We start from the raw sequence: 71160 nt of genomic DNA on the forward strand, positions 1-71160 counted from the left end.
TGTCTTGGGAACACCTAATGGCAAGATGCTCTTGATACTTCAGTAACTAAAGCTCCTTTAATGGGATCCATGATGGACCTGCCTTGTTTTGTTTTATAGTGAAAAATGTTTTAAGGAAGTTGCAGTATATATTTTGTTGGTAAAGATGCCTTAAGCTATTAAGGCCATTTGTTATTTTCTGAAAGCAAGAGAGATAATGCTCCCTAATAAAATTCACTGCACTGCAGGTAGCTCTACGTTTGTTTCCTACAAAGTGCTCCATAGCTCTTGTGGGCCTGTTTCTCTCTTTCGTCTTTCTTACGTCCTTATAAGATGGTATGGGGGCACAGCTTTTTTAGTGCTGAGCAATTGGACTCTGAATCCCAAATAAGTCACAAATAGGAGCTGGCTTAATACAAATGGCACTACCTCTTTGTAGCCCTCTCCTCTGGCCCTGGCTCCCCTGTTTGCTTCTCCTTGTTTCCAGAGTCCAGCCTCCTTGGGCCACTGATTTTGGCATCTCCTTGAAGACCCTCCCCTTTATTCCTATTCCTTGTCCACGATTCAGGCGTTGAAGTTCCTCTTAACCCAATTTCTCCCCGAATTGAAAATGCAAATGTGCCTGCTTTATTGTCTGTATGTGTTAAGCTTCTACAAGAGGTTTTGTGCTAAGCACAATGTTCTGTATGGGGAAGTACAAGAAGGTGGGGGTGAAGGGAGCAGAATGGTCTCTGAACTGCCACTGGTCAGCAGCTAGAGTGCTTTGCACCCTTCAGGCCTGCGATTGGAGTGAGGACAGCAGAAGAGGTGGATCAGGGCAGACAGAACCAGGAAGAAGTACTGTGGGTATTTTATCATGGAGCCAGGGTAAGTTGAACTGAAGAACTGACAGACAGTCATCTCAGGGAGAGGAAACAGAAATTTCTCTCTCATCCCAAATCTCTGGGCACAAAATTGTCTTTACAATTATACTGTTAAAAGGACATCAGCTCCCAGGAAGGGGAGAAAAGCACAAAATGGGGTGGCAAGGGAGAAAGGCTGTGGGTTTCACATCTCCCTTCCAGACCAAATCCAAGACATCAGGAAAATATACTTTTCCCCAAATGCAATGCTATATGATGTTACACACAAAGATCCGAGGTCAGTTCTACATGGGTAGAATTCGCAGACAACTCTGTGTGCTAATAGTTCCCCTGTAATACTAATTGAAGATGTTTATTTTTCTAGCTTCTATTTTTAAAAGCCACTGAAAGTTTAATAATATAAAGGTTTCAACTTTGACATCTAATGGACTAAACCCATGTTAGAGGGCTGAAATTTTATAATCACCATCTGATGGGACTCAAGAGTATTAAAAACAGAGGTTTATACGGGAGCAGGCAGGGATGGTGGCGGTATGCAGTCCATGGATCAACAACTGGCTTCTTTTAACAAAAACATAAAAGCTATTTCCAGCTGAAATTCTCAGAAACACTATAGGAAATTAATATAACTGATTGATGTGATCTCATCTAATAGAACTGGGAGTTGAAGCTTTATCCCTCTAGAACAGGTGATTAGAGGCAAATGAGGGGCAGGTTCCCATGGCAACCATTTGGCTATCTCAGACCCGAAGGAGGCCTCTGAAACAGAAGCTTTGAGAAGGAATATGGATTTTCAAAGGGAAAAAATATTAGACATTTGTCTTTTAGGGCTATGCTGGAGTGCATAGGGGATTAAGGTGGTGTGAGGGCATATCTAGAGTTGTTCTGTGAGTGCTAGGGACAGATTTTAGATACTGTTCCAGTCCCTTGAAGCTGAAGAATCACTGCTTTGTTTGGTTACTTCTCTCTCTACAACCTTCTGCCAAGGGAGACAGTACAGAAAAGGATCAGAGTGTCCATGGACATTCCTGTGAGCCTGCTTGGGCCATGGTGGGTGTGAGTGTCAGGTGAATCCAGCATGCCCTTCCCTTCACAAATATCTCCTCTCCTCCTTGAACTATTTCAATCAAACATTCTAGCCTGTGATGGGACTAAATGAATCTTTAGGGTGGCAGTGCTGTGCTGAGGGAGGAGTAGCAGAATATCAGGCCTCTTTGCATGAAGGGGTGTGGCTGAAGCTTTCTGTTCACTCTCTGTTAGGAGATTAAGGTTCTGTTTTATGGCAGCCACCAGTGGTTAGGGGTACAAGTCAAAACCAAGGGTCATTGATTGCTCTTCTTATTCTGAGGACTTTTCCATCTTCCTCTAATTACTCCTAAGCCACAGCCATTACCTTACCAGCCTCACTCTTCCTTCCTTTCCTCCTTAGAAGTGAAGTATTATAAGGTCTCCTGTTATTTTCTTTCCCCAGCTATTTGCACTTTTCTGTGGTTCCACCTCCTGCTTCTATCTGCGCCCCCCCTCCTCCCACACACACTCCCTAGGCCTTTGCTGACATCTGAGATGTCAGATTTGATGAAATATCTGTTTGCCTGCCCCTGGAATCTCAGAGGCCCTATAGGATTCCTAATCTAGGCCAACAGTGCCACTGAAGGATGAGGATCAGGGATAGATATAACACTTTCTAAATTCCTACTATGTGTTTTCACATACACTGATCCATCAAATCTACAAAATAGCCCAGCAGAGTAGACATTTTGTTATTCCTGTTCTACAGATGATGAAACTGATACAAGATTCACATGACTTGCCTCAGTGATTAGAACTTGTAAGTGGCAGAATCAGGATTTGAACCCTGGTCTTCTGGCAACCAATTCTGGTTTTTCTTCCACTCCATTAGGAGAATGTGAGGGGTCGACATGTTCCCAGGGACAGATGTTACTGTAGTGTCCTAAAGGCTGATGGAGAATGGGAGGGGCATCTTGGAAGACTCTGTTTAACTGTTGTAACCCCAGGGGCTTTACCTTGGTTCTCACTCAACCAGAGAATAATTGCAAGTAATTCATTCTCAGTCTCTCACTGGAGAATACCCAGTTCTCACCATAGGCTCTTGAATTACCTGAACCAAGAGTTCTCTCCACCCTGGCATTTTGATTTCCATTCAGGTATTCATCTCTTCATTCACCCATTCATTCATTCACTCATTCATTCATTTGATCAACTTAATTGAGTATCTCTTAGGTGCTAGACACTATGCAAAGAGTTGAAGATCCATTGATGATGCAGCCATAGTCCCTACTTTTCTGAAGGATTCAGAGACATCGATAGGAAATGATAATAAAACATAGTAAGAGTAGTGATAAATTTATGGACTGATTTGCAGCATGGACACTTTGACCAAAGTTGGGGGTGAGCCAGTTGTGAGGGTTTATCTTTGTAGGAATCAATCTCTCCTGGCTCCCAGGTACACCCCCAGTCCCCCACATTCCTTCTCCAGGTTCCTATGAGTAGTAATACTCAAAGTCACTATTTTTTTTAAATTGGGTTGTTGTGCAGGAACAGAAAACCAAACACCACATGTTCTTACTAGTAAGTGAGAGCTAAACAATGAGAACACATGAACACAGGGAGGGGAATAACACACACTGGGGCCTGTTGGTGGGTGGGGGAAAGGGGAGGGAGAGCATTAGGACAAATACCTAATTCATGCAGGGCTTAAAACCTAGATGATGGGTTGATAGGTGCAGCAAACCACCATGGCACATTTATACCTGTGTAACAAACCTGCACGTTCAGCACGTGTATCTCAGAACTTAGAGAAAAAAAAATTAAGATGGGTTGTTGTTTTTGGTGGAAGATGGGGAGATATGTTCATCATATGAATCATCAGTTGGAGTGGAGTCTTTCAAGAAAAATATAATGCACAAATACTCTTTATTGAATTTCTGGGAAATATTCTAGGAAATTAGCCCACAACCAACTAACGTAATTCCCTCTAACAGGAATATGTCCAATGAATCTAGAGAGCTTAGATTGCCTTGGTACATAAAGAAGTAAGTAGAATGCATTTTTTTTATTAACCTGCTTTGTAAATAAATGTCCTTGTATGAGAACATGATCTCTGAATGCTGTCTTCTACACGACCCTCTTCCTGTGTCCTCTCTAGGAGTGGGTGCCCATGTGCACTGCAGTGACCTTTTCTTCTCTCTAGTCTTCTTTGAAAGCTTGTTTTCTCTGGTTGTTTTTCTTCGAACAGACTTGATATAGAAATTCACACTGTGGTGTGAATGGATAAAAACAACTTAATACTGTACCCCTTATGAGGTATTTGCATTTTAACGAAGACCAGCCACTCAATTTGGAGACATACGTTCTTCTTTTTAAATTTCCATCCCAATAATCAATCTGTTTTTCAGAAACTTATGCACAAAGTCCCAGATTACAGGTCTTCTAGACTTAAATTCTAATGGGAACATTGTAAATTTGACTCTTCGGGAAATATTTTAAATAGTGGGAGCTCTTTCTCTTCCCTAACAATTTCCAACTCTGGCACAGCTGCTCAATGTGAAGTTTGTAATTTCTCCTTCCTTCCCAGAAGTACTTTTGGCTCAGCTTAATCTATTATGCCTTTGCAGTCGCCATTGAATGCCTCTAGTCCATGCAGAGTGGAATTGAGAACTGAAGTTGGACTTCCGTCATCCTTGGGGTATGAAGATAGGATAGGAATTGATCCGATTCTGGTTGGTTGTTGAGACAAGAATAACTTGGCCTCTCCTCATGTGTGAGTACTGTGGGCAGACAAGCTCATATGTCCCCTCACATGTGCATGTAACCGCATGTGGTCTTACACATATTTGAGGCTAAGGATATTGTGGGGGGATTGCTGAAAGATGGGCAATAATAAAGACTCAGCATGTTTCAGACACTGTGCTAAAGGAGCTATGTATCCTCAAAACCTTTGTATGAGATAGGTATTATTATTACCATTTTAACGATGAAGAAACAGAATCTCAGATATGTTAAATAAATTGCTTAAAATCACAAAGAAAATTTAAGAGACTGGGATTTGTACCTCAGTCTTGATCCACAACCTATGCTTTAAAAAATAATCACTACAATATACTACTTTGCATAGGAGTAGGTAGATAGATGAGGTACAGTATTCCAAACTGAAGAGAGATACAAGCTTGAACAATGTCCTAGAAATAAGAATGGACAAGATGTGCTTTAGGGACACTAAGTAGCCCAGTCCAGTGTAACCAGAGGCAAGAGTTCTTGTAGGGCAGTAGAGGAAAGAATTCCTGCAACGGTTGTCTGGGGTCATGTTGTGGAGGGTACAAATGTTGATCCAAAGAATAGCTTCTCTCTCCTTTATCTAGTATTTCAATTATTAAGGAGCTAAAGAGGTTTTCAGAAAGTATAAATGAAAATATTTTCAGAATTATACAGAGGACTTGGAGATAAGTGAAAGACTAAAGTCCTAACAGAAACATATTTAATAAAAGTAATCATTCAGCACCATAAAGCATTAGATGAAGTCTATTGTGAATTGTTTTCCCTGTGCACACACAGAGAAAACATCCAGTATTGTGATTACCAAGGTAATTTGTCTTAAGGTTAATAGATGGTTGGAGAAAATGATGTTTTGTTGTGTTCCATTCTACAGGGGCCAAAAGGTTCTGTTTGGCCTGTATAGCATTTACAAAGAAGGTACTGGTCTAATAATCCCAAAATGACAATCCCAGTAACATCACAAAATGACTTCTATTGTTGGATGGAACAAGTGGGAATCTAGGTAATAATGGAAATGGCTTCCTATGTGGCACTCCCTGACCTGGGAGACCACAGGCCTGGACTCCAATTCTAGTTCTGCCACTAATTAACCATGTGACCTTGAAACAGTCACTCAGTTGCTCTTGAGCTCAGTTTTCTCACTTATAAAATGTGGGAGTTGCAGGAGAGTCCCTGCCTGCCTTCCTTGTCACTTTTTCTTTTGTGTTTTTAAAACGTATTTTTAAAAATTTCACAAGTATTATGTGGATCTTTTCTCATTGTAAAAATGTTAAAGAATACCAAAATCCCCATTCAGCTCCCACTTCATCTCTCTTCTGAGATACAAATTATATTTGTAGCATCATTTTCCAGACAATTGTTATGTATCTGTAGTCATATAGATACATGTAGTTTCTGGGGTTATTTTAAAAATATATGATATCAAACTGTGTGTATTGTTCCACAAGTCAATTTTTGTTTCCATTGAACAGCATGTCTTGGGGATATTTTCATGTCAGTACATATAAATCTATTTCATTCTTTTTAACTGCTACATAGTATGCATATACAGTACCATCATTTGTTTAGCTATTTTTCACTGATAAGTATTTGTTTACAAATAATCATAGCACAGTTCTGCAGTGGACAGCCTTGGGCATCTCCTTGTATGCATGTGCAAGTGTTTCTTTAGGGTATATTATTTGATGTGGAATTGCTAGGCTTTAACATTTCAGTTTTATTCCACACTGTCAAATTGCTCTCTAAACTACTAGTGCCAATTTACACACCTGCTGGCAGTTTCATTACAAGTTGATCAACACTCGATATGGTCAGACATTTTCATTTGCCAGTCTTATGGATGAAGAAAGTTATCTCTGGTAACTTGGAAAGGTAAACGTTTTTTCCTATGTTTCTTATCCATTTGCATTTCCTGTTTGCTGGTCAGTTGCTCATTATATCCCTTGTCCATTCATTAGAATGGATTGTTTATATTTTTGGTATTGATATGAAGGATTATACTTTCTATATTCATATAAGTGCATATGTCAATAACTATAAAATTATATACAAATTATAATTATGTTATAGAATACAATTTCATTTAACTTTGCTTGTGGCGAATACCAAACAGAACTTAAAAATTCTCAATTCTGTCAAATTTATCTATTTTATATGATTTCTGCATTTTGAGTCTTGCTTAAAAAGTCTTTTTCCTCTCTGAAATTATTTCTACTATATTTTCTTCTAATAACTTATAGTTTTGCTTTTTTATAGAACTCCTTAATCCACTGGGAATTTATGTTTATTTTGTGAGGAAGGGATCTCCATCTCCAGCTGAGTCTATGTGTGTTTACGTGTGTGTATACACATATATATGTTTTATATATACATGTATATTTACATGTAATACATATTTATTCACAAATATTCTTACCAATCATGAAATGTCCTAACATTTACTGAAGCGTACATCATCTCCCCACTAATTAGAGACACTTCTTTATTAATCATATAATGAATTTCCTTTTATTTACATGGATCTGGTTTATGATCCTATGTTCTGTTTCACTGACCTCGTTGGCTATTCCTGTGTCAATACTATATTGTCTGAATAAACTGTAAGTTTCTAACATACTTTGATGTCTGATAGACTAAATCATTTTTTGGTTTCCTTTTCCAAAATTGTCTTGACTATTTTCATACAATTTCTTTTCTTGGTGAATTTTAGAATCAGCTTCAAATTCTGTAAATATTCCTACCTAGGTTTTGATTGTAATTGAATTTAATATAAAGAATAATTTGGATAGAAATGACATTTCTATAACAGTGATTCATCCCATCCAGGAACATTATAAGTCTCTTGATTTATTAAGTTCTTCTTTTAAGACCTTCAGTAAAGTTTAGAATTTCCTTAGACAGGTCTCGAATATGTCTTCTTAGGTTTATTCAGGCTTGAATGTGTTTTATTACATTTCTTCCTAAGTATTTCATTACATTTTTCCTACTGTGATTTTTTTTTCCTGTTACATTTTCAAATCTGTTGCTTCATTTATTTTATTTTTTCAAGAAATATTACTTGGGTGCCCACAATATGCCAGACATTGTGTTTGGCCCTGGGGATTAAAATGGAACAAAACAGACTTTTTAAAATTTCTAGTGAGTTTTTTTTTTATTTATTTGGCCTTTTCTTTCTTTTTTTTTTTCTTTTTAAAATTAACTTTATTTATTAATTTTTTTTTTACTATACTTTAAGTTTTAGGGTACATGTGCACATTGTGCAGGTTAGTTACATATGTATACATGTGCCATGCTGGTGCGCTGCACCCACTAACTCGTCATCTAGCATTAGGTATATCTCCCAATGCTATCCCTCCCCCCTCCCCCCACCCCACAACAGTCCCCAGAGTGTGATATTCCCCTTCCTGTGTCCATGTGTTCTCATTGTTCAATTCCCACCTATGAGTGAGAATATGCGGTGTTTGGTTTTTTGTTCTTGCGATAGTTTACTGAGAATGATGATTTCCAATTTCATCCATGTCCCTACAAAGGACATGAACTCATCATTTTTTATGGCTGCATAGTATTCCATGGTGTATATGTGCCACATTTTCTTAATCCAGTCTATCATTGTTGGACATTTGGGTTGGTTCCAAGTCTTTGCTATTGTGAATAATGCAGCAATAAACATACGTGTGCATGTGTCTTTATAGCAGCATGATTTATAGTCCTTTGGGTATATACCCAGTAATGGGATGGCTGGGTCAAATGGTATTGCTAGTTCTAGATCCCTGAGGAATCGCCACACTGACTTCCACAATGGTTGAACTAGTTTACACTCCCACCAACAGTGTAAAAGTGTTCTTATTTCTCCACATCCTCTCCAGCACCTGTTGTTTCCTGACTTTTTAATGATTGCCATTCTAACTGGTGTGAGATGGTATCTCATTGTGGATTTGATTTGCATTTCTCTGATGGCCAGTGATGATGAGCATTTTTTCATGTGTTTTTTGGCTGCATAAATGTCTTCTTTTGAGAAGTGTCTGTTCATGTCCTTTGCCCACTTTTTGATGGGGTTGTTTGTTTTTTTCTTGTAAATGTGTTTGAGTTCATTGTAGATTCTGGATATTAGCCCTTTTTCAGATGAGTAGGTTGCGAAAATTTTCTCCCATTTTGTAGGTTGCCTGTTCACTCTGATGGTAGTTTCTTTTGCTGTGCAGAAGCTCTTTAGTTTAATTAGATCCCATTTGTCAATTTTGTCTTTTGTTGCCATTGCTTTTGATGTTTTGGACATGAAGTCCTTGCCCATGCCTATGTCCTGAATGGTAATGCCTAGGTTTTCTTCTAGGGTTTTTATGGTTTTAGGTCTAACATTTAAGTCTTTAATCCATCTTGAATTGATTTTTGTATAAGGTGTAAGGAAGGGATCCAGTTTCAGCTTTCTACATATGGCTAGCCAGTTTTCCCAGCACCATTTATTAAATAGGGAATCCTTTCCCCATTGCTTGTTTTTCTCAGGTTTGTCAAAGATCAGATAGTTGTAGATATGCGGCATTATTTCTGAGGGCTCTGTTCTGTTCCATTGATCTATATCTCTGTTTTAGTACCAGTACCATGCTGTTTTGGTTACTGTAGCCTTGTAGTATAGTTTGAAGTCAGATAGTGTGATGCCTCCAGCTTTGTTCTTTTGGCTTAGGATTCCCTTGGCGATGCGGGCTCTTTTTTTGGTTCCATAGGAACTTTAAAGTAGTTTTTTCCAATTCTGTGAAGAAAGTCATTGGTAGCTTGATGGGGATGGCATTGAATCTGTACATTACCTTGGGCAGTGTGGCCATTTTCACGATATTGATTCTTCCTACCCATGAGCATGGAATGTTCTTCCATTTGTTTGTATCCTCTTTTATTTCCTTGAGCAGTGGTTTGTAGTTCTCCTTGAAGAGGTCCTTCACATCCCTTGTAAGTTGGATTCCTAGGTATTTTATTCTCTTTGAAGCAATTGTGAATGGGAGTTCACTCATGATTTGGCTCCTGTCTGTTGTTGGTGTATAAGAATGCTTGTGATTTTTGTACATTGATTTTGTATCCTGAGACTTTGCTGAAGTTGCTTATCAGCTTAAGGAGATTTTGGGCTGAGACAATGGGGTTTTCTAGATATACAATCATGTCATCTGCAAACAGGGACAATTTGACTTCCTCTTTTCCTAATTGAATACCCTTTATTTCCTTCTCCTGCCTAATTGCCCTGGCCAGAACTTCCAACACTATGTTGAATAGTAGTAGTGAGAGAGGGCATCCCTGTCTTGTGCCAGTTTTCAACGGGAATACTTCCAGTTTTTGCCCATTCAGTATGATATTGGCTGTGGGTTTGTCATAGATAGATAGCTCTTATTATTTTGAAATACGTCCCATCAATACCTAATTTATTGAGAGTTTTTAGCATGAAGGGTTGTTGAATTTTGTCAAAGGCTTTTTCTGCATCTATTGAGATAATCATGTGGTTTTTGTCTTTGGCTCTGTTTATATGCTGGATTACATTTATTGATTTGCATATATTGAACCAGCCTTGCATCCCAGGGATGAAGCCCACTTGATCATGGTGGATAAGCTTTTTGATGTGCTGCTGGATTCGTTTTGCCAGTATTTTATTGAGGATTTTTGCATCAATGTTCATCAAGGATATTGGTCTAAAATTCTGTTTTTTGGTTGTGTCTCTGCCCGGCTTTGGTATCAGGATGATGCTGGCCTCATAAAATGAGTTAGGGAGGATTCCCTCTTTTTCTATTGATTGGAATAGTTTCAGAAGGAATGGTACCAGTTCCTCCTTGTACCTCTGGTAGAATTCGGCTGTGAATCCATCTGGTCCTGGACTCCTTTTGGTTGGTAAGCTATTGATTATTGCCACAATTTCAGATCCTGTTATTGGTCTATTCAGAGATTCAACTTCTTCCTGGTTTAGTCTTGGGAGAGTGTATGTGTCAAGGAATTTATCCATTTCTTCTAGATTTTCTAGCTTATTTGCTTAGAGGTAGATTTTCTAGCTTATTTCTCTGATGGTAGTTTTTATTTCTGTGGGATCAGTAGTGATATCCCCTTTATCATTTTTTATTGTGTCTATTTGATTCTTCTCTCTTTTTTTCTTTATTAGTCTTGCTAGCGGTCTATCAATTTTGTTGATCCTTTCAAAAAACCAGCTCCTGGATTCATTAATTTTTTGAAGGGTTTTTTGTGTCTCTATTTCCTTCAGTTCTGCTCTGATTTTAGTTATTTCTTGCATTCTGCTAGCTTTTGAATGTGTTTGCTCTTGCTTTTCTAGTTCTTTTAATTGTGATGTTAGGATGTCAATTTTGGATCTTTCCTGCTTTCTCTTGTGGGCATTTAGTGCTATAAATTTCCCTCTACACACTGCTTTGAATGCGTCCCAGAGATTCTGGTATGTTGTGTCTTTTTTCTCGTTGGTTTCAAAGAACATCTTTATTTCTGCCTTCATTTCGTTATGTATCCAGTAGTCATTCAGGAGCAGGTTGTTCAGTTTCCATGTATTTGAGCAGTTTTGAGTGAGATTCTTAATCCTGAGTTCTAGTTTGATTGCACTGTGGTCTGAGAGATAGTTTGTTATAATCTCTGTTCTTTTACATTTGCTGAGGAGTGCTTTACTTCCAAGTATGTGGTCAATTTTGGAATAGGTGTGGTGTGGTGCTGAAAAAAATGTATATTCTGTTGATTTGGGGTGGAGAGTTCTGTAGATGTCTATTAGGTCCGCTTGGTGCAGAGCTGAGTTCAATTCCTGGGTATCCTTGTTGACTTTCTGTCTCATTGATCTGTCTAATGTTGACAGTGGGGTGTTAAAGTCTCCCATTATTAATGTGTGGGAGTCTAAGTCTCTTTGTAGGTCACTCAGGACTTGCTTTATGAATCTGGGTGCTCCTGTATTGGGTGCATATATATTTAGGATAGTTAGCTCTTCTTGTTGAATTGATCCCTTTACCATTATGTAATGGCCTTCTTTTTCTCTTTTGATCTTTGTTGGTTGAAAGTCTGTTTTATCAGAAACTAGGATTGCAACCCCTGCCTTTTTTTGTTTTCCATGTGCTTGGTAGATCTTCCTCCATCCTTTTATTTTGAGCCTATGTGTGTCTCTGCACGTGAGATGGGTTTCTGAATACAGCGCACTGATGGGTCTTGACTCTTTATCCAATTTGCCAGTCTGTGTCTTTTAATTGGAGCATTTAGTCCATTTACATTTAAAGTTAATATTGTTATGTGTGAATTTGATCCTGTCATGATGATGTTAGCTGGTTATTTTGCTCATTAGTTGATGCAGTTTCTTCCTAGTCTCGATGGTCTTTACATTTTGGCATGATTTTGCCGCGGCTGGTACCGGTTGTTCCTTTCCATGTTTAGTGCTTCCTTCAGGAGCTCTTTTAGGGCAGGCCTGGTGGTGACAAAATCTCTCAGCATTTGCTTGTCTGTAAAGTATTTTATTTCTCCTTCACTTATGAAGCTTAGTTTGGCTGGATAGGAAATTCTGGGTTGAAAATTCTTTTCTTTAAGAATGTTGAATATTGGCCCCCACTCTCTTCTGGCTTGTAGGGTTTCTGCCAAGAGATCCACTGTTAGTCTGATGGGCTTCCCTTTGAGGGTAACCCGACCTTTCTCTCTGGCTGCCCTTAACATTTTTTCCTTCATTTCAACTTTGGTGAATCTGACAATTATGTGTCTTGGAGTTGCTCTTCTCAAGGAGGATCTTTGTGGCGTTCTCTGTATTTCCTGAATCTGAACGTTGGCCTGCCTTGCTAGATTGGGGAAGTTCTCCTGGATAATATCCTGCAGAGTGTTTTCCAACTTGGTTCCATTCTCCCCATCACTTTCAGGTACACCAGTCAGACGTAGATTTGGTCTTTTCACATAGTCCCATATTTCTTGGAGGCTTTGCTCATTTCTTTTTATTCTTTTTTCTCTAAACTTCCCTTCTCGCTTCATTTCATTCATTTCATCTTCCATCGCTGATACCCTTTCTTCCAGTTGATCGCATCGGCTCCTGAGGCTTCTGCATTCTTCACGTAGTTCTTGAGCCTTGGTTTTCAGCTCCATCAGCTCCTTTAAGCACTTCTCTCTATTGGTTATTCTAGTTATACATTCTTCTAAATTTTTTTCAAAGTTTTCAACTTCTTTGCCTTTGGTTTGAATGTCCTCCCGTAGTTCAGAGTAATTTGATCGTCTGAAGCCTTCTTCTCTCAGCTCGTCAAAGTCATTCTCCATCCAGCTTTGTTCCGTTGCTGGTGAGGAACTGCGTTCCTTGGAGGAGGAGAGGCGCTCTGCGTTTTAGTGTTTCCAGTTTTTCTGTTCTGTTTTTTCCCCATCTTTGTGGTTTTATCTACTTCTGGTCTTTGATGATAGTGATGTACAGATGGGCTTTTGGTGTGGATGTCCTTTCTGTTTGTTAGTTTTCCTTCTAACAGACAGGACCCTCAGCTGCAGGTCTGTTGGAATACCCTGCCGTGTGAGGTGTCAGTGTGCCCCTGCTGGGGGGTGCCTCCCAGTTAGGCTGCTCAGGGGTCAGGGATCAGGGACCCACTTGAGGAGGCAGTCTGCCCGTTCTCAGATCTCCATCTGCGTGCTGGGAGAACCACTGCTCTCTTCAAAGCTGTCAGACAGGGACATTTAAGTCTGCAGAGGTTACTGCTGTCTTTTTGTTTGTCTGTGCCCTGCCCCCAGAGGTGGAGCCTACAGAGGCAGGCAGGCCTCCTTGAGCTGTGGTGGGCTCCACCCAGTTCGAGCTTCCCGGCTTCTTTGTTTACCCAAGCAAGCCTGGGCAATGGCGGGCGCCCCTCCCCCAGCCTCGCTGCCGCCTTGCAGTTTGATCTCAGACTGCTGTGCTAGCAATCAGCGAAACTCCGTGGGCGTAGGACCCTCCGAGCCAGGTGCGGGATATAAACTCGTGGTGCGCTGTTTTTTAAGCCGGTCCGAAAAGCGCAATATTCAGGTGGGAGTGACCCGATTTTCCAGGTGCGTCCATCACCCCTTTCTTTGACTCGGAAAGGGAACTCCCTGACCCCTTGCGCTTCCCAAGTGAGGCAATGCCTCGCCCTGCTTCGGCTCGCGCACGGTGCGCGCACCCACTGACCTGCGCCCACTGTCTGGCACTCCCTAGTGAGATGAACCTGGTACCTCAGATGGAAATGCAGAAATCACCCGTCTTCTGCGTCGCTCACGCTGGGAGCTGTAGACCGGAGCTGTTCCTATTCGGCCATCTTGGCTCCTCCTTATTTGGCCTTTTCAAGGTAAACAGTTATATTGTCTCTTCCTTCCCAATATTTGTATTTCTTACTTTTTGTCTCACTGAATTGGCTTGGACCTCTAGTATAATGCTGAATAAAAACAAAGATAGTGGGAATTTTTTGTTTCCGTAGTTTAGGGGAATTTTTCGTTTCCGTAGTTTAGGGGAATTTTTCTGTTCCACCATTAAATGTGATTTTTTTGCTGTAGATTTATAGTAGATATCTTTCACAAATTAAGAATATGTTATTCTTTTCCAACTTTACCTAACATTAGGAAGATGCTGTTAATTAGGTCTATGTAAAACACTCATGTATGTTCCTGAAGATTCAGCTGAATCTAAAGTTTCATGAGATCACTCTAGCCAATGAATTTCCAATCATTCAGTGATTGTGATTATATTAACATTTATGCAAACTGTTTTTTAAGAAGTGATTTTTAGCATGATTCTACTCATTCATGTTTGTATGCATTTGTTAATCACAGATTCAAAAGTTCTAAGAATGAAAACATGCTCAAATTGTATATATGAACTCTGAGGAACAACAGAATAAATGTTAATAAAACTTTAGTGGCGAGATCAAATAAACTAAAATATAGAAACTAAACTTCAAATCAATAAAAAAAACAAAACATTGGAAAAATCAAAGAGTGAAAATCCTTAAGATTAATTAACGGGAAGTATCAGATTCAAATTTGTCAGTGAGGTGTAATCAACAACGAAGCGCATAACCTGGGAAAAATGTGTTACAACTGTAAGCTCAGTCTGCTGACTGAAAACAGTAATGTTTTATCAATACTAAAATAAGATCTGCTAGAATGGTGTATGTTATGTTGAGAATAGCTAGTTTCATGAAATAATTTGAGGCATCTATTTAGGTGATTATATAATTTCTATATTTTAGTATGTTAATGTAGTGAATTACATTAATAAATCCTCTCATATTAGGTCATATTTATTTCATGGGAAAAGCCTCATTGGTCATGGCTCATGATGTATTTTTTAATATACTGCGGGGTTCAAATTGCTTATATTCTATTGAGCATTCTGAATCTATCTTTGTAAGTGATATTGGTCCCATAGTTTTCTTTTTTCTGTTGTTTGCCCAAATTTTTGGCATCACAATTATGCTAGACTTGCAAAATGAGTTGAAAATATTTCGTTGTTTTTCTATGCTCCAGAATACTTCTGAGAGCATAAGAGTGATTTGTTTCTTGAGGATTTGATAGAATTTGTCTATTTCAATTTTTGGGCCCCATGCCTTGTTTTAGGGATAAATCTATGACTACTTTTCTGATTTTTGGTCAGTTCAGATGTTCTACCCCTTCTTCAGTCAATTTTAGCAATTCATGTTCTCCTATAAAGTAATTCATTAAGTACTGATTTTCAAAATTTTATGGTCATAAAATTATACATAATTACATTTAATGGAACATTAAATATCTTCCACATATGTAGTTATTTTAACTACTGTTCTAAGCATTGTTGACTTATATCTTCTATCTGTTTTCCTTGATCAGACATCCCCATAGGTTTAGCTATTTTAGTAGTCTTTTCAAATCAATTGTTTCAGTTTTTATCCATCAGCACTACCCTTTGTTGTTTGTTTGGTTTTGTACTTGTCAATATTTGTTTAATTCATGCTTTTATATTTATGTTCACTTTTACTTTCTCTGAGTTAACCTTGTTCTTTTTCTAACATCTTGAGTTTCTCATAAATTTATTTAGGCTATGTATTCTTTGAGTGCCATTTTGGCCATGCTCCATAAGTTTTGCTGTACAGTGCTATCACTCTTGCTCATTTCTAAATAGTTTGCAATGTTAACTTTAATGTTTTTCTTTGACCTGGAGCCATTGAGAAGGAATCGTTTAATAATTATGTAGAAATTCTTTATAATTTTTTGGTTAACCATTATTGCTAATTTCTAGTTGTGTTAATATGTGTTCAGTGTATGCAGCCTTAATGTTTTATGCTTTTCTGAATTTGCTGAGATTTCCTTTGTAATTTTATACCTAGTTATATATAGTCAAATTCTGTGCATGTCCCATATATGTTTACAGACTAACTATTCTCTGCTTGTTGGATGCATTCATGTACATAGCTATTGTATGAAACTCATGAATTTTGTTCCCCAAATTCTCTTCATCTTTATTCTTGTTTCTACTTGACCTGTTGTCAGGTTTCTGAGCGAGAGGTGTGGCAATTTTTTCATTAATGTTGTGGGTTGCCATTTCTTCTTGTTTTCTTGTTCATATTTATTTTCTTTATTTCAAAACTGTGTTCTTATGAATAATCTAATGATTGGTGTATCTTCCTAATGGATTGTACCAATGCGAAATATCACTCTTGTCCCTTTAAATTTTTGTCTTGTTTTATTTTGCCCCACATTAATATCGCTACATCTACTTTATTTTTGTTGGCATTGTCATCTGTTTTTCTCAGTTCATTTATTTTCAAGTTTCAAGTGTCATTTTGTTTAAAGTGTGTCTCTTTTAAACAGGATGTGTTTCAATCTCGTTATTTGTTCAATCTGAGATTATCTTTTAGTAAGGAGATTCAACCCATTCTGGTTTAATATTATTGTTGATACTTATGATTATCCCTGCCATCTTATTTTACCTTTTCTATTATCATGATTCTTGTTGGTTTTCTCTTTCCAGTAATTTATGGGATTGGTGGTGTTTCCGTATTTTATTTTTTGTTCTCTAGTAGTTTTTTGGAAGGTTTATATTATATTTCGTATTCCAGTGGCAATGCTTAATTTCTTCAAATTTACTCAAAGATATATTCTGCATACATTTCTAGAATTTATGATTATTTATATACTTATCTGAAAAAGGCAACAACCATTGCAATATTTTACCTTCCTTTTTTCTTTTCTCTTAAACCTCTCAAGTTTTCATGTTGAGATCATCTAGGATTTAGTCCATATTGCTACTATTTTTTTACAATAATAATTATTTAGATTTAGTTACAGTTTTTTACGGTTTCACTGTTCGCCATTGTTTCTTTTACTCCACATAATCCCTTCAGATTCAGTTTTTATTTTGCTAGAGTACATCCTCTAATAATTCACTCAAAGATGAATAATGGTTGGTGAAATATTTGTTCTTGCATGTCTGAAAAATATTTTCCTTTTGCAACAACCCTCAGCCTTCCAACTTAAATTTTAGTCTTTCTTAGTATAGTATTCTTGCTTCCAAATTATTTTTTCTCATAAATTTGAAGCTAATCCATTACTATTTCTGAACATGAGTATTGCTAATGAGCAATCGATACTAGCCTGGTTCTCTTTCCTGTGCAGGTAGCCTGCTCGTTGCTTTGGAAACTTTTACAAATTTTGTTGTCTTTATCCTTGGAGTTCTCATATTTCACCAATATGTGTCTTAGGTACAGATATCTTTATATTAAACTATCTTTTTCAGTGACTGGTATGTGATTTTTATTTGAAGACTTTTGTCTTTCTTCAACTTTGAGAAATGGTGTACTGTTATCGATGTTTTAGGTCAATTTCCCTTTCAATTTTTCTTTGTTCTTCTTTAACTCCTAGTTACTCTGCTTCCTTGGGCATTAGTCCTGATTCGTGAGTTTGGTGACTCCATTTTATGGTGCTGGTTTTCCCCAAATGTTTGTGAATTTTATGTTAGTGCTCATCATGGGTTTTGAGAACCTCTGTTTGCTTCTAGATGACATTTCTGTTTCTCACAGCCTGCACACTCATCAAGATTTTGAGAAAGGACAGGCCATGCTGCTGAGTGGAGTGTATAAGTAGTTCATCTTCTGGGTATGAAGGCTTCCTGTTTCTCCTAGGTGTGGCCAACCACTTGGTCTTGCTTCTGCAACCTGCTTTGCTTTTCCAGCCCAAGCATCCAAAATACTTTTTCTAGCCTGAGAAACCATCTATGCTGCCCACTACCTGACACAGTTAGGCAGAGGAGAATGAATAAAATCAGTCAGCTGCTCAAAATGGGGTACCCTAATAATGATTTTCCTGTGGCTTCCATATACCACCTGTTTCTCCTGTCTCTGGGTTGGGAGATCATATGGAGTCATAGCCTCCTTATTCAGTCATCCTCTACTACATATGTTTTAGGCTGTGCTTTTCTCCATTAATTTTATTCCCTTTACCTTTTGACTCAAAAGGATTCCTCAAAATGTATGACAGGCATATATATTTCTTATTTTTAATTTCTGTTGTGAATATATTAATTTTGAATATATATTTTCTGTCATTTATAGAGATTAGGGGCTGGAGAGGAAAGCAGCCATGTGAGCCTATTCTACCTTTAGTCACTTTCTACAGGGATAGGCCTGCTATAGTCATACTTTCTTTCTCCTTAATTAGGGAAAAATCTGGAATACACGCCGGGCGTGGTGGCTCACGCCTGTAATCCCAGCACTTTGGGAGGCCGAGGTGGGCAGATCACGATGTCAGGAGTTTGAGACCAGCCTGACCAACATGGTGAAACCCATCTCTACTAAAAATACAAAAAAAATTAGCCGGGTGTGGTGGCGCATGCCTGTAATCCCAGCTACTCAGGAGGCTGAGGCAGGAGAATCGCTTGAACCCAGGAAGCAGAGGTTGCAGTGAGCCAAGATCGCGCCACTGCACTCCAGCCTGGGTGACAGAGCGAGACTCTGTCTCAAAAAACAAAAAAACAAAACAAACAAACAAACAAAAAACACCTCCAATACAGAAACAACTTTATGGGAAGTACTTCATACAAACTATGAAATTGTGAGCAAAGTCTAACATCCCATAAGATGATGGTTTGTGAGGAATGCCCTGGGCCCAAAGGGAGTGATCCTAATAGGCCATAAAAAAAAGAACTACAATCACTTTTAAAGTTTGCTCATGTTAAACCATGAATCCACATACAGTGCAGAATGTACTAAATTCTTGAACAACATTGTAGGCTGATTGTTTTCATAGAACATTGACTTAAGATACCTAAGTTTCAAGCTGGGCATGGTGACACATGCCTGTAGTCCCAGCTACTCAGGTGCCTGAAGAGGGAAGATCACTTGAGGCCAGGAGTTTGAGGCTATAGGGCATTGTGATCATGCCTGTGAATAGTCACTGAACTACAGCTTGGGCAATATACCGAGACCCCATCTCTATTAAAAATAAATAAATATATACACAAGTACATAGATAAATAAATAAATAAATGGGCCTATGTTTAAAGCTTCTGCTTGAAAGAATAAAGAAAAAGGTAGTTTTAAAATGGAAAGTCATAAACATCCAAATCTTAAAAATTCATGAATTTAGATCATATTGGAAGTAGTACTGGTCAGATAGTTTGGTGGAGATGGAGAAAGAGTGTTTTGCAGTGTCAGAGTGGCTTCATTAAACACAAAGGGAGAAGTGATTTGCAGCTGGAAATTTCAGATTCACCATAAAATTAACATACATGCCCGATGGGTTCTCATCTAATAAAACTGAGAGAGAGTGCTTGGTATCCTAAAGGCAAAACAACTTAATAAAATTAATCTATCGTGCTCCTAGTGCTTAGGTACTGCAAGGCTTCAATGATGCATTTTTCATTAAGTGACTGGGTAAATATAATTCTCTGTGTTAGAAAGTCTGAGTCCTTATTCTAATTTATTGAAATTAGAAATAAAGAACTTACTTAATGACTCATCAGTGTTGGGAAGACAAAGGGGAGGGCACCGTTTTATGGTGGCCCCTATGACTAGAAGAGGGGTAGTATGAATTTTTATTGGGCTTGAACCAACAGGACTCTTCCGGGACTCATTTATTCTTCCCAGACACCTTTGTCCCAATTTTAGGGGCTAGACAAACTCCATACTACCCTCATTTAAATCTTCTAATGTGCATTGAACTCTCTGCCTTTATGTAAGGGGCAGACTGAGCCAGGAAAAAGGAGCTAAGCTAGAGCCTGACCTTTGTATTTCTGTCATGTTTTACAGAGTAATCCCAGCAAGGGAAAGAACTGACTCAGGGCAGGTTCAGCCTAGCTAGTGTTATCTTTGTGTGTGTTGGAAGGAGCAGAGAGGGCTAATGAGAAGGCATCTGCTTGGGTTGATGTGAAAAGAACCCTGGGACAAAGGTCTCTTATCCCAAAAGATATACCTCACCTGCCTGCCCCTTTCACCATAGGTTTCCAACATAGTTAGTCATTCAGTCCCTTGAAAAAATAGAAGTCTTCTTTTAACATGCAAGCGCTCTCAGGAGGTATAAATTGTTCATGTTTCACAAGTCCTCTCAAGCGCTGGAGTCAAATAAGACTCATGCCCCCAATTGTCACTTATCTTAGGTAAATTCTTAATCTGTCTTAGCCTCAGCTAAACCATCTGCCAAATGGAGATGATAATCTCTACCTCAAAGGTTGTTTTGTTAAATGAAAAGCAAATGTGTAAGTACCCAAGAAAGTGCCTGACATGCATCAGATGTGTCCTTACCTTCTGTCACTTGATCTGTATCAGTCAACTGAGGGGGGAGGTGGCAAAATGGAGTGTAGAAGTGGGTCCCAAAGAATCTAGAGGAGTAGGCCCAGGCAGGAAAAGCAAAATACAGAAAGGCCAACTCTGACTCAGAATTATGTCCAGGGTTGGAATTTCTGTGCGTCAAAGTGCTGAAATAACATGCAGTAGCAGTTCAAGCCTGCTGTTAAGTAGCACTAGCACGATGGTTCAAAAGAGGGCTTTGTGACTCAGCCTTGGTTCTCAACATAGTGGAGAAGAACTCTGCTTATCATTTATATGACACTGGGTAAGTTACTAATTTGGCTGAGCCTCAATTACCTCCTCTGTAAAATTAAGAGTATAATAGTGCTTTCCTTAGAGTTATTGTTAGGCTTAAATGTGTTACTATGCATACAGTGGCTGGCACAAAGTAAATGTTCAGTAAATGTAACTTGTCATTAGTATTACCAGTAACTCTACTATTACTATTATTTTATCTTCCAGAGTTAATAAATTATTTGTAAGTTCCAGAGCACTTAGTCCTAGGACCAGATTTCAGATGAATTTGGGAGAAAACTAAAGATTTTTTTCTAGTGTTACCCTACTTCTTATTTCAGAGTCTTTTTAGGCCTGGTGGCAGCCCCCCACCCTAAAGGGTTCAGTGTCTTATTCCCTTTCTATTATTTGCCTTTTCATAAGCTCTGCCCTCAGAGTTTCTGGAGGGAAGACTCCAACACGAATTCTTGCTATTATATGAATGGGTGTTAACTCAAATCCTGCACCTTCCATTGAATTTACACTTTTAATAAAGGCAGTCTCTTAATTTCAGAGACCATTAGTTATTTTATTCCCTTCAACTCCAGGGATAGATTAGCAATAAACAAGTGGCTCATGTACAGACTTTTATGGTCAATTTTTCATACAAACTAGTAAATGAAAAACAGCTTGTGATGGAAGAAGCTCAGACCAACTTGATCAGGGCATGTGAGGAATGACTTGGGCCCAGAGAGAGAGATTCTAATAAACCAGGAAAATGACTTTCTTAACCCCCATTGTTCATTGACGTCAAGTCCAAAATGCACAAGCCTGGGTGCTGAGCAGGCTTGCAAGTTTACTTGTCAGACCAATTTAAGACCCTTGACATTTGGGTTTCTTTTTAGCCAGGCAAAATAGGGGAGAAGGAATTTTACAATATATATTTTAAAACATCAAATCAGAAGGATGCTGAGATTCATCTTGGCATTTTTATTTTACCATTTGCTTCCCCAAAGTACTTTTAATCGGGTGAATGTTAAGTTTGGGGTCAGTAGAGGACGAGAAGGCATGTTGGGCACCAGAATCAACTATTAGATTTTTTTTAAAAGGAAAACATAATATCCAAATGCTCTTTCAAGCTACAATTCTCGGAGATACTCCAAAGAAAATAGCGCTTAATTGGCTCATGTGATCTTCCCTAAGTAGTTATCTACAAATATATCCAATAGGTCCAGAAAGTTTAGACTGCTGAGGCTGAGAAGAGGTGAGTGGGATGATGTATTTTGTGATTAAGCAGCTTGGTATATTAAAGTGTCATTGTTAGAACATGAGTTGTAAGTGCTCTTCTCCATGCGCCCCTCTCACTCCTTGTTCCCCAGTGATCCCTCTTGTGCCCCTGGATGGTCTTTACTTCTTTCTGGCCTTCGTCTCAAAACTTGTTTTTATAGACGCGCGCGCGCGTGTGTGTGTGTGTGCACACTTGCATTTGCATTGAATCGGACAACAAAAATTCCCACTGTGATGTGAACGAATAAAAAAACCCAGCTCAACAAGATATTTGCATTTTAATAAAGAATATAAAGTCCTAAAGATAGAATTTCAGGCACTAGTAATTATGGAGTAAGGGGCTTCTTGGCCAGATGGAGCTTTATTATGTTTCTTTTTACCATGTGCCTGCAATATTTAATTAGGCTCTACTCACATCTATCTGGCCTTTGTAATCATCTGGCTTGCATAAGAAGTTATAGGTAGCAGGCAGTAGCTGATGTGAAGAGACCCACTGGGTTAGCAGTAGACTTAGCAAAATGTGGCACATATAGGCTACTAATTTTATTTAAGTAGGCTTTGTTCACCAACAGAGGAAGTTGAAACAGTATCTGGCATTCATTCCACATTCTGGCATTCTATAATAGCAAGTGCTATCATGTATCAAGCACAGTGTTAAATGTTGAGCTCCAATCAGTAATAAGATATGGTTATTTTCTTGGAAGAACTCAGAGTCCAGTGGGAAAGACAAGTAAACATTAAAAAATACAAAGTGATTGGACAACTGGCTAGCTACTTGAATAAAATATCTGGATCCCAAGTGACTCTTCACCGAAATAAATTCTGGATTGATCAACAATTTCAATATTAAAAGATGGAAAAACCATAAGGTACTAAATGAAAACATGGTGATTTCTTTTATAATCTTGCAATGAAAGAAACCTTTCTAAGTAAGCATGCTACAAAAACTGAATATATATATATATATAGGAAAAATTTGATACAGTTGACTACATAAATACTATCATTTCTGTATGGCAGTAATAAATAATTAAGCAAGTCAAAAGGCAAATGACAAACTAAGAAAAAAATATGTATTACAAAAATGACAACAGACTACTTTAAAAAATATACCTGAAGCATTTACAATTCATGAAGGGAAAAGACTAGAAATTGGATAAGGAATCTTAACAGAAAAAGAAATATAAATACCCAATGGATATAAAAATTCTGCTCAAACTTGCTTTTAATTGTTTAAAGACAAATCAAAACAATGAGTTATAATTTTCCCCTATCACATTTAAAATTTGATGAAGTTTTATAGAACAAGGTTTCTGAGGCTATAGGGATGCAGTAACTCTCATGCACAGTCAAAGTAAAACTTGGAGCTATATATTTGGAGGGCAATTTGACATATTTATCAAGGTTGTAAAAGGCCATAATCTTTAACCCAGCAATTCCAGTTTTAAGAATTTATCCCTAGGGCACATTTACATAAACAAGCAAATATACATTTATAAAAGGATGTTCATTATAACATTCTTTCTAATAGCAAACCAAAACAAAACAAGCACAGCAGTACCAAACCAAAACAACAATAGAAAAAAAAGACAGTCTCCTCAATAGGTAAGTGAATCACAGTACATCCATCCTTTGAATATTATGTAGCAAATTAAAAAAAAGTATATATATATATATATATATATCCTCTGATATGGGAAGCGCTCCTAGATACATTGAATGAAAAAAGCAAGGTACAGAACAGTATGATCTGATCTATGTGACAACAAAGCATATGCAGATATTCTTGCATATGCATTAAACAATTCTGGAAAAATACACAAGAAACTGTTAACAGAGAGCTTACCTCTGGAGATTAAGACTGTGGTGGGAGGCTCCGATATGGACATATTCTACTTTTCAATTCATAATCTACTGTACTGTTTGCATATTTTAACCATGTGCATTTATTATTATTACCGTTCTTTATCACTAAATAAATACTATTTTATATGTAAGTGAAATATAATACCAACTCCAATTATAACATATATAATATGTATACATATATAGATAGAAAGCTAGACTACTATACAGGCTACTCTAATAGCATAGGAGATGGTCACCTAAGCCAAATAATGTCACTGTCATGGTTGGGGGTAGGGGGAGGCTTACTGAAAGAAGGTGATAGCCGCACTGTATTTTGATTGATGACTAAGAATTAGGTGAAGAAGAGAGTTGTAGGGGTTACTCCAAGAAAATACATATTATTCTATATTCTATATGTTATTGTAGAGAACAGTAACATAAAGAAATTATTGATTGGGAGCTGCAGTATGGTAGGGGATGTTAGGCTGGAGAGTGGGAGCAGTTGAAGTTGGAGATAGAGACAGGGACTAGAGACTTTGAAGGGCTTTGCCTGCCATGCTAACTACATTAGACTAAAGTCTCAGGGACTAGTTTTCTTGAAAACGATGAACTAAAAGATTCACACTGTGATGTAAATAAATAAAAACAGGTATTTGCATTTTAATAAAGCACAGAATGTTCCACAGGTCCAATTTCAAGCATTGGTAATTAGGGAAGAGGAATCTCCCTCATGTCTCTCAGTTCACACATTTATGAGAGGATGACACACCTGGTTGTCTGCATACCAGACTGTTCTACTCAGTAGGGAACTTGCCACCCTTCTGGAGGTGGGGGAGGATTCTATTTTCCAGAAACCCCCTAGTCCATCACTGGTAATAAGAAACTAGGGATAGAGGGTGGCTCCCATGGCAACCAGTGCCCACAGCCCTGTAAACACTTATAGCTGAGAGGGACTGGGAGGCAAACAGGTGTTCTAACCAGCTGGGTCTGCTGGTTTCTTTCCATTGGTACCACATGGTCCAGGGGAAAGTGCACAGATTCTGGAGTAAGACAAACCTGGGTTTTCATACTGGCTTTGTCACTCATTAGCTCTGTGACTCTGGGCAAGTTACTTAATCTTTCAGCATTGCAAGTCTCTTGTAGGGTTGTGTGAAATAATGTATTTTAAGCACTTAGCACAGTGCCTGATGTGTAGGAAGAAACTGATGAGTGTTAGCTTTTGTAATCATGATTATTCCCACTTCCGCATGAACCCACTAAGGATTGCTATAGTCTTTGCCATATTTATTAAATTATCATTATCCATTCTTACCCATGAGTCTTCCAAGAACTTTTGTCCTCTTTCTCCAAAAGTCCACCAAATATTATTATTATTATTCCTTCTTCCCTATGAGCCCATTGTCGATTATTGTTCCGTTGTCATTATTATGAAAGTCACTGATGATGTTATCTCCCCTTCCCTGTGAGCCTCCTGACTCCACCTTATGACTCCTGACTCCACCTCGTGACTTCTCCAGGCCCCACCACTGGAGGGAGCAGCAGAGCTGAAGCGCTGTTCCTGCCTTCCAGAGCCGCCCTGCTTGCTTTTAGCATGTGAAGAGGGCCAACAAGGCAGAAATGAATGGATTTCCAAGCTCTGCCTCCTCTCCTACCTTTCCTCCTATGCTCGCCAAGGTCCCAGCGTCTCCTACAGTTTGGGGTTTGTGTTCTCTCATCTTTTCTTCCTTGTTGGAGTGATTGAAATAAATAAGTTCAACCAATAGGTGGAAACAAGTCAGCTTGAGTTTCACCAGAAAGCGTAGGAGGACCTAGGTATCAAGAGAAGGTGAAAGAATTCTTCAGATGTGGATGGAGTCTACGAACCGCAGACCCAGAATTTCTAAGAAGATATGAATGTGAGATAATGAAAGTTACTTCTTTTTCCTGAGCTCTTACACTGTGCTAAGCACATAACATCCTTATTGCACTCATAAGAGTTTGACACTCATTATTCTCCTCCTGCAGATGAGGACGCCGAGGCGGGAGAAATTAAGGGACTTGTCTAAGGTCACAGGCTTGTCTGCCTCCTGGGCTGGGGACTTTAATCTCTACCTTAAGCTGCAGTTTAAAGAGAAAGAAAAAGAAAACAAACTTGAAGTTGAGCAAACATGGGGCAGAGACAGCTCAAGGTTATTTCTCTTCATATTTCAATGATAACCTCAGGTTGTGATTTTTAGAATTTTTCTCTTGTATTTTCCTTTTAAATTTGTTATGGCTTTGTAGCCTTTAACTTTTGTTTGCAGTTAGTATCCTTTGAACTTCATTATCTGTTTTCTCTATGATTTCTAAGAGAAAAATCTGCAGAAAAAAATAATTACAGCTACCATTTATGGATTACCTTTTGCATGCTAGGCAATTTACAGACATCATAGCGAATCCTCTAACAACTCTCAGGATTAGGTCTATTATTATTCACTTCAACTTTACAAAAAGAGAGGCTGAGACTCAGAAAGTTTTCATGGCTTGTCCAAGGACATGCAGTTGGTAAGTGGCTAAGTGGAAGATTCAAACCCTGGGCTCTTTCGCTCCAAAGCTCATGTTCTTCCCCATACTATAAAACTGACTGTTTGTGTACCACGCTACCTCAAAAGGGTTTATGGCTTGTTTTTGGTCAGACAAGGAAAAAAGAAAAGAATCTCTGTGTGTTAGCCTTGGGAGGAGGATGAGTGGGAGCTGTTTAACAGAGAGCACAGAACAATGCCCAGGGCCCATGGAAGACAGAGGAGAATGGTGAGCTGTTGGCAGAGTAAGAAGCATCCCCAGGAATTTGTGTCAACAAACCCCTCACCCCGAAGTTGTTGCCTTCAGTAGTGTGACCCTTCAACCACTGAGTGGCATCTGGAACTAAGATGTGATACCAGATGGGTTATTTTCCCTCTCTCTCTGACACAACTAGGCTGACAGAAGGTTTAGAATAAAATGTTGGAACCATTTTGCGAGGTTTGAAGGGTGTGAGGAGTAGGGACAAGCTCATTTCTGAAGAAGGGGAAGGTAAATGAAATCTCATGTTTTCTTTGTCTTCAGGAGGTCTCCAGGAGGGGATGAGTCACTGGAAAATCTTTTGACAGAGCCTTTAATGAAAAGTACTCAGGAACTTCTAATGCTCCCTACCAGGTCTTCCCTTATTAAGTCCCCTAATGTGTGACCAGTGTGTAAAGCAAAGGGATTTGCCCCAAGTTGACTCTCTGATGTTGTAAAATGGTCAGTAGTGTAATAATGGTGACCCTATTAACAGACAAAGTGGCCCTTTTCCATGTTGTCCCAAAGGATTGTCAGGCCTGGCGCCAGCAAGAATTGCTACTGAGGGAGGAATCTTGCCTAGAACTTTTTTGAGACCTGCCACCATCCAGTCTGCTCTTTGTTCCCCTTTGAGCCTGGCCTCATTTGGCTGTTCTCCCTCTGGTATGCCCCTAGCTAGCGTGCCAGCCAAGCTGTTGCCCTTCACACACCCCGCCCGCAGACCGATATGCTTGCTCCCTTTGCTTGGCTGCCAGGGAGAGGATTTATATCAAGATTGCTCAACTAGGAAATGCCGAGTTCCATACAATTCCAATGCTTGCTTTCTGTCACATTTTTGTTATTTCATAGTCTTGACCTTTAACCTTTATGTCGAGAAATCCTTGTGGATGAGTCTACCTTTGAATGATTTGTCTTGCAGCCTCAGGTTTAATATTCTGTGTCTCGAATTATTTTAGATGCCTGGGCTAGTCTGCCTCTGCTCTCATTGACCCGCTATCAATAAACACAGGGTTTGCTTAACAATAAGGCATATTCTGTTTTATGTGTGTACTCACTCTGATCAAAATAGAGATGTTTATAAATGGAGTTCTCTATGGAGGTCTAAGCCAAACCACAACCTGGGCATTTCTATAGTACTTTGTAAATTGTTGTGCAAGTGGTAGTGTTAGATAAAATAACACACTGAGGGGAAAGTGAGTTTTTATTGCTATAAAACTACTTTAACCTAACCTTCTTCCCACACATTTCACCCTTCTGGCCCCTCAATTATGGTAGTAGGGAGCAGTAGGAGAGCAAGAGTAACCCTAAAATCACCAACATTGAAATACAGTCTCTTAAGTCAATACTCTTAGTCAACAACATTTTAACAAAAAAGATTGTCTTTACGCATAGGCCTGTAGTAGGCAGGTGGGAACCTACACTTCAGCAGTTGTATGAGCCAGGGGGTAATTTTTGAGGTCTAGCTTTAGAAGAGTGTGCTCAACCTTGGCTGTGCATGGGAATAACCTGAGGACTTTAGGAATACTAATTCCTGGGTCCCAACCTCAGAGACTTTGATTTAGGTAATCTCGGGGGGTGGGGTGCAATCTGGTCATAGGGATTTTAAAGAGCTCTTTTGGTGATTCTTGTATGTAGCCAAGGTCTAGAACCATTAATCTAGAGCCTTGTTGCACAAAGTATGATATGTGTGCCAATAGAATGAACATTACCTAGGAACTTGTGAGAAATGCAGATGATCAGGCCCTGCCCCAGACCTACTGAATCAGAATCTATGTTTTAACAGAATGCCCTGGTGATTCATATGCACATTAAAGTTTGAGAGGCACTGCTCTAGAAGTGTCATCTCTTGAAAAGCACACTCTGGAAAGAACACTAGCATAGTCAACCAACATGCCCGCTGGCATTCTGGGTTTTTGAAAATATGACAAATAAACCCTATGACATCAATTGCAGAGGGAGTATCTACATCAGTCTAAGAAAGATGAACTCTCCCACTACAGAAAAATGAGAGGAAAAGGTAGACAACTTAGCATGTAGCACTGTTTCTTTCTGGTCTATCTTGTAAGCTTGGATTCTTCTGCTGGTAGTCTTCAAAGACTCATGGATATGGAGAGAGGTGCCAAAAGACTAAATAAAACAATGATTTTCCCCCCAAAGCAAGGAGAATCTACAAATGGTAGCCTAGTGAGTTTGACGTTGTTCCCCAGCAAACTTCTAGAATAGATTATTAAGAAGATGATTTCTGAGCCCTTAGAAAGAGACTTACTAATCACTAGAAACCAGCATGGGTTCATTAAGAACAAGTCATGCCAGACTAAGCTCATTTCCTTTTGGATGGGCTTACAAGAAGAAGCTGCAAAAATTATTTACCTGGGCTTCAGCAAGGATCTTGACAAACACTTCTGTGATGTCCTTTCAGACAAGGTGGAGAAATGGGGACTAGCTGAGAGCATGGATAGTTGAAGGTTCAACTCGTTAAATGATCATATACAAAATGTATGGATTTAATGAATTATTGTAAACCCAGAAAGACACTTGGATCAGGTTAAGATGTTGACCAAATTTAGAACTAAGACCAAGCTTGGAGGGACATTTGTATACATTGTATAACAGAAAATAACAATGTTCATTGTTGTCATCTTCAGGCCTTACACTGGCATAATACTTTTCTAATTACAGAGCACTTTCACATATGTTGTTTCATTTGATCTTCACCACAACCCTGCAAAATTAGAATAGTGATTATGTCCATTTTACAGATAGGAAAACCGAAGTTGAAAGATTCAGTGATTTGCCAAGTGGACAAATACCTATAAAGATACCACATGTTCTCACGCATATGTTGGTGCTTAAAAAAAATTGAAATCACGGAGATAGACAGTAGAATAATGGTTATCAGAAGCTGGGAGGGTAGTTGGGGGTGGGGGGGATAAAGTGGAGGTAGCTAATGAGTACAGAAATACAGTTAGATAGAAGGAGTAAGATCTAGTAGTTGGTAGCACAATAGGGTGACTATAATTAACAATAATTTACTGTATATTTTAAAATAACAGGGTGAAATTGGAATGTTCCTAACACAAAGAAACAGTAAGTGCTTAAGGTGATGGATATTCCAATTACCTGGATTTGATGAGTACACATGGTATGTCTGTATCAAAACATCATATGTACCCCATAAATATATACAACTGTTATGTACCCATAATAATTAAAAATAAAAATGTAAAAAGAGTTTTAAAAAATGAACATAAAAAACCCATATATTTGAGGCAAATATAAAGTTGTATGTTTCAGCTTCAAAACTAACTGCATGAACTCAGAGTGAAGGCAAGTCTTAGCAGTAATTCTATAAAGGGCATGGTAGTTTTAGTTAACTTCAAACTTAGTATGAGCCCACAGTGTTAAGTGGTTGCTAAATATGCTATTGAGATCTCAGGGGTATATTAATGAAAGTACAATGTCCATCACATTGGAGGTGATAGTTTCTTTGTTTCCAAAGTTGATCAGAACATCTCTAAGGTACTGTTTTACTCTGATTATTGCATTTCCAAAAAAAAAAAAGATGTTTTATCCGGAAAAATGAAGACTTAAGGAAGAATTTTGTGTTACACATTTTCTGTGGGTCAATGGGTATACAAGCTGGAATAAGGCAGCTCCCAGGACACTAAAAAATTTCCTGACCATTATAGTTACCTGATAATTGAAGGACAACCATTCTTTACAGTTAGTAAAGCCCCTACCCCTCCCCCTCTAGAAGAGTTCAAGCAGAGGCTGGTCAGCCGCTTGTTTGGTATGTTGTAGAAAGTTTGTGCATTGTATCATCTCTGATGGCTCTTCCAATTCTAACATTTTCCAAGTCTAGAATTCCTTCACTGTGTCTGGATAAATATGGTCAAGTCCAACTTTGGGTCATCAGTTGATGAATTCCCCAAGACTGACTGTTGGGGTCAAAATGGAGCAATGGCTTGAGTAATGATTCTGCAAATTAAGGAATCATTGGCTAGTTTTGACAGGTTTCTTGCCAAGTGCCACCTTTTACAGGATTTGTCTCAAGCTCAGAATTAATTTTGGCCTCTGCTAGCCTGTGATTTCACGTAGATTGTTCCTGGACCTTTTGCATATGGTACCAAAGATGGCCTTCTAAAGTAACCAGGGATTTCACCACAAAAGCCATCCTTTGTAGGCCAATAACTCATGAATGGCTTGAATTTCTCCACAAATTCTTACCACGCCCAGTTGAAAGCATGACTCTAGCCAGGATCCTGCAGAGTTAATTTACCACACAATATGATAGTTTTGGCTTAGGGTCCATTGTTTGGGGTGGGAGGGGCCTGAGGGAATATCTTTCTTCTCCAGACCTGTTGCCACTAGTCATGTGGTTTCCTTTTCAGGGATTTCCCCAGAATGGGGACCATCTCATCACATTGGCCCCCTCCTCAGCTTTGGAATCACTTTATCTCTCTCAGGGAGGGAAGTTGAAAGAATTTTCAACTTCTACAGCAGAGCTGAGTGGCTTGGACTTCTGGGAGGGAAGGGGAGAGATCGGGTCTAAATTTGGGAATGCATGAGTCTTCCTTCTCAATGATCCTACAGGCCAGCTTCCATGCATAAGTGGGGCCTGGACTAGATTTCCACAGGAGGACTGCAGGTTTTGTTGGACAATGATGATGAGTTAGGCCAAGGCACCTCCTTCCCTTGAGAGTTGCAAGGTCAGGATCTCAGAGAAACCTGAGAGAGCATAACTTAGTGGTTATAAACACAATCTTTGAAGCCAGACTGGCTGGGTCCAAATCTTGTCCCTAACACTTGCTAGCTGTGTGACCTAGGCAGCCTACTTAACCTCTATGTGCCTCCATTTCCTTTTTTGTAAGGAATGTGAATGGTGATAGTACCTACCTCATAGATCTGTTGTGAGGATTAAGATGCATAATAAATGTAAAGCACTAGAACAAGGTCTAACAAACATAAGTGTATGTGAGTGTTTGTTCAATAATATACATCAAAGAGTAGGCTGAGAAGGTGGTCAATTTAGTAAAAATATTTATTGAATATCTACTATGTTCCAGATACTCTGCTCACTGAGGTTTAGCGTGGGAGAGTCTGGCTTTGGAAGCAGGCAAACTTGAACTCTAATTCTAGCTCTGCCCTTGCCTATGAGCTTGGTGACCTGGGAGGATGGTACTTAATCTCCCTGAGCCTCTGTTTTTTCATGTGTAATATGGGGATAATAACAGCAAGGAATCTTACACAGTGTTGTTGTTAAGAGAAAATGAGACAGTGCCTATAGATCTGACACATAGAGAGGAGCTCACTAGGTGGTAATACATGACTTCTGTAAGCTGGGATCCATATGATTAAACCCAACAAAAATAAATGGCAAGTCTACATTTTAGTTAAAAACCCAATTTCAAAATAACACATCACTTGCACAAGTAAAGGACAAGAAAGGATTGAATTGGCAAGAGCTTGTGTGAAAAAGAGCTGTGGATTTTAGTTGACCACAAGTTTCCTGCGAGCCAACAGTGTGATCTGGCTGCCCAAGGGCTAATGTAATTTTAGATGGCATTAATAGAAATGGTGAGTTGAGATTCCGGCCAGTGATGGTTCCCTGTCCTCTTTACTCTGTGCTGGTCAGATTGCTGCAGATGTACAGGACTTTATCCTACTTACAATATTCCTGGATGGGCAATGACAAGCTCATTGACAAACTGTCCAGAAGTAGCGACCTGGGTTGGGGGGAATTGGCAAACTCTTTCTTGAGGATGAGATGAAAATAATCTGAGGAGGGAAACACTAAGGCAATATTTGAAACAGTTCTTTCTTCTAGTGAAAATGTTTACAGAACACACCCCACATCCAATCTGTCAGCAAATTCTGTTGGCTCTTTCCTCAAATTATATCAATATTCTGACCATTTCTCATTGCCTCTTCTGCTACCATCCTGACCTAAGCCAGCCTGTCTTGCCAAAATTACTACAATAGTCTCCCAGTAGATCTCTCTGCTGTCACTCTGGCCCCCTCTGTCTGCTCTCCAAACAGAAGGCTGGAGGGCCCTATTTAAATATATCTCCAGTGGCTTCCTATTTCATTCAGAGCATAAATCAAAGTCCTCATAAAAACCTACAAGGGCTTTCTGAGCCTGGTTCCTATTACCTCTGTGACTTCAACTCTTACTCTCTTCCTTGCTTACTATGCTCCAGCCACACTCCTTTACTCACATTCCTCAAACCGGCCAGGCATTCTCCTGTCTCAGGGCTTTTGCATCTGCTGTTCCCTCTGACCAGAACCCACTTTGCCTAGATAGTTGCATGTCTTGCTCCTTCACGTCCTTCAAATTGTAATTCAAGCATTACCTTCTCAATGAGGTCTTCTCGATCACCCTTTATAAATTGTCACAATCTCCCCCACAAAACACATCTCTGTATCTCCTTTCTCTGCTTCATTTTTCATTACCGCACTTATCATCATCTAATATTCCATATACTTTATTACTGACTATATTAATTGTTTGTTTTCCACACTAGAAGGGCAGGGATTGTTGTTTGTCTTTGTCACTACTGTAACCAATGCCCACAACAGTGTTTGGCATACAGACAGCAGCCAATAAATATTTGTAGAATAAACAGATATATAAAATATATCAAAGAGGTGCTCTGTTTAAATCTGATAGGGGTAGGGTAGGCATGAACTTTGCCATCTCTGGAACCTGAATAATTGAGAGTTAACTACATGAACACATTTGCACATGAATGCTGGCCAAACTCTAGAAGCACCACTGAGTGAGCACTACAGGACATGGGGGAGACAACTCCCATCTTCCAAACTTTGGAGGATTATTATGTATAAGAAGTAGATTTCATCGGGGTTGCAACTTGAATCAGAACTAGAGCCAGTGAGTATGAAGGGAGTACACACAGGTAGATACGGAATCAATAGAATGATTTGAGATTCTCAGGTTGTCTGATGAAGTGGTAAGCTCTCTAGCTTTGGAAGTGTACAAGAAGAAGCTGTATATCTCTCTGTTAGTCTTGCTATAAAAAATTTTCTGAAGTGGCCGGAGGATTGATTGGTTCATACCACCTTGACAATCTTTGTAGCTCTGAGATGCTACAGCCAAAAGTCAAAAGTGTGTGAGCCCAAGGATGAGGGGTAATATATGTTTGTTTTTTACAACTTGAGAGAGGTCTTTGGCCTTTCTTCCTGGAATCCCAGAGACAAATTTTCCTTGCAAAAGTTCATTCCATCCTAATTGCGATTCCATTTCCCAGAAATTACCTGATGCTGGGCTGATGATTAGTGGCCAGCCAGGGGTAAAGGGACTGATTCCCATGGCAACCAGGTTGAAAAAACATACCATGTGGAGAATTGTCAGCAACGAGCTACGTTTGCATTATAAATAGATATTTAATTCATTGAGATAGTTTGTGACAACTTCTGCATTATAAATAGGTACTTAATTCATATAGATAGCTCTGACAGCAAGTAGGAAAGTTAAACCCCAAAGCCACTCTTTGTCTTTAAGTATTTCAGAGTTAATTGACAACCATTTTTTTCCTTCTAAAACATGTAGAACTTGGCTAAGTGGGAGAACGGTATATGTGAGTGTTTTTAGAAAGCCAACTAATAGTCCAACGTCACAACATTTCTCACTATTTGTTTCTCACTGAAAGATTTTTCAGAATTTTCCCTGAGTGCAAGAGTATCTCTCTTTGAATCCTTTTGACACAGGAGACCCCAGGTTCAATGTCTGGATTTCACAAGAGTTATTTCCTGTCATGTTTGTCTCACTGTCACCCTGCTTTTCTAACTCAGAGGCATCTCAAAATTTCAGTACTTGGCCCTCTGCTCTTATCTTCCCATTTCTCTTTCCCTTGGTGAAAGCTAAAGCAATCACGTTATCACTTGCTAACTTACACAACTTTACTAGCCTTGACAATATACACTTTGGAACACCCAAAGGTTGGAAAACAGAATCAGATCTGATCAAAGGACGTTTATCCTAAGACTGAGGACCAACTCTTTCCGGTGTTCAAAATATACTGCTTGATTGAGGGTTAGGGATGGAGAGTTTGAGGGCAAAAAGTGGTGTTCAGCAGCAAGCAGCAATTAAGTTTGGCTAAACTCAAATGTAAAAGTAATTTTGAAATGCAATTTTTACAAATACTATAGTAAATTAGTATAAGGGACTAATAGAATCTCATCAAATGGAAATCAGAGTGGGACTTTGTACTTCTACATTCCAAAGAGCTTAATACAAATTAGTCTATAATACTCAGAGTGTTTCATTCTGTAAGGATTAAGGTAAATGGGATGCTTTTTTTTTTTCATTAACTTGCTGTGTAAATATGCTTCCTAATGCAACCATATAGAGGAGTTGCTTTCTAAACTTTATTATAACCAGGGTTAAATAACTCACCAGGTACTGTACCCTTGTACATTGCTCTATTGAACAGTGTTAGCTTAGAATTAAACACTGCTGGGAGGCAAGTTTAACTTCTTTAGGGTCAGATTTGAAGGGGTCATGACCCCCTCTCAGACCTGTAGGTCACTTTTTCTGAGGTCTTTAACAAGCTTTGAGGAACTAGGTAAGCCACCCACCCCATTCCAAACGGCCTAATGGCCTAATGTGTACTGAATTCCCACTCATGGGGCAAGTGGCCTTCTAATCCAGGGGGAAAGATCAGTGGCTGAGAATGGGAGCTAGCCCCCCGCCCCACCATTTCCCCATTTGGAATCCTGGGAGGCGACACTGGCAGGTCCCCTGTTCCAAACCATCCACCTCATCTGCTTACTGGCTTCTTGAGATCCCACCATTACACGCACATTCCTTTGGGAAAATGGAACTCTCTTTAGAGAGGGACAAAGTATCAGATTTGATTAATTGTTCTTACTTAAGAGTGAATTCATTTACACCCTGTGATTGCTAGGTAAGGGTCACAAAGCGCGCTTTTCCAGTTTCAAAGTGCTGCTGAGGGCCAATCCCACTGTTTGAAAGTGGATGTACTATGGACCCAAACGTAACACAATGAAATGCATGTAATGTCTGTGTTTTCCCTCCTCAGGCTCAACTTGGAGAGAGTGTTGCCATTCATTCATTCATCTATCCCATGGAAGGGCAAAAGAATACTCTGGTCAGTGACTATGTGTCAAACCAAATTGGGAAGTAGCTATTTTGGAGCCCCCTCCCCACGCCCATCCTTGAACAACTTTCTCTTTTCTCGTACCCCTGCACTCTCTTATTCTGCCATCGAGATCAGCTCCAATACATCATTTCTAAATTGTTAGTGGAAAACAGACCAATAGAAGACCACAGCCATAGTTTTTGAAGTTAAATAGTGAATACTCTTTTTATTCAGAAGAATGCATTTTTAATAGAATTTCATGCGCCAGTAAATCAGTACAGTGAGGAGTTACAGGGGTGGGGAACCTCTCTTCAGGAAACATCTCACCCTGGCAGAGCTCTCAACTCCCAGAATCCCCTTTACCCAGCTCAGGTGATTAGAGACCAAGGAACAGCAGATGGGGCTGACTTGCAGGGTAACTGGTTGGATTTATAGGTCTCTGAGAGCAAGAGAGAGGAGAGGAAAGCTCTTGTAAAGGAGGAGATTATTATATTGGAACGGGCAGTTCCACAGAGATTCTCTGAGAGGTTGATGAAGGAGAATTGGCAGGGGTGCCTGGTTCTCCTTCTTGGTTACACTCTTCAAGGGCAATGGTCTGGTCTCTTCCGTCTGTCTCTGAGCCTCTATGTAAAGAAAAAGACATGAGTAAGGGAGGACCCAGAAACTGAAAACAGATTGCACGGTGGGGCTCAGATACTAGGGGAGCATTTGTATGATTGTTTTTCTAGCACCACCTGGTTCACAGAAGGGGGCCATAATGAGGCATTTATTTACCTGGTTCGCAGTCGAGGCCACTTCTTCCACTCTATGGCTAGCACTACCCCCAAGGCTACAACAACCACCACGATTAGGCTACTTCGGACAATGTTCCCTACAGTGCACTCCTGAGCAACAGGCCCTGTGGTGATGAAAGAGGAGAAACCGAGGCCATGGAGATTAGCGTGTGTATGTTCCCCTTGATCTGGTATTGCCCCACACTCTGGCCTTCTTTAGGGTTCACGTGGGAGCCATCTGTTCAGACTACAGAGGGGGTGGGCAGTGGCAGAGTTTATGCTGAAGCAGAAGCAGCCCTCCTTTCCTTGGGGAAAAGAGGCCTGAAAAGAAACCCACTCACTATCTTCAAATATATTTAAGGTCCCACCTCCTCATCATCCTTAGGAGAAAGATGACACACTTCAGGTCCCTGGCTCCAAAGCTCCTCCATTCTCCTGATTTGGGATGTCTCCATGGGGACTGTCCCTGGGATCCCAGGTGTGTCACACCAGGACCATGGAGAGATTATTCTCTTACCTGCTGCCCCCACCAGCTCCAGGGGATCACTAGGCTCTGACCAGATATCAGGGTAGGCCTGGAGGCGGTAGCTGCAGCTGTAGTTTCCAATGCCTTTTCCTTCTACGTTGTTGATGACAAAGTCTCCATCCTCTGAAAACTGCTGAGGTGCTTCTTCTCCATCATGTTCTAGGACAAATTCAACACCTGGCAGGGGTCCTCGGCACTGAAGGGTGATGTCCTTCCCTAACTTGAACATGGTGCTGGGCCAGGCTGACAGAGAGGGTTTAGGGGGCTTATCTGCAACCAACAAGGACACAGAGTTAAAAGAAATGATCCTGAACTTAGCCTTTTACCCCCTTATTGCTTACTGCTAAAAACTACAAAATCGTGACTTGTACTGAAGTCTCCAGGACCTTACCAGTCACCCAGATCTCCAGGGAGTCACTGTGATTTGAAGCTGCAAAGGGAGTAGAGTCCAAATAATAAACACAGCTATAGATCCCAGAGTCTTCACCTCTCACTGCTGGCATCCAGAAGTCAGCCCTGTACCCACTTGGCCTCTGTTGCTCTAAAGGCTCCTGAGCCCCCTCCTTCAACAGGACAAATGTTGAGTCTGGCAGTTCCCCTTGACACTGAAGAGTCATATTTTCGCCAGGGGCCACCATGGGACCAGGCTGGGCTAATAGGCTGGGTTTGGGGAGTAAGCCTGGAAGAAATGAACTCCTGGTCAAAGAGAAGAGGTCACTTTCCAGTGCATCACCCCTGGGGTCTCTGCTCAATAAAGAGGAAAGGCAATTGGTTGCCTCTCCTCGAGCTCTCTGAAAACTATCTCCCATGAACTAGTCTATTCCCTCCTTTCTACACTTCCATGCCCACTCGACAGCCTCTTCCCCTTACCTGTGACTAGGAGTTCCAGGGTGTTGCTAGGTTGTATCTTGATAGAACTGGTCCAGTCAGGGTGGTAGCAGCAGCTGTAACGCCCCATGCTAGTACCAGATATATTGGTGATGGGGAATGCCCCGTCATTACTGGTGGATCCCCAGAGCTGCATTGAAGTGGCTTCTCCTTCTTTGTGCAGAATGTATCCTACTCCATGGACCGGCCCTCGGCACCAGAGAGTAACATTCTGCCCCATGGGAACCACAGAACTGGGCTCAGCAAACAACCATGGCTTAGGGAATGTGTCTAGAAAGAGACCAAGGTTGTAAAGTGGTGACTATAGAAACTTATGAGTTCCTGCTTAAATTAACACTCTATCTTTCTCCTCTTGGGCACGGTAGTTCCCCTCCGTGGCCTAGCCTAGCCTTCCAGGAGGAATTACTCTCCCTAACCCCTTCTCCAATGATCTCCATCCCAGTCCCATGTCCGGTCGGTCCTTACCAGTCACCCAGATCATAAGGGGCATACTGAGATATGACCCCCTGTTTGACATGGTTGTCTCATAGTAGATACAGCTATAGTTCCCAGAGTCCTCTGCTCCAACAGTGTGGAGAAGGAAGTCAGCTGAGTTCCCTGAGACACTCCGAAACTGTAAGGGAACATGGGCTCCCTCCTGCAAGAGGGCGAACCTCATGCCCTGGAAAGTCCCTTGGCAGCGCAGGATCACACTCTTCCCAGGAAACACCACAGGACCTGGCTGTGCCAGGAGAGTGGGTTTGGGGTAGAATTCTGAAATTAAAGAGACCACAGCATGAGATAAACCCAGCCCTCACATCCTGCAAATAGCCTTTTAAAGTGTTATTGTAAGACACAATATATGTTTGTTGTTAAAAATTAGAAAATATAGAAAAAAAAACTAATGAAGGAAACACAATTCTACCACTCAAAGATAAATATTTTTAATATTTAATTGCCATTTATTCTTTCCATATATTCCCATGTCCATGTAGCTATAACTGTTTACATAATTGGGACTCCACTTATGCACAGTTGTGTAGTTGTGTAGTATGCAGCTGACATTTCAAGGTCTTCTCCCTTTCTCTGAGAGCCATCCAGCCCACCGGTCTCTGACAGCCCAGCTAGAGAAAAAGTGGACATTGAGCCTAAAGCTCAATGCCAAGCCATAAAAATGTGCAGAAATAGGGCAAGTTGAACCGAGCTCTTGGGATTAGACACCCCCATCTACCTCATTTATTTCCCCAGAAGTGAATTGCTTGCCTCCCCACTGCCTTTGTTTCTTGTTCCTGTAATAATAACATGAGCAGCTGTGCATCATGGACTGGTCACTATGGGCCAGCCGCTGTCCTAAGCACGTTCTCAGTGTGTTTTAGAAGAAACATTTCTTCCTCTCCCACTGACAGCCTTCCACCCACCATCCCAGGGTTGGCACCACCTCTACCTGGAGTCCCCCCTCCTAACCTGTCACCACGAGCTCCACAGGGTCGCTGGGCTCAGACCAGATAGAAAAGTCATAATATCGGCAGCTGTAATTCCCTCCATCACCAATGCCCACCGAAATGATTAGAAAGTGAGCTGCACTGGCCCCCGGACTTGCCCAGGACCTGTCACTGGATGCTATTTCACTTCCATCTTTGTAAAGAATAAAGCTCATATGCTGGTGGGGGGTGGAGCAATTGAAAGTCACTCGGGCACCAGGGGTGACCACAGGGCTGGCCCATGTCTTGAAGAAGGGCTTAGGGTACATTTCTAGAAGGCAAAAAACAAAAACAAAAACAAAAAACAAAATACAACACAAAACCAAATTAAGAACAAGAAAGAGAGAAAGCAAATATAGCAAATATTGGTTCTCGGAGGCTTCTTTGCTTTTAAGTAAGTGCATTTAAAAAGTAAGGTAAATCCACTTTGCAGATGGACTTCTCACACAGGGACCCTTCAACCCCACCCCTCACTACCTCCAGATGAGTCCTCAGTGTGATCAGGGCAGGCAATGGAGGCTAGTAAAAAGGTAGAATTTTTCTTGGGGTTCTGCTGATTCTCTGAGCCTCAGTTTGCCCATTTGGACAAGGGGAAAATGGTACCTGCTTCACCCACCTTGAAGAGTTGCTCTATGGTGAAGTGAGATAATTGATGTGAAAATAATTAGAAAAATTAAATCACCCTCCACGAACCAAAGCTATTAATAACGATTATGGCTATTAATATCGTGCAGCCAGAGGCCCTGGCACTCCCAGCGCCACGCCTGCCTGGCTCTAAGATTGGACACAGGCTCTCAGGACCAGCAGCAAAGTTTGCTGCAGGGAGAGGAGTGTCTGACCCAGGGCTTTGCCTTTCCCTCCACCCTGCCCCCTTTCCTCCCACACCCTTTTCAGCTCTACCTTTTATGACAAGCTCCAGCGGCTCACTGGGCTCAGACCACTTGAAGGGGCGTTTTTCAGTGTGAGTGCGGCAGCTGTAATTGCCTTCGTCTTTATCCTCCATTCTCTGGATTGTAAAGAAGGCTTCTCTTCCAACAGCACCAAGTTGCTGGACAGGTTCTTGCTCTCCCTCCTTATACAGAGCAAACCCCATGCCTGCCAGCCATCCTTTGCACCGGAGTTGTAGTTCCTGGCCCCGGATTGTGGGGGAAGCAGAAATGACAGGTTTGGGGAGGATGTCTGGAAAACAGAATGGGGTGAAAAAGGAGTCAGAAGTTTGCAGTTGCCCAGATGGGATACTCAGGGTCACTTTGTCAGCAAATAAAGACATTCATTCTGGGCTGGCCCTAGGCTCTTCCAGTCAGTCTCCTCACACTCTCTTTCCCATTCCGCCCCTCCCCCTACCCCATAACCCCCTACCATTTCAGTGCCCCTCCTCTCCTACATGCAGCACGAGCCCCTTGGGCTCCAGGGTCCCTGTGAGTTCATTCCCTCACTCCCAGGAGCAGTGTTGGAGTCCCAGGGGCACTGGGGATAACTCCCGGAGACCCTCTACATTTTCTTACCTGTCCCCACCAGCTCAAGTGCCTCACTGGGCTCCGATACAGCCATCTCCTCCCATGAATGGCAGTGGTAGCTCCCGGTGTGGCTCTGGGTCAGGGCGCCAAGGGGGAAGGCAGCCCGGACCTGCTCTGAGGCCGGGCGAGTGGCGATCCACCCGGTCCCATCCTTCAGCAACACAAACTCCTTAGTTGAGCCAGAAGGGCTTCTGCACCAGAGGGTTAAGTTCTTCCACGGGGCCAGAGGAAAGTTGGTCTCTGCCCACAGCTCAGGCTTAGGGGTTGGCATGACTATTTCTAGAAACAGCAGAATTAATGAAGCCATCCTCCCGCCTCCCTTCCCCTCCCTCCTCCTTGCCCTTGAACCCTCTACCCAGATCACACTGCCCACCTCCCCTTGCAACCCAAATCCAAACCCTTTCCTTCTTTCCTTCCTTCCTCAGGTGCTGGGGAAAGGGGAAGCTGGTGTCTTATAGCTGAGCCTCAGAAAAGTGCAGAAGCTTGGAGGAAATTTTGCAGGCAGAAAGGCAAAGTTGGAGGCTGAATTTTGCCAGCAGCTTTAGCAAGTGCCCCTTCCTGGCTGCCCTTCCCTCCCAACCAGCCACTCCCTGGCCAATGACACTGACGCTCTGTAGTTATTTCGGATCTCCAGGGAGGAATGTCCCAGTCTGGAGCAGGAAAAACTCACCAGTCTCTTCTATCAATACCCCATTGCACAGTCCTGCAAAAGAAATTGCTGCCAGGACTCGGCCCCCTCCCCCACCGGGACTTCACCCCGGCCTTCTGCCCGGGGCCCCTTCCCCCACTTGTACTCACCACAGCAGAGAAGGGCCGTGACTATGAAGAGCATGGTGACCCCTTGAGCTGTTCCCAGCAACCAGGCTTCTCTAGTGAGACCAGAAAAGAGATGAGAGGAGTTGCTGGGATGAGGGGGAGGGTGGAGGAAAGGGGGCGGCAATTTATGTCATTGGCTTACTCGCTACCCAATGGGGACTGGATATGGCCAAGATAATGGGATATAATCTTATTTGACATCAATGACTTTTCTTTTTGAGGGCCTTACCACCTACAAACCTCTTGCTCTTTCATGACCCACGTGTCCCCCCCGCCCCCTCCCCACTCCGCAGCCTATATCATATGTCAGCTCCCCATGGCCCCTGATTAGGTTGTTGCTGGAATTGAGATGTCAGATGGGAAAATGCTTTTATATTATTTGGAGCTCTCAGAACCCCTGGAGCTCATTGTGATCGGCAGCTCTGGGTGGTGTGTGTGGGGGTGGAGGGAGAAACTGTGAGTATTTCTCAGTCATCAAGTTTAAGTTCGGAAGCAGTTGTTGTGGCAGTATTGGTCCTCAGACCCACCTGCCTCACCTGCCTTTGTTATGGAAGGGTTGCCTAGGCAGCTGTGATGAATTACTAGAAGATTGGCAGTGCCGAGCCAAGCTTTTCAGAGAGTAGAAACTCTCCCCTCACCCAGATTATAACTAGAAATGTGCAGCAGCTTTGGGTCATGAGTCTTGTAGTATTAGATGATATTAACCCAAAATCCATCGGACAATTTTTACTTAGAAAACACTGACCATCCTTCCTGGTGAGGAAAACATGATTTTCAAGCTGCTTTCTCTGAAATCTGGTTCCTGATCTTATTCTTTGATGCAGTGTTGCTGGGCTGGGGTGGGGCACATAAAGCTACATTTTTTTTTTTTTCTAACCACTGGCTTGGAGATTACTCTAATGAGTACGGGACCCAGGTCAGGTTCCGGAAAGAAGTAGAACTTGACCCCTGCTGAAACTTTTTGAAAACTCAAAGGGTGGTGGTTTTTGCAGAAGGCTTAGGTGGCTCCCTTCTGATTGCCCAAGTATTCTGTCCCTCAGATTCCAGTGGAAAACACAGACACATGTAATCATAATCATAATCCATTGTGCATTGAATACTTCCAGACACACTGACCACAGTTGCAGGGCGGGGGGTACAGCCAGAAGCAGGGAGTAGGGGGAAGTAGACAAGGTATTCAGGAGCTAACATCCCTACTGGGTCAGAAGTGGTCATTTCTCTCCTTGTTCCCAGTAGAGTAGCCTGAGCACAAGCCATGGGGATGAGAGAGGCAGATGGCCCAGAGCACACCACAGAATCAAAGGAAATGGCAGGAGAATCTGTTTGGCCTGTGAGTTTGTGAGTCAGAGGAAACAGTCTGATTCTGTTGCCCCGTCCAATATCACATCAGATGGCCATCCAGGTCAAGTCTATATTCCCAGAATGCTCTGCACAGGTGGTTGGAGGCCACAGTGTCAGAGACTGGTTACTAAGGCAACTAGGATGCGTCACAAGGCTTAATAGCTCCTGAGAGCTAGGGATAAGGGTGAAAAGTTGGGATAGGAGTTGGATAACAGTCTGGGAGACAGGACAGCATGGCTTCTTACAAGAGGAAAAATCCAGAACAAGTTAATGAGGGAGACATCAATCATCTCTGAGGGCAGGATGGTTTGTGGGCGAGATTTGGGCACCCTCCGGGGGGGATGTCAGTGAATGCAGTTCTGATTACTCCTCTTGCCTCTGAGAACTATGCATTTCTCCACCCGCTGGCTTGAGTGCTGACCCCTCTGTGAGGCGAAAGAGACAGGTGGGGTGAGAAAGTCTTGTTCCCTAAGCCCAGAAGATAGGGGTTCTATAGGGTTTGCCTCTGTGGCTTGTCTCAACTAGGGCATGACTCATTCTTCAGACTCTGTTAGGTTGGGGAACAGGGGGCTGGGACAAGACAGTTACCTGATTCTGAGTCTCCGACACTTCCACCTTATCCACAGCACTACCAACAGCAAGGCAACAAGCTGCATGATTAGAGACAACCTGATAGCTTCATTCAGAACGTAATTCCAGGTGAGATAGCCTGTGGCCAGAGAAGACCAGAATCAGAGGCCTTGATGGGGACAGGGGCAGGTGAATACATTCATGGGGTGAGGACAATCTGGTTACTGACAGTGCTTATATTGAGAAGGTGAGGCAGAAGTGGCCTTCTTTTTCATGGAGAATGGGAGCCTTGAAATTATCCTGCTAACTGCCTTTGAGGAATTGTGAGACCACCCCAGGGGAAGGGTGCTGAAACCCAAGGGCTCTGATTTTCAGGCCTCTGACTCCCTTTCCCATATCTTTCTGGGCACTGATCTGGGATCCCTGGGGTATGGAGGGGCATTCCTCTGAAGAGTTATCCTCTCACCTGCTGGCCCCATCAGCTTCAGGGGCTCACTGCGATGTGACCAGATGTTAGGATGTGTCTCTACGCGATAGCTGCAACTGTAGGTCCCTGTGCCTTTCCCGTCAACATTACTGATGATGAAGTCTCCGTTTACTGAGAATTTTTGGAATGTTTCTCTTTCTTCCCATTCCAGAGAAAATTCCAGTACTGGATGAGATACTCGGCACTGAAGGGTGATGGCCTTTCCTAGCTTGAACACAGTGCTTGGCCAAGCTGACAGGGAGGGTTTGGGGGGCTTATCTGAAACCAATCCAGAGACCAGAGTGAGAAGTGACCTCAAACCCAGTACCCTCTCCCCCAGAAAATGTTTCTGAGCTCCCCATTTGATCTTCTCTTCCTTTCCACTTCCACTTGGCCAGTGGCTTCAAGATTTGACTGTGCATTAGAATTCCTTTGCCCACCCCTTGGTGATCTAAAGATTCCTGGTTCCTTACCTTCAATCAGGAAGACCTCATACCTGTAAGCTTCCTCTGGCCTAAAGAAAAATAATTTTCCCAGGGGTTACAATGGGGCTGTGCCATACTGAGAGGTGGAGCTTGAGGAACAATCCTGGGAGACAAGGTCCCTAAAGTTTTGGAAGAAAGTTCTACACCACCTTCCTAGTGCGTGTGTGTGTGTATGTGTGTGTGTGTTTTGCTCATAGCTCTCAGAGGATATGAGGCTACTAGCTCCTTCTTACAACACCACAATGATGATAAAAACAAACAGGTTGATAATAAAAACAGTTGTTAACACTTGCCTACAACCATAAGCTCCACAGTGTTGTGTGATGGCATCCTAATGGAGGTCTTCCAGGTGAGAAGATAGTGGCAGCTATAGATGCCAGTATCACTGTAGGTTACATTGTTGAGGAAGAATGATGTGTTGTCATCGATGCTGGTGGCATCCAAAAATTGAAGTGGTTTGTCTTCTCCTTTCTTATAGAGTGCAAGACCCACTCCATCCACTGGTCCTCGACACCGTAGGCTCACATTCTGACCCATTTGGACCACAGCACTGGGCCGAGCAAGTAGCCAGGTCTTGGGGAAAGTGTCTAGGATGAGACCCAGAATAAAAAGCACTAGTGATTTCACTTCCTGCTCCCACTCCTTAAGATTCTTTTCCTTCTCTTCCTCCAAACCACCCTTGGAAAAACCTGCCTACACCCAGTTTTACAAATTCTGCTCCCTTCTCTACTGTTAACCCTGGCCACAGGATTAGGTTCTCCAGGGAGCACAGAGGGAGATTTATATCCTTAGCCGTTAACCTAAGTTTCATGGCATACCCGTCTCTTACCAGTCACCCAGATTTTCAGGACATCACTAAGGAGTGAACCTCTATATGATGCGTCATAGTAAAAACAGAGGTAATGTCCAGTATCTTGGATCTTCAAAGACTGGAAGAAGAAATTTGCCTCATTTTTTATTGTCTTCTTGTGGTAAAAGGACTTCTCCAAGTCTTCAACCCTCATTAGAGCAAAGGTCATTCCATAGATTGGCCCTTGGCACCTGAGATTCAGGCTTTCTCCAGGTGCCATGATGGGCCCAGGATGGGCTGTCAAAGTTGGTTTGGGGTAGAGTCCTACAAACGGAAGAGACCCTAAAGTTAGAGGCAAGATGATTCTTTCCTGTTGTCTTCTGTTTTCTCTTTCTTAATTTCTTTGAACAAGAAGTGGTAGCTGAAGTTTACCTTCTCTTCCCTATCCCTTCCTTGGATCTCTGCCTCTGTAACATAATCAAGGGTAGATTCACTTATGCCCCTGTTCTCTCTCAAGAATCTGCCAGCTTCACTGAGCTCTAACCATGTGTAGGGGTGTATCTCAGTGGAAGATCTACATCTATAATTCCCTGTATCTTTAGGCCCCTGAAATGCCAAATGTAGTTCTTTCAACCACCAGAAAAACCAAACCTCTGAAAATAACATTGTTTTCATCTTTGCAGAGCATGAATGCCACTGAAATATTAAGGAGAGCTTTTGAATACATTAAGCTCATTTAAGACCCTACTTCTACAACAAGACTGAAAGAAGCCAATAAAGAGGGTTTGGCCAGTAAGTCTGCGACCCAAATAAATCTTTGTTATGGGGCCACACATTCCTTTCCATGAATTGTTTCTCCAAGGAGATTTTACATGAAAGTGAGGGCAAACCTCACCTCCTACCACTCCTTCCTACCCCCACCCCAATGCCAGGCACACTTATCTATTCATTAAGGAAGGATCAGCTCTGTCATATGCTCACTGAGCATTTAGTATGCATCAAGCGTCATGTAGGTCTAGGTGTGTATGAGTAAAGAAGACACAGTCTCCGCTAGCAAAAAGCTCATGAACTGGTTGGTGGGGGATATTGGTGAACAGGTAACTACGGAAGTGTATTTTAGTGGAATCTATGCTGAAAGGGCATGAGTACAACAAACATTCATACACTCAGTTCAAACAGGCAGTTTTTGTTCTTTGATCCTCAATAAAAAGCTATACTAACAAAATTAATATCTACCATTTATTGAGAACTTATATGCCAGGCACTGTACATATATATTTAGGCAAATCCTCACAACAACCCTGTGAGGTAGGCATTATTATTAAACCAATTTTGCAGATCAGGAAGCTGAGGCACAGAGAGAAGCATTACACAGTAGATCAGATAGATACTGTTATCCCATTTTTAGAGTAGAGGAAGCCAAAGCACAGAAAAGTGAAGTGACTTGCTCAAGACCACACAGGGAGGCAGTGTCAGAAATAGAACTAGAAACCAGTATTACTGCTTCTAAGTCTAGGGTACTTTCTGTAGCACCACAGCTTTCCCCAAGCCTATTTAGCTGGATAGAGAGACTAAAGCAAATGTGGCCAATTCCATCTAGAAACCTCCAGGCCATGGGGTGGGGGAGTTCGGGCTGGGACATGTCTGGCATTTTACATTTTGGGGAAATTTCTTCTATATTTAGAGATTGGTGCTGCCTTACTAGCTCTACTGATAGGGAACCAAGGTGATTTATAAAGCCATTTCTAAAATATGAGCTATCACATTCTTTGTCATTTGTTTTTTTTTGTTTTTACTCACCAACACTAGCAATCCATTCTGTTTTCCACACATAAAAATAACAATTACAAATAAAATACATTTGCAAATTTAAAACTCCATTTATAAGATTGCAGTGGCAGTGCCTGGCACATATTAGGTGCTCAATAAATACTGGTTGAATTAATGAATGAATGCATGATATTCAACAAGTTGAGAACAACAAAGCTGTGATGAGCTGAAGCTGCTGGCCAGTTGGCTGGGCTCCTTTACTAGCCAAATGATTGGCTCCCATACATCTGCCTTGCAGCACATGCCATTCTAATTTATATCTCAGTAAAACTTCAAACGACTGTAGCTCATGGGGCCTTGCAGGGCCTAGAAACTGGCTGAGGAAAGTAAAATCAGAAACCCTAGCTCAGCCAGCCATGATACCTGGGACAACAATTGCCAGATGCCAGCAGCCATAGCCACACCCACCTGCTACAACCAGCTTCAGGGGGTTGCTGGGCTCTGACCACAGGGTGGGGAGCATCTGGATATGAGTGCGGCAGATGTAAACCCCTTCATCCTCAGGTGTCAGGTTGTCAATGGAGAATATGGCCATTGTCCCAGTTGGGACTTGGTAATCCACAGGCTCTGCATATCCCTCTTTAAACAGCATGAATACCAAATCCTGCAGCCAGCCATGGCAGAGGATGTTAACATTACACCCAGGAAGAGCGGGGGTCTCAGCCTGAATCCAGAAGATGGGCTTGGGCAGTTGGCCTGGAAGGATAGAATGAACTGGAATTAGGTAAAGCAAGGATAGTACTGTCTAGGGAGCAGCAGAGGAGAGCTCTACTTTAATTGAGGTTTCCCTGTATGATCCTTGTTTGCCACCCCTCCTTCTCCTATCTCTGCTCCAGAGTCTGCATCCCCCCTCTGCATTGCCCAATACAAAGTAGGCCCTTATTTACTAACTGTGGGATGCATGCTTGCATGCATTTGTGAAACAAACTCTCCCCTGGAAGGCAAGTTTGAATCTCAGGAGCTGGAGTTGATTCTTGAGTATCACTGTCATCTTACCTGGTGCCTCCAACTCTAGAACTTTACTGGGCTTTGACCAGCCTGTCTCCTTCCAGTAGCAGCACCGGTAAAGACCTGCATTGGACTCAGTAAGGGCACCTATAAGGAATGAAACTTGGAAGGTCTTGTGGGAAGGGCGGATCCAGGTCATCTGTGTCTTATCCTTCAGCAGCAGGAACTTGCTTGATATCCGAGAGGGGCTTCGGCACCAAAGCGTGATGTTCTCCCAAGGGGCCTGGGGGTAGTTGGACTCTATCCACAACTCTGGTTGAGGGTCCATCACTGTTATTCCCAAAGATCAAAAAGATATGAGCAGTCCAACCCTCTCCCTCCCATAACATGTCCCACAATGTCCCTTAAAATTAGCCCGGACCCAGATCCCTCATTTTGTCTTCCCTTGGGGACAGGAGTGTGCTCCTGTGGGGCATCGTATAAGAACCCCAAGATATTTTGTCAAGGGGTCCAAATGAATTGGAGAATAAAGTCTGATGGTCTCTTTTCCATCTGAGATAAAGCTTTTTCACCATGCCATAGGAAACCAAGTCCTCTGATTCCCAATCAGCCCAATCTATCTCTGGAATCTCAAGGCATTATGTCCAAGGTCATGGAGACACGCCAGCATCTTGGATCCTTTAGGAAGGAGGTGCCTGAGAGGGCAGGACTCACTTACCTATTGATGTCATACCCAGACTCATCCCTGAAAAGAGAGATTATGGTAAAGGAGAGCTCCCTTGTTGTCTCCATCCTGTGCTCAAACCTCAATACTTTCCTCTCCCACCCCTAATGAGTGGGTACCTATGACAGGGTCACTTGCCCCTCACCCCTTCCTTGTACTCACGAATGCAAAAGAGCAAAACAGTGAATGTCTTCAGCATGGTGGCCCCCTCCCCTGGTCTGTCCAGGGTCATGGGGCCTCTGGTGCTGGCTGTGTGCTCTGAGTCTTGAAGAATTTTTCTCCTCAGCAGGTGGTGGGATCTAAAAGCAGAATTGTTTTTACTCAGAGGACTTGTCCTGCTCCTTAAAGTTTAGTTTAGATGGCTAAATTGCACTTGACAACCCTACATTGTACTTCCTCACAGGCATGCAGGGTATTACAAGGTCACCTGCTGCTTCCTCTCCTTGCTCCTTTCCCTCACTTCCCTATCCTGCTCAAGGTCTTTGTTGGTATCAAAGATGTCAGATTTGTTGAAATATGGATTTGTCTCTGGGATCTCAGAAGCCCAGAATAGCCTGCAGAAGCTCCACAGGATGGGGGAGATGGGAGGTGCAGAGTCACCTTTTCAGATATGCATATATATATATATACGTATGTTTATATACGTATATATATGTGTATATACATGTATATATATGTGTGTATATATACGTATATATGTGTGTATATATATACGTATATATGTGTGTGTGTGTGTATATATATATATAGAGAGAGAGAGAGAGTCCTCCAACAACTTAAGAGAGGGGGCATTACTACCATCCCCATTTTACTGATGAACAAACTGAGGCTTAGAGAGGTTATATAATTTGCCCAAAGTCAAAAGATATTAAATATTAGAGCCCAAATTAGAATCCATGTTTAACTCCAAGGCCTATGGATCTAAAACAATGATTTAAACTCCCAGAGGTACCCTTCACTCCCTCTTCACCCTCCCTTACCCCTCTCACTTGATCCCTTGGATATCCTTCCCTTCCATAGAATGCTTTAGATCCAATATTACTCTCATTCTTGTCTCCTACCCCTAAAAGCTCAATACCCCAGTGTCAAGCATGTGTTAGAAAATCAAGCTGCTTGAGTTAATTTACATAAGGTCTAAATGATTCTTTCGTTGCCCTTAACTTCTAAACAGTTTTGTTGATTGCCTCTAAGGGAAATGGAATTGTTTGAATCTCAGGAAATACGGCAAAGATATTTGAGTTCAGGGAGGCTTTCCATTCTCCCTGACCAAAGTCATTATTTACCATAGGCCTTGCATATACACAAGGTAGACTCTTGAGCTTTCATGCCTCTCTCCACCTCCCCCCACAGTAACCTTTCACCAAGGGAAGGTATGTCCCAGCCACGCAAACTCAAGCTAATTCTCTTCCACCAACTTTCTACTGGGAGTCTGAAGTCCTGGCTGACTCCAGCTGTTATTAAATCTTAGCTCAGAAGAGTGGGGAAGAGGCAGCTCCCAGAATAGAGAAAGGAACTGATTTTGCTTTTCCAGACTGACCTTGGACCTCAGCCTCAAACTTGCCCCAGTGCTAACACTGGGTAGGATGGAGGAGCAGGAAGAGGAGGATATTTCGTGTTCAAAATATCTGGACTGTAGGGAACAAGTGGACAGTGAGAAATCCAAGGAAGCATAGGTCCATTGTACATTTTTCACTTTGTATCAAAGGATTTTCAGATTACCCACTCTGAATTTTCCTTATCTGTAAAGTGGAGGAGTAATATCGACCTAACATTATTGTTGTGTTGGGTTAGAGATAATACATGTACAGTGCCAGGCACATAGTGAACATTACATTTTAAAAAGATGCTTATTTTTTCTTCTTTTCAAAGGGGGCATCCAACTGGTGTAGGGCCCTAAAGATGCCCTTTCCATCTCAGTTCCTACAGTCCCTTGCTCCCACTCCTCTCAGGGCCAGGCCAAAGCTTGGATGCTACCCTGTTGCTTTGTTACCCTGGGGCTTTGGGCCAGGAGTTTTTGGGGGAAGCCAGGTTCCACTGCCAAGGGAGAGGTTCAACCTGGGATTACACCCAGGAAATGCCATCTGAGGTTTCAGCCTTGCCACTTGGACCCCTAAACCAGGATCTTTGCCTACTGGGGGATTGAGGGGAGTCAGGGAAGCTGGGCTTTTTGGCATGGCTGACCCCTCCTCAATCACTAAGGAAATTGTACCATTTATATTCAGCCCAGATGATGAATCTTATACCGGGGGAACATGAGAACAGCCCCAAGCCTTGGGTTAGTTGGCCACGCCCATTTTGGCCTTTCACCCCACCCCCACCCCCAACTTTGGCTGCCTAGCCGTTTTACCCTTCCCTCCTACTCCACCCCAAGCACTTTCCCCACCCTTAGGCAGCGCCGCAGTGCTTTTGAGGGTGACATATCTGAAATGTCTAATGGCTCGCCCCCTGCATAGCTTTGAGGGCTCCAGGAATCAAAGGGGTTGGGCTCGGCGGGGTGCCGGGTACATGCTCAGCTGAGGGTTTGGAGGGAAGACTGAGAAGGAAAAGGGGAGATATCTACAGTGCCCAGAGATTCTCACCGAGGCAGGTCTGGGATCCGGGAAGGAAAGGAGAAAGGCAGGAATGAAGCGGGTGGGGGGACAGACTGGGGAGCAGTTTGATTTACGGCAATTAATTACAGCAAGGAGACTCTTTCGGGGTTTTGTTTAGGATCCGGTGGCCAGTATTTAATATTCAGCCACTGAACTATGCGCTCATTTGTAGGTACTTACGGTAGTTGAAGGCCCGCTCCGATGTTGGAGATTCTCCAGTGAGCTCCTCCAGATGCAGCAAACTGCCCGGCATGAGAAGAGCTGTCTAAGGACAGCCTCTTCGGCTCTGAGCCCCGCCTTCCTCTCTCCCCCGCCCGCCTGCCGGCCCGCCCCAACCTCCTCCCCTCCCTGCGCCGGGCTCGGGGAGCCCACCTACACCAACTCTGCCTGGCACCTGCAGTCCTCTGACGACGGGGATTTCTACGCCCCTCCCAGCTCCCCGCCTCTCTCCGGACTCCCTGCAGAGGTTGCTGGAGCCAAATTCAGGCCCCTGCCCCCTCGCCTGTCTCTCAGAGTTTCACTGGGTCACTGTATTGTGGGGGGGAGAAGGCCAGCTCTCAAGAAGATTTGTAGATCCTTCTCTCCAGCTCCCCAATACCTTTATCGGGATCTCAGATCTTCCCCTGCCCATTTTAACGCCCCATTTATGCATAAACATCACCACAGTTTAAGTGCCTACTGTGTGCCCCTGGGCCCTGGGATCCATTATTTCTCATCTTCAGAGCAACTCTGCAAAATAAGTGTTACTCCCCTCAGTTTTACAGATGAGGAAACGGAAACTCAGAGAGGGTTAAGTAACTTGGACAGCCTTCAAAGTCCATCTTGGGGTAAAAGCCCAGGCTTTAGAGACATACAAATGTATATTTTAGTCCACATTTTACATTCAATAGTTGTGTGACCTCAAGCAAGTGAGTAAACTCTCTGAGTCCCAGGTTCCCCAACAGTAAAGTAAAAAACAAACAAACAAACAAAAAACAGCAGAACCTATTTCACAAGGCCTCAATGGGATGATGTAAGTAAAACTAACAGCACAATAGGCCTAGCATGTAGTAGGTGCTCAATAAATGGTAGTGGTTGCTGCTGCTACCACTACTACTACTACTATTAATCTGTAAGCCCTTCCCCAAATGTCTTAGAGTAACATGATTTTAATAATATAGAGCAACCTTTCACAAATGTTGATTATGAAAGACTTTTTATAATGATAATGTATGAATAAGACACTAATCAAAGCTCCTGATATATAACATATGATGAGATTAAAGTATAGCATCCAATGGGCTCACAGACTAATTGATAAGAAATATCAACATGATAGACTAATTGGCTAAAAAATAGACAAATTTTTCTTTATGTACATTTCCTTTTTTTTAAGACAGTCTCACTCTGTCGCCCAGGCTGGCGTGCAGTGGTGCGATCTTGGCTCACTGCAACCTCCACCTCCCAGGTTCAAGCAATTCTCCTGCTTCAGCCTCCCGAGTAGCTAGGATTATAGGCGCGCACCACCACACCCAGCTAGTTTTTGTATTTTTTAGTAGAGACGGGGTCCCACCATGTTGGCCAAGCTGGTCTGGAGGCTCAGCCTCCTAAACTGCTGGGATTACAGGCGTGAGCTACCATGCCCAGCCTTTTATGTACATTTTCTACCTGCATAAAAGATTTCAAATTATCTAATGAAAAACACTTTAATTCAAGAACAAACTGTGTAAAAATAAAGTAACAGCTCTTTTACAGCCAAATTGATTATCATATCTTCATGCATCAGGTGATATCAATTGTGGCTTCCATTATAAACTATAGATTATTGTGTAATGAATAGAATAGGCATATGAATAAAAAGATGTGTTTCTGGGCAAGTTATTTAGCCTCCAAGCCTCAGTTTTCTTATTTGTAAAATGGGGATAATAATTGCACTTACTACAATGAAGGGTTTGGGGTAGGATTGAATGGAAACCTTCCTGTAAGCCACCACATAGCACCTAGGACACAGCAAGCAGCCATTGATTCAACACAAATGTTAAGTACTTTCTTTGTGTCAGGGATTGTTCTAGATGCTGACAGTTCAGAAAGGATGACAGTTTCTCTTCTTAAGGAGTTTGTAGTCTAAGGATAAATCATACTAGAGAAGAAGTAGGAGGCAGCCAGAGAAGGAGGAGCCTTGAGAATCAAAGAGGATTGCAATAGAAAAGATCATCAAGTAAGTCATGATAGTATGTGTTTGGATAATTGCAAGCACTTTGCTTGTACTGTGTGCCTAAACTAGGGAGCAGTAGCAGAGAAGGAGGGGAGGGTCAGAGTTCCCAAAACATTGAGAAGGCAACATTAGACAAACTTGATGGTTGTTTGGAAGACAACAGTAATAGTTATTATCTGTCAGGGTGAAAACATCCATGCCAATTTTCAAAACATTTACAGTATAGAAGAGCTTCAAGAAAGTGGAGCTTGAAGGATAGAGGTGAAGCACCAAGGTTCACAGGGTGTTGTGGGAAGCCTTTCTCCATAAGCGAGTCTAATGTAAGATGATGATATTTTTTAAACCTAACTCTGTTTTATATATCCCAAACAGGAGAAGCCCAGGGCAAACCTGATCCCTTCCCAGTGTTGTACTGATGTTGGCTAGCTCTGTATGGTTCAGGAGAACCCAATGTGCACATCTTATCTCATCCCAGCATTCAATGACATAATGGTAGTAGCTTGAAAGTGGCCATGGTCAGAGAATTTTCACCACAGTCAGGGAATTTTCACAACTGAAGAAGTAAATGCTACAAATCAAGTTTCTCCCAGCAACCTTCACATCTCTGGAGCTGTTTTTAAACATTTACTAGCAAACCACTTTTTTTCCAGTTTTATGTTTTAGGACAGTGATTTTTACTGGGAAACAGGAAGGTTTCCAAACTGCTCAAGGATCCTGTTAAGTTTCATACACTCTCAAGAAAGTTATGAGCACTGTGCTCCATTCCCCTGTCCCCAACCTCACTACTCTAGTAAGCCATCTGAGGACTGTGTCAGATCTCTGGAGAGGTCTGTGCATTCAAAGTTTGACTGTGTGTTTTAGCATCCCACCCCACTCCTCAGCCAGTCCCAGGCCCCATCCCTTTCTGCAATGGAGAAGCAATGTGGAGTATACCAGTGAGGAACTCAGCTGGGACTAAGCAAGTGGCGTTCTGGGGCAGGGAGGAGGTCCAACCAGACAGATTAGGTTCCAACGGCAAGACCTGATGAGGAGGGGGTTAGGCTTTGGAGGTGGGGAGGTCAAAGCTGCAAAGGAAAGCTGGGGCCAACTCACAGAGCTTGAATTTCAACTTATCTTTTGTCAAGCACTTTAATTATTAAGGGCAGAGTTTGGGGCACTAAGTCATTTCCAGAAGCTATAACTGAGGGCATTTTCAGGAGTGTGCAGGAAGCTTCCTAGAATAAACCAAATTCAAGTGATGAATTAGAACTAAAACTTATTTAATCAAAACACTCATAGTGGGGCATTAGACATTAGATAGAGGCCTGGATGATCAGGCTTCTGGGTGCTTGTCACAAAGCAAACCAACAATGTGAATACCTAGGTGATTTTAACAAGTTTAATGGGTGGAGGGAGAAAATGAGGATTTTTGTGTGTGTGTTTCAGTGTTAGCAGAATCACAAAGTTCTTTTTGGTTTATGTACCATTTACCAAAAAAGGTAATCTACTAGTCCACTGTCTCCAAATGACAATTCTCTTAGCATCACAATATGGCTTTTGTTTATACGAGGAACAGTGTGTATCTGAGTACATGGTGGGGGAGGGTGTTCAGAGACAGATATCCAAAATGCAGGAGAGCTCCGAAAGTGGGCTTCAAAGTGTTTCAGTATTCCCTTTTCCTGTGTTGGATGAAGTTGGTGGCTCCAGAATGAAAGGAGGTAGGCTCAGCCTCACTGCCTAGAGCAGGCAGGCACAGGTTCTATAAGCAGTTTAGGCCTGATCCAGGAAGGATGCTTCCAGATACCAGTGCCAGGAAAGCCTTTTTCTGTCTCAGAGTCTGACTTGCCCCCAGTGTGTCCAAATTGTAGGCATTTGCATGGTGGGGCAGGGGTGGGAATGGGTGTGTTGTGGTGGGGGGATGGGGGGGGAGGGGGGAATGCCGCTTGGGAAGGCACAACTGGTCTCTCTAATATTTATTTACTCGTAATCACTTGTCCAAAGGAAACTATAGAAGTCAATAATTTGGTTCTTTTATTCCTACGTATTGTATGATTAAACAATTATATGATTAAAATTAAGTAAAGATGGCTAAACTGCAAGAGCAACACAAATTAGCAATTTAAAAACTCATCATTGCAATATTACCAACTGTTTATAATCTGTTCCTAAAAACATCAGTTTACAGGCAATTATTTAAATATACATGCATCTCTTCCAATTCTACTTGTTTTGTGATCTAGGATATGGTCAGACTTTCTGAAAGATTCATGTACCCTTGACAGAAGATGAGGAAATACTTTCTCCATAAAAGTCTGTTAAGTTCATATAATTGATTGCTTTCAGGTAGACAATACAAATTATTTTTTTTCTTAATCTATCATATTTCAATGTCTCCCTATCCAACTCATGCTTAATTATTATCTTGCTGTTTTCATTTTCTCCCTCCCGTTTATCCCTCCTTCATTCTTTCCCATTTTCCTTTTTGAACTTTCCTTATCATCCTTTCCCATGCATTCTGTGTGTGTGTGTGTGTGTGTGTGTGTGTGTGTGTGTGTGTATAGCTATAGATATACACACATAATAACAACTTGGTACAACCGTAAATTTTTACTTCCTTTTCCGCTAATCACCCTGGCAAAAACGCAATTAATTATAAAAATAAGATCTACACTCTCTTAAGAAATGTGGCTTTGAAAGTGAATTTAGTCACTTATCTCCGCGAGTATCTTCTCCCTGGGCTGCAGCTGTTTTCAGCAAAACCAATAGTTTGGGAGTTTTACTGACAAATGCCTTGAAGTCATCTTGACTGCCAAAGATTTTCCTCTCATCTTGAAATAAGAAAGATAGCTTAGCTGAATGGTTCACATGGGGCTTCAAGCCCAGGAACTTCAACTAGTAGATTTTGCTTCAAATTGGTCTCTCATCCACTGTTACTAAGGTATACTCAGGTGTCAGTCCTATATTTATCTTGTTGAAAATCACTTCTTTTTTGAGCAGCTTCTGAGACAATTTCTTTATCTTTCAAGTTTAAGAATTGTACAATAATATGCTTTGGACTTTTAGTATGAGAGATACATTTGAGTGGGAACTTATAAATTTTCTCTGTATATAAGTCGAGATCTATGTTTAGCTCTGGGAAATTTTTATCAACAGTTTCCTTAATAATGGTTTCAAGGCTAATCTCTTTATTTTCTGCACCTTCAAGGATGCAAGATACATAAATATTGTACCACCTTGATGTGTTTTTGAGATCTATCATGTTTTCTTGCACCATGAAGAACTGTTTTCTTAGATGTTTTATCTTTTAAGACTGAAGCTCAATTTTGTCCTCATTTGTACTGATTCTCTCTTCCATGATATTTATTCAGCAATATTTCTTTCTTAGGGTTTCTTTCCATTCTTTGGCCTCACTAGTAGTGCCCCACAGTCTTTGCTGAGCTTTTTCTGTGTGCTTTTTAAAATGTCCACATGGTCTTGCATCAACGCCCTCACCTCGGCCCTTTGTCTGGGTTCTGCCTGCTGCTCCTCCAGGACAGCCATATCTCCTGAATTCTCTGGGCTTCCTGGTTCCTCCTCAGCATCACAGTACTTATTGGTTGCTACTAAACTTGTTTTTATCATTTTTCTCATTCTAGATCAGGTAGGTTTCATTTTCTTTTTGTGCTACTCTCATAGCTGAGGTTTCCATTGGCTTTGTCAGTGTTCCCAAAGCCCAGCAATTTGGTTCGGAGCACAGCTGCTCCTTCTATCCTCTCCCCGAGAAGCTCAGGAGCTGAGGTCTTTTTATTGAAATGCAAGACCTATTTTAAGCTGAAATCCTCAGAAATGCTATAGGAAATTAAGATATCATCAACTGATGTTCTCATCTAACAGGATTAGAAGTAAGAGCTTCATAACCTTACAGATAAGGTAAAGAAGTACATAAGTGCATAAATAAAAATAAACACACACATATAAATATGTAAGTGCACTAACTACCTGAATACATAAATATACAAACACACAAAAGTAATATAAATGAACACACAAGTGCATAGACATAGAAATAAATATGAACGTAAAATGAGTCTCATATGTTCATAATATTTAGCTTCTGCCTAGCTGAGAGTTCACAGAATATGTTTGTGATTAAGCAACGAAGTATATCAGAATTATAAAGCAGGGAATGAGAGGAGTTTACCTACATGTTTCAGTGTTTGTGGAAAGGGATTTTGACTTAGTGTCGGGGGTCGAATTTCAGTCCTGGCAGAGCCACTTACTAGCTGGGTAATAGTGTGACATTTGGCAAGCTACTGAAAGTTATTTGAGTCTCCATCTCCTCATCAGTCAAATGAGTATTCAATAACTGTGAGCTAAATCTGAATATAGAACTTTCTGTTTGCCTCATCCTAATCATTACTTTTTAAATATATCTTTTTACAGTGAATATCTGGGATTTTGATTGGTGGGAGTGGAAATAGGACTTGATAGGGAGGGGGAACCTGAAAAGGTCCCAAATGGATACCATCTCAGTTCCCAGATTCTTTTTGAACAATTAAAGAGTAAATATTCCATTTGACTATACCCAAAGTATTATAGAAAGATGGAAAAATACACTCTATCTTCAAGGTTATGAATTCGTGGGAGATATATTCATATTCACAGCTAAGGACGATATAATGCAGAACACAGTATGGAGCGTGAAACAAAGCATTGTCATAACATAGAGAGGAGAGCATTTAATTCCAATTTGCAGTGCTTAGAAGTTCTTCGTTCAAGTCCCCCAGACTCAAGCATCTCTATCATTGAGCATGGTGAGGTCACCTTTATGGCCTCCTGCTCCAAACCATCTGCTTCACCCACCTGATGTCTTCCTGGCATCCCACCATATGATTCACATCTTTGGGAATACAGAGCAAGGAATCACAAAGTATTGTAGTGCATGGTGTGTGGAGATAGTGGCAGAAAATGAGGTTGGAGACCTGGACAGGAGCCAGAGCATTACAAACCATGTGTGCCCTAATAGCACTTTTTAGTACAATTTCATATTTGTGCCAAATGAAAGGCCAGGTCATGATCTAGGTCCAAACAGAGGGCTTTTAACCAAGCAGAAAATGACCTTCTTTAGCTCCTAATGCTCTCCCTGATGTTAGTTATGCTATCCTGGGCACAGATCCTCAGGGACAGGACTCAGAGGCCACTTTCTGAGCTGACAGTCCACCTGTTCCTCTAATTCAGTCTCCTAGTAGTTCAGGTTTCTGTTTCAAAAGAAAACAAAAACTGGAGATGGGACAGTTTACAATTAGAGTCACATGTATTAGACACCCATGTTTGAAAGTGTTGACCCTTTTCAAAGCTCTAATAATTTTTAAATCAGGCTCTGTCTTAGACTTCAATGTATCCAAGCAGATAACGTTTAATGGGGTTTGTAGGAGAACATTTTAGAAGAGGAGATAGTGTGTAGGGAAAAGAAAATTGAAATTAGGTCTGGTAAATTCAAATGCAAAAGGTGATTTAATCTGATTCTCATCTGTGTTCTCAGAAATACTCAGAATTCGTATGGAAAATTAGTATAAGCACCTAATAGGATTAACCTAATAAAAATTAGAACAGGTGCTTGGTATTTCTACATTCAAAACAACCGAAAAATAGTCTTTAGTGCTTGGAGTGCTTAGGAACTGTGAGATCTTAGGAAAATGGGATTTATGTATTCCTGCATTTATTCAAAAATATTAATTGCACACCTACTTTGTTTTCTAGTTCTGGAGATATATCAACAAAGAAAACAGAAAAAAAAACCATATATCCATCTATAAATATTTGTCGTAGGTATCTGAGTAAATACATTTTCTAGTGTTTGAATATAAGGGGCTATTTTTATAACTCTACTGTTACTAAAGATACAGAACTGACTTTTGCTCCAAACTATAACAACAAAATTCTTGGATGTCATTTAGCAATGTCTGGGATTGGTTTGGGTGTAGATGACTCTAAAGAGATTTTTGAATGGCCCTATCCAATTTTCTTTCCCTTAAGCCATTTGTTCAGAATCAAATGAGAAAGTAAGGCAGGAATGGTAGAAGTGTAGAAGAAAGCCCTTAGCATGTTTAAAAGGGGGTAGAGGAAAAGGCCATTTGGCATTAAATATCCTTTTGATTAGCTATGTGACCTTTACCTACAGAAAATTTCTTCTTAGTGTTTTTAGCAAGATCTTCAGAAACTTAGGATGGCATAATCCAGTTGAGGAATTGCAGTGCCAAGGAAATCTACTCTACAATTGTTGTTAGGCACCATGATGTTAAAAATACATATTAACTAATGGAAATAGTGCTGGACACTAATTAAAGTATCCAAATGACTTTTCATTATTAATAACCCTGGATTTCAACAAGGAGCACTTGCTGTGGAAGTTCTGTGACTATCCTGGGCACAGTATGACAATATTTTAAAAATATGTACACCATGAAAGAATCCCACTTGAAATAGCTGTAAGATGGCACCAAAAAATTACCAAGTGGAACTTAGCATAGACTTAAAATGAGGTGGAAATTTATTCTTATGACTTCTATCTAAACTAAAAAGCAGTTTAAATTTTATATGCTTTGCAAAATATATGGCAGACTTAATACCATATGCTTTCTTGAATTTCAAATGGTTAACTCCAATACTCACTTATTTAGCCAACCTTTATTAAATGCCCATTATAAACAAGGAACACTTAAATATTTGGTGGAATAAGATGGGCAAAGAATGGATGGAAGAATGGATGAAAGAATGCAAAACGCTCTAGGCATACATTAGCAGCTAAAAGATTAACAAAATATTTTCACTGCCCTTCTAGTAACTAAAAGACTAGAAGAGGAGCAAAGACATGTAAGCAGATAAAAATAAAAATGTGCTAAAGTTTGATAAGAAAAGTGGAGAGAAAGTGGTCATGGAAGTTTAGCAAAGAGCAATATTCTCATCTGAGGGGATCAGCGAAAGCCTTGTGGGTAATGTCACATATGAACTGAAGTATGATTGGATTCATCTGGCAGCTGTAAATACTACATGGTTACTTCTCTGACAGTAGAGACTTATTCATCTGTGTATCTCCTGTGCCTAATACAGAAATAATGCTAATAATAGTTAGTACTTATGAAGTGCTCACTATTTGCAAGGCATCACGTTGAGCATCTTACAAACATTGTCACATTTTCTTTCACAACACTCTGGAGCAGTGCTTATAACAATAGCAGTAGCAGCAGCAGGGGCAGCAGCAGCCACAAGAGCAAACAATATTTGTTGAATGCTAACTATGAGCCAGGCACCAGTTTAAGAACTTCCTATAGCTATTAGCATCCATTTCTTACAGATGAGATAACTGAGGCTCAAAGAGGTTAAGCAACTTGCCCAAGATAATACAAGCTAGTCAGAGGTAGACCGGGGGCAGTGGCTCACGACTGTAATCCCAGCAGTTTGGGAGGCCGAAGCGGGAGAATTACTTCAGTCCAGGAGTTCAAGACCAGCTTGGGCAACATAGCGAAACCCCGTCTCTACAAAAAATACAAAAATGAGCCGGGCGTGGTGGCGTGTGTCTATAGTCCCAGCTACTCATGAGGCTGAGGTGGGAGGATGGCTTGAACCTGGGAGGTCAAGACTGCAGTGAGCCATGTTCACACCACTGCACGCCAGCGTGAGAGACAGAGCAAGACCCTGTCTCAAAAAAAAAAGAAAACATTAGTCAGAGGTGGAGCTGTAATTTGAGCCCAGGTCATCTGATTCTAAAACCCATGTTATTGTGGCTCAATACCTGTTGCTTAGAATAAGTAAATGAAAATGAAAAGAGGAAGAAAAAGAGATATTGTGAAGATAGAAACCATTGAATCTGCAAACTGTTGGGGGAGAAAGAGTAAGACCAAGAGCAAGACTGAAAGAGAGAGAGAGCGAGAAACTGTCACTGTATTTTCAGTCTAAGCTAAGAAATGTAAAGATTTTTCTCCTGTAAAAGACAAGCTCTCATATACTGGATTTTTAAAATTATTTTATAAAGTATTTGAGAAATGTTAAGATTTTTAAAAATATCTAGAGTAATATCCCGTAAAGGTTACCTAGAAAAAACTTCAAAGAAGACACACAAAATGTACATGTTGGTTATTTTCTATGTAGTGAAGAATTATTGGAGGTGCTCTTTTTTCTTCATCCCTGTATTTTATATTGCTACAACAAATAATTTATGATTAAAAAAACAAAATTTGAGAAGTTGGGTAACAATTTAGGGCAGAATTTTTAAATAATCAAAATTATTTGTTGTTAAGAAATACACAATAGGCCAGCACAGCGGCTCATGCCTGTAGTCTCAGCACTTTGGGAGGCTGAGGTGGGCAGATCTCTCAGGCCCAGGAGTTCAAGACCAGCCTGGCCAACATGGCGAAATACTGTCTGTACTAAAAATACAAAAATTAGCCTGGTGTGATGGCATGCACCTGTAGTCCCAGCTACTCGGAAGGCTGAGAGGCAGGAGGATCACTTGAACCCAGGAGGTTGAAGCTGCAGTGAGTGGAGATGGCACCAGTGCATTCCAGCCTGGGTGACAGAGAGAGGCTCTGTCTCAAAAACAGAAAAACAAAACAAAAACAAACAACAAACAACAAAAAGACACATTTAAATATTTAGAAATTTATGTTAAAATGAGAAAAAATACACTGGTTTGAATAGGTAAAGCAAAGCAGCAGAAAGAAAATGTATATCTATACAGTGTGTGTAAGTGAATAGTTTATAGTTCATATGATGAGTTACATTTCATATATACATATCATAATTTTAGAAATAATTTTTTAAAATCACCAGAATAATAAAGTCTTTACTCTTCCTGTAGCACTTATTTCTGTTGATTTTCCTTCTTTTAGCACCAATGCTGCCTAACTGTCTTTCCTAAAGTTGCCATTTGCACCCAAAGAAACCCATTCCTAGTTTACATAACTGATCATATTACTGATAATATCATTTGAAGAGTTCACTTCTGCCCAACTTCTTAAATATCATCTTGAAATGATCACATCTTAATGTAATTACACTATTTTTACTGAGCTAACTAGCTGTTTAGTTGAATTGACTTGGATATTTGGTTAAATGGAAAGTCGGTAGGGGACTTTTGAAGAGTCAGGTAAAGAGAATTGGACAAATGGGAGGCTAATTGCCCAAAAAAGGCCCAAATTGTGGGCCTCATATGAAAATATGGATTGCCATGGGAACCAAGGAAAAAGAAGAGGAAGAAGATAGTTATTAGCGTTTTTGAAATTGCTTTTAGTTCTGCTGTCCAATTTTCATTAGGTCAGATCTGATGGCTGTTATTATTTTTATTATAATTCTTTGTCTATGTATAGCACCATTGTTTCTTTTCCCCCAAAGTGCTCATAGATCCATTTTGCTCATTTTCCTTCACAACAATGCTATTATGTAGAGCCTGGGTACATGGGGCCAATGCTTATTTTCTTAGCTAGCTTAGTGTACAGCACCTAATTGCAGAAAAACAATCTGTTCAGAGGTAATAGTGCTTTTGGACTGAATGTTGATACGTCATATATAATATAGCCATTATAATTGATAATGGACATAACAGCCTTATGATACTTTTGAAAGATGCTATGAATAGTATTCTTAGCAGCTATAAAGGACTAGGCATACATTGAGGAGAACTGGAAATATACTAATTATGTATCTGGATTGAGAAAGTTTTCTTTAAATTTGTGTTCCCTCAGAGTTTAGGGAGAGTAATAAAAGCAAACAACAATCTAAATTTTCTCTTAAAATGAGAAGACCATTCTGTGATTTTATAAATCTGTCACCTTATAACTTGAGGTCATCTGCTAGAAATCATTCATGTGGAAAACATCAACAGAGAGGTTTTTCTAAGACTCATGTTTATCACAAGGTAATAAGGTTAGATTGAATTTTTTAATGTAATTTTAATTTCAGCTCTAAATAATTTGTATCTTTTTCAACATTAAAAACACAAAAAGTACACATAAACACCAAGTAAGATCTAAAAATTTCCTGAAGTACATTAGCCACCCCATTTATATAACGAATATCTTCTTTGTTTGTGACCGTCTCAGCATTAAGCTAGATAAGTAGATGCAAAAACGAAGAGAGTTTGATTTGTGACGCTGTCCATTGCCCAGCAACGAGGGATTATGGTTGTTTTTGCAGCATTGCACCATTTTAGGAGGCTGGGGACAGTCTAGGCATATGCCACTTTTTTTCCACCTTGCCTGAAACAAACAGCAAAATGAAAAAATTTAATGTATTATTTATCAACAGGTTAAATTTGAGAACATTTACATTTTAAAGATGAATTATGAAAATCTAAATGTCCTTGAATGCTTAATTATCTGTGCCTTCTTTCTGAAAAAATTAATTATCAAAATGAAAACAGAACAAAATGGTACATTTACATGACTATAAAACTGATGAGAGTTATTCTCAAAAATCTCTGAAATAAGCTTAATAATGCATCAAAAATAATGTTTAAATGTTCACAAATATGGAACATAAATGTAAAATCCTGCATTTGGATCCCAAAATCACCAGATGCACAAGCAGAGGATGAGATGTGACTAAGTAGCAACATGCGTAAAAAAGATTTAGGGGCTTTTAGGGACTGTAAGCTCAATATTATTCAGTTGTGTGTTGTGGCTGCATAGAAAACCAAATCCATCTTCATCTGCATTAGTAGAAAGATAGAGTCGGAAACAAGGGAGTGATAGTGCATCCCAGCTCTGTGCTTGGCAGACCTGTACTTGAAGTATTCAATGAAAATAGCAGGATGGGGGGAACATATGGGTAGCAGCCAGAAGCTACAAGGCATCTAGAAGGGAGAAAGCAGGTTGCCTAAGAGTCTGGAAATCATTCTGGTGAGGGGCTGCTGAGAGACTTGGGCTTATTTACCCTGGAAACCTCTCCACTCCCTAACCTTTTCTTTTCTCTCTCTTGCCCCTATTTCCCATCTTCTCCATTTCTTTCTCCTATCCTTCCTCCCTAAATAGTTCCCTCTCTAAAGCTATTTACCAAATTTGGCTTTTTGAGACTGGTATTATTTCCATGCATACCCTAAACACCACACTTCCTGCAGCCCTTTTTTCTTTCTCCCTGGTTCTTCTGCCTCCTCAATCACAGCCATCAGGACTGAACCACAGTAAGTCCCTTCCCCCTCCTCAACCCTTCTTTTTAGAAAGGGCTTCATATCCCTGGGAAAGGAAATAGAATATGAATTAACTAACACAGACCCTTAAGCTGAGGCCTTGTAAAAAAATGGCCCAGGTTCAAAAGAAGCAATTCTAATAAAGCAATAAAATGAACTTCTTTAGTCCCGCTAATACTTGTTGGCATTAGACATGGGAATTTGAGCACAGCTCCTCATGGGTGGGCCGAAAGTGCACCTGTAACACTAATCTAGGATGCTTAAATATCAGGTTCCCATTTACCAAGAAAAAAGGAGGGGGGAGTTTGTTAATACAAAAGCTTGAACATAGAACATTACCGCCTGAATGATTAAACCTATTTCAGAGGGCTGAAATCCTAATGACACCAATTTGTCAAAACATAAGAGTTTTAATGGGGAGCAGGAAGGGTAGGCAGTGGTATGCAACGTAGGAATCAACAACTGCGTACTTTAAAACAAAACATAAAAGCTCTATCTGGCTGAAATTCTCAGAATCACTATGGGAAATTAGGTGTAATTGACTGATGTGATATCATGTAATAGAAATAGGACTGAGTGCTCAGTATCCTCACAGTTAAAACAAGTAAATAAAATGAGTTGGCAGTGCATAAAATGCTTATGGTGTGTAACAGTTCATGTAAATTGTCTACATCCTTGATTTAAACATTTTTGTAAACATAAATTTCTATGCTAGAAAGTTACAGATGGAAGAGAAGATGAAACAATAAAATAGAAAGGGCACGTAAAAAGGGAAGGGAAGGACAGATGGAAAAGAGAGGGAGGGGAGAAGGGGACAAAAGAAAAAGAAGAGGGGAAAGGAGGTACAAAAATAGAGTAAAAATAAATTTAAATGGGAAAATAAGAAAACAGGAGAGAGGGAGATAAGACGCAAATATTTGAGTGACTACGTCTCCATTTTCATAAAATCATCAAAGAAGTGAGAAACTACAGGGTTGTTTTTCGAATTTTGATCACAACAAATCCTTGTAATAGTGCTGATAAATTAGACTGGGTGAAAAGGGAGAGAAGTGTGAGTCCTGATGAGTTCTTGGTCCAGTCATCTCTTCCAGGACCCGTTCATCTCTTTCCAGGTACACTTGCTCTGAGTAGAGGGGCTAGGCAAGTACACCAGCACTGCTACTCGAATGCTCACAGCAACTTTATTACAATAGCCTTAAACTGGAAACATCTCAAATGCCCATCAACTGAGGAAAGAATAAATTGTATTACATTCAAACTACAGAATACTACTTAGCAAGAGAGAAAGAGGAGAGAGAGAGAGAGAGAGAGAGAACAAACTACTGATACATACAAGGACTTCAATGAATCTGAAAGAAATACTATGTTAAGTGAAGGGAGCCAGATCCAAAAGCTTATATATTGTATAATTCCATTTATGTGGCATTTTAAAAACGGGAAACTATAGGTAGGAGAACACACTGGTGATTGCCACTGGTCAGGGTTAGAAGTACACAATTTCTGCAAAGGGAAATGAGGCAACTTTTGGAGGAAAAGGAAATCTTCTTTTTCTTGATTCTGGTGGTGGTTATATGTCTATGTGTGTTTGTCACAACTCAGAACTGTATGCTTACAATTGGTGAATTCTAAATTATACATCAATAATGCCAATAAAAACAAATAAACAAGCAAAAACAAATGTCCTAGGTCAATATGCTACTAGTGGTGTTGCCCTTACTTCTTTCCCCTCTCCAGGATGTGTGTAGAAAGAAGATATCTAGGGGCCCAAAATAGAGATTGGAGATTTAAGGATGCTTGTTCACAGAATTCTTCATTGTCTTATTAATCAAGTTGAGATTTCTTACTCTAACATTCAAGGTCCTCCATAATGTACCCCACTCTGCCTCTCCAACCTTGACTGCCAACATTCTTACATGCATCTTCTTGACTATTATCAGGCAGTTCTGCTCATTTCATACAACATGCCCTTCCTGCCTACTTTCCTATAATACACATACTATGTTTATTTCAATCAATTTGCCTTGGTTGATGCTGGTTTCCCTCCATGTTCTGGCATGTCTTACCCTTATTTATTCAACAATTTATTGAATGCCTACTATGTGCTAAGTAAAGTGCTAGTAACTGAATATACATTAAAAAGTCTGTCTAAACAAATTCGCTAAAGTCTCTGCCTTCACAGAACTCACAGGCAATTAAGCAGGTCATTACACTGTAGTTTGGAAAGGGCCATACGATAGCGGAAAATACAGGATATTAATAGTCTGGACAAAAGGAAGCCATGCAGACTTGGAAAGATAATCAGGACTTGATTCTCGAAGGAAATAACATCTAAGAAGAGACTTGAAAGATACTTTGGGATGCTCTGGGCACAGTCGGGAGAGTACTCCATGTAGAAAGAGCTACAAGGCAGAAAGGTCTGAAGGTAAGTGAGAGTATGGGAAGAAATTTCAGCATTTAAAATAATTTAAGTACATCATGAACATAGAAGATAAAACAAACAAGACAATGATAGTGGATAGAGATGCTTGAGCCAGGTTACAAATGGCTTTTAACATCATATCAAGGAGTGTGAAATGGAAGAGTGGTATCCTCATGTTGGAGTTGAGAAAGATTATTCAATCTACAGTGTGGAGAATGAATAGAATAAGGAGAGGCAGGGAGACAAGTTAGTAGATGAGGCATTTTTCTAAGCAACATTGACTACAGTGGTGGCAGGTGTAATAGAAAATATATATTTAAGAGATGGGAGTAAAATTGGCATTATCTATCCATAGATTTGATAGTTTCAGTAGAAGAAATAAGGTGGTATCAAGGATGACTCTCAAGTTTCTGTTTGGAAACTTGATGCATAGTGGTACCATTCGCTAAGTTGGGGACACAAGAAAGAGAAGCAGATGATAAATACAAATTCACTCTTGGACGTATCAGCTCATGTTTTTTACCCTTGACCACTCTTGTTCACATCAACCTCCCCTATGGGAAATCCTAGAGCCTGGGCCGTTCCCTTGAGCCTTTGTGTTTGTACAGACTCCTGAAGGAGAATGGAAATCCTTGGGGACAGGGTTTCTGTCTGAGACTTCTATCACCTCACAGGCCCTATCCAGTGCTAAGCATAGAATGAGTTGTCAAAAACACTTACTAATCAATTGAGCCCTGTCACGGGGCAATAAAATGTGATGTGCAGGTGGGCTTGTGTCATACCCACTACTGAAAATGGTTAGCGATAAAGAAGAGTTTCAGTACAAAAACCAAAGAAACATAGCAGGGAAGGTTTAAGAAGTGCCTCAGTTTACCCAATTAGAAAACAATTTCATATTAAATCCAACAGAGTTACTTAATATTTAAATAAGAACTGTTGATAGATTATTTTGTAAAAGAGACAATCCTCTGGTGATCTTAAGAATCATACCCTTTGAGAATCTTCAAGTTGGAAGAATTCTGCAAGGTTTACTAGTCCAACCCCCAGTTGTTACCACAATTCCTTCTATAATATCCTTGCCTGTGGTCATCTAGCTGGTACTTATATACCATTAATGAAAGAGAACTCATTATGTTCAAACTCAACCCATTCCATCTTCAGATAGCTCTGACTGAGTGTTCTTGTTTATAATTAACCTAATTATGTCTCCAAAATGAAAGTTTCATTTATGTATTATTCATATGTTTCAATGCAGAGCTTATAAACCTTTTAGTTTTCCGTTCTTTAGGTCAGCTCTTACCAGTTTCTTCAGCTATTCCTTATATGGTATGGTTTTGCATTCCTTACCCCCCCTGGTCACACATCCGGGTATGTGGCAGTTTATTCATAACTTTCATGTATTCTGGCCCCAGAAATGAGCAAAGTACTGTATTCCAGGTGTCATCTTGAAAGGACAGAGAGCAGCAGGGTTATTGCCTCCCTCATTTTGGAAATTTTTCTCCTGTAAATATAATCTAAACAGATAGCAGCTTTTTTATCTATGGCTAATTGTGGATACCTATTGAATGAGTGTTAACTTCAAACTGTCTTTTACATACACTGCTGCTAAGCTATGATCTGTGGGAATCAAGTAAAAATCTCAAAGTGCAGTTTAAGTTCCCTCTCTTCCCATTTATTTTATCAAATTTTAAAGTGAAAATTAATAGATTACATCTCTCCTCACTGAGGTTCATTTGCCTTTTTCTGTTGGGTACATGAAGATTTTATGTAACAATGATTCTTATATTTATCTTGGAGCTTGCTATGGAGTGAAAATTTTTGTCTCACTAAAATTCATAGGTTGAAACCCCCAATGTGACTGTATTTTGAGATAGGGCCATTATGGGAGGTAATTAAGGTTAAATGAGGTCATAAGGGTGGGGTCCTGATCCAGTAAGATTTGCATTCTTATACGAAGAGACACACTCTCTCACCCTGCAACATAATAGTGAAAAGGCAGCTGTCTGCAAGCCAGGAAGAGAGCCCTTGCCAGAAACTGACCATGCCAGCACCTTGATCTTAGACTTCTAGCCTCCAGAATTGTGAGAAAACAAATTCCTGTTGTTTAAGCCATCTAGTCTGTGGTATTTAGTTATGGCAGCCTGAGCAAATGAATACAGAGCACCAGCTTAGCACAGGGCTTGACATGTTACCAGAGTTTAATGGAAGTCTGGCTATTTAATTGAAAGATGGACATTGTCTACAAACAGTAAAAAGTGAAAATTACTTTACTCATACTTATCGTGCTTTGACTTTTGGCATCTGCAGTAATATGGGACCCTATTATTGGTCATATGAAAGCCAGTTTGGGATCCTGAAATCACACCCAAAAGATCACTGACTACCTTGCTTCACCTTTGAAGGACAATTTCACTGGATATAAAATTATATATTGGTAGAAATTTCTTTAAACAGTATGAAGATTTCACTTCACTCTCTTCTCACTTGTATGGATTCTGACAAGTCTACTATAAGCCTTACATTTTCTTCATCTATAGATAAGGTGTTTTGCCTCCCTGCACTTTGTCTTCACTCAAGATTTTCTCTTTGCATTTGATTTTTGCAGTCTGAATCAAAATGCCCAGGGGTGTGTGTGTGTGTGTGTTCGGTACTTATCTTTCTTGGTGTTCTCTGAACTTACTGGATTTGTAGTTTGGTATCTGTCACTAATTTGTGATGTTCTTGGTCATTTAATGCTTCAAAAATGTCTTATGCTATCTTTTCTCTTTCTTCTCTTTCTGGGATTCTAACTAGATTTTTTACCTCCTTTGATATTATCTTATAGTTATTGTATATTTTGTTCTTTTTCTCCCCTCCTCCTGTCAGAGCCACTGAAAGGATTTTCCTAATTCTCATTATGAGAATATTGTGCAATTCCTGGAGGAAAAGCCCACAAAAGTGTGGAGAGCCCCTCTATGATTTTCCCCCTCATAAACTTCTCACTCTCACACTAGTTCACATTTAATCTCCAGTAATTTTTCATAATTACTAGAGAATTAATTAAATAGTCATACTGTTTATGGTTTCCAGCAGGTCTTCATTAGATAAGCAGATATGAATGCGCCTATCTCTCCAGCTTTTGAGATGTTGGGTTGTTCTGCCATCTCAATTCTCTGAGGCTAAGAAAAGTCATCAGTTTTCTATTTACTGTCCAGCATTTTTTCATTGTAAGGATGCGAATGGCAACTTTCAAGCTCCTTACATGTTAGGGGTGAAAGTGGAAGTCCCCTTTATTTTTTTAATTAAGAGAAAAAAGTTTTTTGTATTTGCTAAGATCTCTACCCTTTTCAATAATCTTCATTTATTCCAAAATATCTGAGTTTCTAACTGGTATTATTTCTACTCTGCCCGAAGAAATTCCCTCAGTAGTTATTGTAGCGTAGGTCTGCTGGTGACTAATGTTATTACGGTACTGATGGATGGAAATATTTTCTATTTTGCCTTCATTCTTGAGAACTATTTTTGCTCAATGTGGAATTCTTGGATGAGTGTTTGCTTCTGTGTTTTAGTTCTTTAAGATGTCATTCATTCCACTGTCTTCTGGTCTCCATAGCTTCTGATTAGAAGTCCATGGACATTTGAATTGTTGTCCATCTGTATGTAAATTGTCATTTTTCTCTGGCGACTTTCAAAATATTTCTTCATAAAAAGCACCCAAATTTGAAAGGAAGAAGTAAAACTATCTCTAGCCACAGAAAATGTAATCTCATATACAGAAAATATAAAAAGGAAATATTAAAAATCTACTAAAAGCTATTAGAGCTAATGAACAAATTAAGATTAACACATGCAAGTTCAACACATAAAATTTGATGTATTTCTATATCCTTTCATCGAACACTATGAAAAATAAATTAAGGAAACTTTCTATTTATGATACAACAAAAAGAATAAAATACTTTGAAGTAAATTTAACTGGGTAATTTATAAAGGATGTAATAAACTGGGTAATTTATAAAGTCTTGTGCTAAGAAGTACAAGATTTATACAGTGAGAACTACAAAACATTGTTAAAAAATTAAAGAAAACTTTT

General features: G+C 40.7%; 1 protein-coding gene across 12 annotated transcripts, besides 6 other annotated features; it reads right to left on the reverse strand.

Moving 5' to 3' along the window:
- Nucleotides 26631-27132: an enhancer, noted in NCBI's record as "H3K4me1 hESC enhancer chrX:130398303-130398804 (GRCh37/hg19 assembly coordinates)". NCBI's record gives its function as "activates a minimal SCP1, AML or CMV promoter by ChIP-STARR-seq in naive H9 embryonic stem cells {active_cell/tissue: H9 hESC(naive)}" and the evidence as "EXISTENCE:reporter gene assay evidence [ECO:0000049][PMID:30033119]".
- Nucleotides 27133-27632: an enhancer, noted in NCBI's record as "H3K4me1 hESC enhancer chrX:130398805-130399304 (GRCh37/hg19 assembly coordinates)". NCBI's record gives its function as "activates a minimal SCP1, AML or CMV promoter by ChIP-STARR-seq in naive H9 embryonic stem cells {active_cell/tissue: H9 hESC(naive)}" and the evidence as "EXISTENCE:reporter gene assay evidence [ECO:0000049][PMID:30033119]".
- Nucleotides 35808-51759, reverse strand: IGSF1 (immunoglobulin superfamily member 1). 12 transcript variants are annotated; one of them, NM_001438813.1, is made up of 21 exons: nt 51712-51759; nt 51516-51577; nt 48907-49043; nt 48739-48765; nt 48069-48350; nt 47481-47768; nt 45282-45566; nt 44746-45039; nt 43968-44246; nt 43520-43640; nt 41573-41643; nt 41445-41477; nt 40763-41053; nt 40158-40436; nt 39241-39528; nt 38263-38550; nt 37780-38067; nt 37301-37588; nt 36901-37179; nt 36385-36508; nt 35808-36233 (listed from the first exon to the last, which is right to left on the reverse strand). In NM_001438813.1, the coding sequence occupies exons 3-21, from the start codon at nt 48974-48976 to the stop codon at nt 36098-36100; spliced, it is 4011 nt and encodes a 1336-aa protein (NP_001425742.1). In that variant the 5' UTR covers nt 48977-49043; nt 51516-51577; nt 51712-51759; the 3' UTR covers nt 35808-36097. The 12 variants fall into 12 exon arrangements, with proteins under 12 accessions (NP_001425742.1, NP_001425741.1, NP_001425740.1 ...); NM_001438812.1 differs by having other exon boundaries at nt 51708-51759; NM_001438811.1 differs by having other exon boundaries at nt 41445-41492; nt 51708-51759.
- Nucleotides 40366-40914: an enhancer, noted in NCBI's record as "H3K4me1 hESC enhancer chrX:130412038-130412586 (GRCh37/hg19 assembly coordinates)". NCBI's record gives its function as "activates a minimal SCP1, AML or CMV promoter by ChIP-STARR-seq in primed H9 embryonic stem cells {active_cell/tissue: H9 hESC(primed)}" and the evidence as "EXISTENCE:reporter gene assay evidence [ECO:0000049][PMID:30033119]".
- Nucleotides 40915-41461: an enhancer, noted in NCBI's record as "H3K4me1 hESC enhancer chrX:130412587-130413133 (GRCh37/hg19 assembly coordinates)". NCBI's record gives its function as "activates a minimal SCP1, AML or CMV promoter by ChIP-STARR-seq in primed H9 embryonic stem cells {active_cell/tissue: H9 hESC(primed)}" and the evidence as "EXISTENCE:reporter gene assay evidence [ECO:0000049][PMID:30033119]".
- Nucleotides 53087-53804: an enhancer, noted in NCBI's record as "OCT4-NANOG hESC enhancer chrX:130424759-130425476 (GRCh37/hg19 assembly coordinates)". NCBI's record gives its function as "activates a minimal SCP1, AML or CMV promoter by ChIP-STARR-seq in primed H9 embryonic stem cells {active_cell/tissue: H9 hESC(primed)}" and the evidence as "EXISTENCE:reporter gene assay evidence [ECO:0000049][PMID:30033119]".
- Nucleotides 69149-69648: an enhancer, noted in NCBI's record as "H3K27ac hESC enhancer chrX:130440821-130441320 (GRCh37/hg19 assembly coordinates)". NCBI's record gives its function as "activates a minimal SCP1, AML or CMV promoter by ChIP-STARR-seq in primed H9 embryonic stem cells {active_cell/tissue: H9 hESC(primed)}" and the evidence as "EXISTENCE:reporter gene assay evidence [ECO:0000049][PMID:30033119]".

This window comes from Homo sapiens, chromosome X, assembly GCF_000001405.40.
Source record: "Homo sapiens chromosome X, GRCh38.p14 Primary Assembly".
NCBI lineage: Eukaryota > Metazoa > Chordata > Mammalia > Primates > Hominidae > Homo > Homo sapiens.

Excerpts from the sequence above, each read along its gene's own strand:
- IGSF1 (NM_001438811.1), bottom strand. The coding sequence starts at position 48,976 with ATGACCCTGGACAGACCAGGGGAGGGGGCCACCATGCTGAAGACATTC. Across the intron at positions 38,068-38,262 it reads CCTTATGATCTGGGTGACTG|ACACATTCCCTAAGCCATGG; the intron begins GTAAGGACCGAC and ends GTCTCTTTCTAG. Across the intron at positions 37,589-37,779 it reads CCTGGAACTCCTAGTCACAG|GCTTACTCCCCAAACCCAGC; the intron begins GTAAGGGGAAGA and ends CATTTCTTCCAG.